Source organism: Mytilus galloprovincialis, chromosome 2 (genome assembly GCF_965363235.1).
Source record: "Mytilus galloprovincialis chromosome 2, xbMytGall1.hap1.1, whole genome shotgun sequence".
In the NCBI taxonomy this organism is placed as follows: Eukaryota; Metazoa; Mollusca; class Bivalvia; order Mytilida; family Mytilidae; genus Mytilus; species Mytilus galloprovincialis.
In genome coordinates, this window is record NC_134839.1 from 80,099,696 (window position 1) to 80,168,464 (window position 68,769).

Consider the following 68,769-nt stretch of genomic DNA (forward strand, 5'->3'; position numbering starts at 1 on the left):
AATATGATAAAATATTAAATAGAAAAACTAAATTTCGATCAAACATTCGTCGTTTTTGACACTTGTAATCTGTTGGTTTTATCCGATTGATTAATAAGCCCGCGTTTTATTCCATTATGTCAAGTCCAACACCTACACAGGACCCTATTGATGTAAGTAAGACGATCGGTGTCACATCCTGAGATTACTACAAATATACCACCGGACAAGTAAATCCTCATGGAGTATGAAGTTGCACTTATAATTCTAAAAAATATGAAAACGACGTAATCATGAATAAGCAGTATTATCGCTATTTTACAAAAGTTACATTGATCTTACTGACTGGTGATTTCCTTTTGCAGCACAGTAGAGTGATATGAAAAATTATCGCTAGAAACTAAGGGCACACGTGGCGTTGTGTATGAAATTAACAATGTCGTCACATGTAAAATGACGACAAACAGATTATGATTATTGGTGATTTAAACTCGATTGATTATCTCACTTTCGTCCTACCGGCTCAAGCGAGAAAATGAATCTCGTTGAGATGACCAACGATAATCTATAAGTATCAGCCTTTGACATTTCTCTTCAACCTGGTCATCAATAACTAAATTTGCAACTATCTGGTCACTACAAAGTTAGACCGACACTAGTATACAAGACTATAAAAATGAGATGTGATATTATTTCCAATGAGACAACAATCATGCACTAAAGTTCAAATGAAGTGGATCTATAAAAACCTAATTTTAAATTTAAAGAAGTAGAAAAAATGTCATGATAAAAACTACTTGTAGACAACTCTCTCACAAGCAAAAAAAACCTCATACTTTCTACTTAGCATTAAGAGTATTATCGTGATTATACATGTTCAACTAATTATGACAGTTTCTGCTCTTACAGCGTGTGCCTTTGCATTATATTTTAAAGATAATAAACGCAAACATGAGAATACATTGCCATTTTAGTGTATATGATGGAACGTTCGACTGTTATATGATGATGATGTTTTACTGGTCAATTTTGCTGTTTACAGTTTTACTATATTTCTTTATAGAAATAAAATGGTAAATCATGAAGTGATGATCGTTTTGTGAGGTTTTGTATCTCCCTATATGTGATAATGTCGAACAATTGATTTGATAATTCAAGGTTATAAAATTTGTAATACAAGAAATAAAAAATTAACATAATGACATTTGAACAAGGCTGTTACATAACGCGTAACATTTAGTAATAAGTAACGGAAATATATTATGTGGTTATCGTTAAATAATTGTCAAATTATGCTTTGATCATCTTGATGAAAGTTCAGTTTTGAAACTGTATTATTATGTTATTTGCTGCAACGATTTGAAATCTAACTAAAGCAGCGGAATGGAAATTGTTATATATTTCAAAGCCCTAAAGTCATATTTGTATTATGCATATATTATACCATAAACGTATCCTACTTATAGATGCAGACATTACGTAATATGTCTTCAAACCAGTTCACTTGGCAGCATCAGCAATAAATAGTTTATAAACACGCAATGTTCTTATTAAGGAAGCCCAAGCTGAATGATTGCAGGATACTGATTTGATTTAAACAGAGCTTTGAAACTTTGCAGAGGTTTCCATGACTATACCGCAATGTAATTCTTTTTTAATTTGCATACCTGTGAAGTGAGATCATTAACTTGCACAGTTACGAGTCATTTCATGATCAATATGGTCAGGTATAAGCCAATCTAAGGGTGCATTGATTTTCGTTATTTATCTGCATGTTGAGGAATTTTACGAATAGCTCAGCAATCTATAGGAATAAAAATTGATCAATACTGTAAGAAAGTATCACATTTTCGAATTCTAAAATTTCTCTACTTAGGAGATGTATTTTTGGTTGTCTAATGAGCCTTTTTTAACATTTATATTCTCTAGTTAGATCTACAAGGGAAAATAGTAATTACAGTACTGTATAAAAACGAATGAATGTCACTGAAATAGTTGTCGTAAAACTTAATTTTGAGACAAGTTGACAAAACGAACACTTCCTTTACTCGTTGTAAGGCCACATTAAATTAATGTGGTGTTTTACAGAACTAAGAGGGAAAGGGAGATATTGGGTACACTTCATTAAAGCTTGAACCCAATAGCAACTAATAAAACCAGAAAATTATACAGATCTGAGGTAAAATTTTTCGCTCCCTTATTGTATGCAATTCAATTACAATTAATGGCCAAAATATAAATAAGAAAGAGTTCACACGATGAGAGGTTTTGCATTCTTAACTAATTATGATTAATCTCCGTTTGTAAAAAGTCTTAAAGATTATCATTATAATGATTCAACAAGTTGCACATAAACTAATACATTATCAATCGACCATAAAAGTGATGTCACGGCCTAATGAAACCAAATGAGTTGCGATGAAAAAATCCAGGCCAAACGAAACCAATAGATTTGCAACTGATTTTTTTTCTTCGTCAGTTTGTTCTTACGCTGTTTTGTTTGAATTTTGGCTGTTCGTATTTTCTTATGAATTTTTCCATATAATTAAGTCGCCTTCACATAACGAAGTCTCCCGTGACTATCAAGCAGTATAGATGTCGACCAGATATAATTATTACTTGTCCAATTGTTTTGAAAAAGTTCATACTTTACAACACATCATTGACAAGCTCCTGAGAAAATACAAATTGAGTATGTCTAGTTGGTCCAGTTTCCACAGAAATAAACTTTGAGTGATGTGAATGTTTGTTGAACGAATGGACGGGAAAGGTGTTTGCAAAATCCACTCGTCCGTTTTCGACTCCTAAAATGGGTATACTATCATATTATAAGCTTTACTGACTCTGCATAACGACCAGGCAACTAAAAGACTGTATATTTAAAGCTTTATTGTCTCTATGCCGACCTTTCATGTTGACTTATAATGACCAAACTAAAAGCTTCAATTTATGCATGCGGACCTACCAATTGAAAAGCATTAGTACACAATTCCCCGTCTACTTGTCGACCCTCGCCGCATTATTGCAATATTACTATGCACTCCAAGTTTGGTCGGAATAATTTGCCCGTTTACTACAGTTGAGCCTTGAAATTTACCCTATCAGAATAAAGGCTTAGCACATGGGATCGTCGTCACAGGAAATGTCACGGATGTGTCTCGCTTCGCAACCGTTAGCATTGACGAGACAAAAATCAATTGGATGCTTAAATTTTTCGTTAGTTCATAAAAATAAACTATTGAAAGTAATAGCATCGGTAGCTTCGCTATATTTTAGATAGAAAATATCTAGACGACAAAATACCTTTGGTGGTCACAATATGAATTTTGATGAGTTTGTACGAATTTGAGTGTGTAAGCTTTAATAAACATCATCCAACCATGAAAAAAAACTTCATGGGAAATGGTTGGCCTCTATCATATGACACAAAACATCAAACGATCGTTTTCTAAACGTTTATTTCTTTATGCGTAAAGATGAATGGTGGTCATATAAATACAAATTTAGTCATTACTTGAAACATCCTATACAAAATGACAGGACAACAAATTAAATTAAACGTCTATTTTTCTATATTAAACACACCCTATAACATGCCATCACTACGGCAGACACAATAAGGCCGTATGTGTCGCAAATTGCCATTTAACGAAATTGTTTGACTAATGTGTACAGATTTTGTCTCCGTTTCTGAATTACCATTGCAATACAATGGGTTTTAAAATCGTGTACAGCAAAGTTTTGTCTTCGTTTCACATTAATTAACATCGCAATACATCGTGTAAAGCAAAGTTATGTCTCCGTTTCAGATTACCATTGCAAAAAATGGATTTCGCAATCGTGTGCAGTAGAGTTTTGTCTCCATTTCAGATAAACATTGCAAAACATGGATTTCGCGATCATGTACAGCAGAGTTTAGTCTCCATTTCAGATTAACATTGCAAAACATGGATTTCGCAATTGTGTACAGCAAAGATTTCCCCGTTTCAGATTACCATTGCAAAACAATTGATTTTGAAATCATGTACAGCAGAGTTTTGACCTGCGTTACCTTTTGCAAATACAATATCGATTGCCGGTAATAGGCATAGACCGTACTCAATAAAAATAAGGAGACATGCTATGATTGCCAATGAGACAACGTTCCAGCATAGTCAAAATGCCGCGAATACTAGTATACCATATTTTTAAGAGTCATAATAATATTTCTAGTTATACTAAATAACTCAAAGGGTAGAAGGCCATCTAGGTTAAATTTAATCTGACTATTATGAAGAAAGATTCACTAAAAAGCTTGACGTTAAAATGAAAGATATCTGCTAACCGACTTCACCACATAACAAATTATTTTTAAACGCAATCTTCAAATACAGACATATTACATTATATTGTATGTCTCCGTATCAAACAATCTTATCAGTTGTTTACTATATTTTATTTCAATTAAATATGAAAGCATTGTGAAACAACAGAAGCTGAATGATAAAGGCAAATTTCTACAAGCATGTCATTCCTGGATTTCTTAAAGCAAATATATGTAATCGTTAAGTTATCATTTAAGTAATCATGTTTTAGGTGATTCAACTTTAATATGTGAATGCCCTTAAGATTTAAATTGTATGATAATCGGTGGTCCTCTACAATTTCACACTCAATCGGACCATAAGACGCATCAAGGCCGAAAATTACTCCATAAAATGTCTACTGATACGACTAGGACTATAAAAACACGTTAAAATGTTTTGCTAGAAGCCAAGCTTTTTGTGTATTATCTCTATTTTTGTTACGCTATCTGCCAATAATCAACATTAACTGAATGGGTTACTTGCCACGATAATTTGTACGATTTTCCCCCGGGCCTGAATAATTATCTTCTCAAATTTGTCTTTAAAATGTTCGTTAGTCAATTATGTCATGGTAAAATTATGATATTAAAATTCTCTGATGGAAATCTTCAAGACATTTATTTTGTACACATAAAAAACGAAAAGCTTTTGACGCCTACAACATATATTTTCATCAATTATGCAGGCCTTTCTGAATATTTGTTTTTATGAAGGAATTTTTTTTGCAACACGTATAATTTATCTTGTCCAGAAAATGAACCCAATATTTTCAAAAACGTTATAACAGAGACATGAACTATACCATTGTGGGTCTGTTTTTAGAACTTATATATATATATAGCCAATGAATTTATAATGATACTTTAATGAAATTTATGATTACGGTCACGTTTTTATAGTATAAACTGACACTTTTAAATTTATTGCTTTTTTTAAAACTAAATTGTAAATGCTGATGCGGAAATTCTATTGTTAAGCCTATTCCATTTATCAGATATGCATTGAGACGGGAAGCCTCAAATAAGGCTATTTCCAAAATAATACGTAAAAAGAAATAAACGAAATTAACATTTTACAAATTCCGTGCGTTCGACGCGCTTTTCTGGATTTACCTTCATCGTGAACACCCGAACTTCAGCATTAGAAAACCATGGGTGTATAAATTCATAGAAACGGTAGGAGTTATGTAACAAATATTGACTTTAAAACAATAGCGTTATTCGTCTATTACGGTCAAATTTTCATGAGGGAGTTCTAATTTTAACGTACGCAACCTGTGGTTAGTAAATCCTATAATCTACACAACTAAAAAGCAAATACACTGGAAATGCACGTACTTTAGATATATTAGATTGAATCGGTGGTCTTGTGGTAAATGCTCGTCTCAAGTGAGATATGACGTGGGTTCGATTCAATGGCCAGAGAACACACCTGTTTTGTAGTGCATTTCTTAAAAAAATTCTTCAGATCAGTCACTTCAAATTAAAAGTACTATCAATCTTCACCACATACAAACTATTAAACTCTTTTACCACCTTTACAAATTGCGAAATGCAAGTTAGGGCACATACAAAAAATGACAAACCACATAGTATAGATAACAATGATGATGTGCCACCTAGAACAGATACCAAACTGGCAATAATGATGCCCCATCATAAAATATAGACACTAATTATCTTGAAAATAGACACAACATAGAACAGATACCAATGATGAATACCACAAATTACCTAGGTCAGAAAATTATCAATAATGATATATCACCTTAGACAGATACCAATGATAAAACCTCAGCCAGGACAGATACCAATTATAATACCTCAGCTAGGACAGATACCAATGATGACACCTCAGCTAGGACAGATGCCAAATGATTATACCTCAGTTAGGACAGATACCAATGATTATATCTCAGCTAGGACAGATGACAATGAATATACCTTAGATAGGACAGATACCAATGATGATACCTCAGTTAGGATTGATACCAATGATTATACCTCAGCTAGGACAGATAATAATGATGATACCTTAGCTAGGTCTAATGACAATGATGATACCTCAGCTAGGACAGACAACAATGATACCTCAGCTAGAACAGACAACAATGATGACACCACAGCCAGGACAGATACCAATGATGATACCTAAGCTAGGACAGATGCCAATGATGATACATCAGCTAGGACAGACACCAATGATGATACCTCAGTACCAATAAAGATACATAAGCTAGGACAGACACCAATTATGATACCTCAGCTAGGGCAGATACCAATGAAGATACATAAGCTAGGGCAGACACCAATGATGATACCTCAGCTAGGACAGATAACAATGATGAAAAAACTTGATCCAAGCCTAATTCTTTAATAAAGGATATTCCATAAACGAAGTAATATTTTAACAAAGCCAACACCGGCTCTGTTTACCTTCCATGATGAATAATAAACAAAATGGCAGATATTATGAATGAGTTATATAACTGTGTAAATAATTACTTATTTATAAACCCAGCGCTCATTTGAATGATTTAAATCATTCAGTTGTTTTCTGCTCTTTGGTCGTCGTTTGGTGTCTCTTCGACACATTCCCCATTTCAATTTCAATTTTATTCAAAACATCAGTGTATTACTAAAACTCAATTTACATAGCAAAAGTTTAAAACTATATTCGGTGCTTTGTAAACAAATTAATTCATGAAGATGCACACCTTTTCCCTATAAAGTATTTAAATTTTCAATTCATTATATACTTGGTCCACATCTTTTTATGATATAAAGAATGGCCCTGATATTCCTTACACTGGTATAGACCACTAGTGGTTATTAGAAGCTGTATAATAGCCTAAAGGATCAAAGCAATGTTCCTCAATAAGTAACTTATGTGATTTGTCTTCCCATTATCACATTTTGTAATACATTATAAGCCTTCTATAAAGTAAATCAGATTAAATATACATCAAATACATTACCTTTAACAATGTTTAATAGATGTTAAACCTATAAGATTTTATCTAGTACCATTTCATTTGACATTACTCCAGCATACATTGTATAATTCATAACCATCATTCTGAGAGATTTATTTATCAGACATTTATAGATCCCTTGAACTGGCTTATATCCTGGTGACATTTACAGAAATACTAACACTATTTAAAAATATATGAGATTAAAGGGAACCGTATTGCTATGCTAATGTCATTGCATAATGAATAAATAATTGATGCAAGCTATACTTTATTGTAGTTTTAACATGGGTAGGAGTTATATTCCTGATTATTTTTGCCGAGCGATAGTGAGGGCTAAAATAACACGAATATAATGCCTACAGAAATTACTGTCACACAGTGTTGTCATTTAAGCGATATTTTTTAACTTTGTCATAAAACAGGAGGTTTGGCTAGCCATTAAACCAGGTTCAGCCTACATTAAAAAAAAAATGTCCTGTACCAAGTCAGGTATATAGCTGTTGTCATGAAATATATATGTTGGCAATTGTTTTTCATGCACTTCAGTATTCCTGTTGTTCCTTTGTTTTCCTCTTATAGTTCATGTGTTTCCCTCATTTTCAGTTTGTAACACAGATTTGTTTTCTCTCAATCAATTTAGGACTTTTGAACATCTGCATTACTACTGTTGCCTTTAATTTATGACATTGTTTGTCCAGCGTTGAAATTAAATCAAAATATAATGTTATTCAATCACCCAATACACTGATAAAACCAAATATCATCATTAAGTTGTCAATAGGCAGATCAAAAGAAACTTTAACATTTATTCTCATTTTCATGACAAGGTTGAAATGAAGTTAAAAGTATGTCAACATCAACAATTTCTGAAAGGATGTATAGTTCAAAACTGTTGAAATCTAACCAACTTTGGAGCATAATAATTGGAACCAATAAACATTCAAAGCATAATCAGAATATAGTTCTCCATTACATCAATATCATTGACCAAGGACGTATACCAAGAATAACATAATTGAAAACCTTTGTAGGCATCTTATTCAACCATACATACGTGACATTAACATACCTTTTAAGTAGTTTTCGTTATTAAAAACATTAAACAGATACAATTGTGGTGTAATAATAGCTTTATTTAATACACATGGTTAAATATTGACCAACAGAGCTTGAATGCTTGCTGTAAACAACAAAAGAAAATCAGGCATTTTATATCAAAGCTGTTATATATGGTCGTGTCATTATCTTATAAAGTAAGTTGATACAAATTTTATCTTACAAGTATTTGAGAAAACTCAAAAGTATATCTGCTGACCTGATAAACGTTTTTTATAAGAAAAAATATTTACCCTGTGTATCTATGTAATAGCCAAGGACAAGAGTACAACACAGTGAAATAAGTCTCCTGCTTTCCCAACTGTTGATTTTATGTTGAAAGTCTTAAACATAAAGGTTTTATGACAAGAATTACATACACTTAATATTTCTAAAGATCCATGACAATGAGGTCAAGATCAGAAAAATCCTCTCAGACAGACATGACATGCATGTTACAATTATTCCATACATCAAATATAATTGACCTATTAATTATGGTTGTTGAAAACCAGACCATTACAAAAAATTAACATTGACCAATGAACTATAAAATTGAGGTCAAGGTCAGATGAAACCTGACACCCTGACATGTACACCTTACAAACATTCCATACACAACATTAAAGGGCCTACTGCTTAAAGTCATGAGTTATGAGACTTATCACATATAACTTTAACCTTGATCACTGATCCCTGAAATGATGTCTAGGGGAGGTGGACCCTGTCTGACTGACATGTAGACATTGATAGGAACCCATATACCAAACGTTGTTATCGGGGAACTTATCCTATTACTCATAAGTGAGAAATTCAAATGACAAAGAAATACCAACATTTTGTTTCAACCAGTCGTTAAACCATGAAAATGAGGTCAAAGACAATGGACATATGACAGACAAAAACTTTGTAACATAAGGTTTCTGCATGCAGGTCATTAACCTTCTGAAATATAATGCTTGATAAATAGTTTACATGGTTGCTGTCACCACTGCAGCAGCTGAATAGTAACACCTTTGTCTCAAATACTGACGAGACAAGCTAGAGGCTCTAAGAGCCTGTGTCTCTCACCTTGGTGTATGTGCATATTCAACAAAGGACACAGATGGATTAATGACAAAATTGTGTTTTGGTGATGATGATGTGTTTGTAGATCTTACTTTACTGAACATTCTTGCTTCTTACAATTATCTTCATCTTTAATGAACTTGGCCCATTAGTTACAGAGGAAAATATTTTGTTAAAAATTTACAAAAATTTACAAAATTTATGAAAATTGTTAAAAATTGACTGTAAAGGGCTGTAACTCCTTAAGGGGTCAAATGACCATTTTTGTCATGTTGATTTATTTGTAGATCTTACTTTGCTGAACATTATTGCTGTTTACAGTTTATCTCTATCTACAATAATATTCAAGATAATAAACAAAAACGGCAAAATTTCCTTAAAAATTACCAATTCAGGGACAGCAACCAACCAACCGATGGTCCGATTCGTCTGCAATTTCATATCAGATAGATCTCAACTTGTTAAACAATTTAACCTCTTGTCAGATTTGCTCTAAATGCTTCGGTTTCAGAGTTATAAGCCAAAATCTACATTTTACCCCCTTTGTTCTAATTTTAGCCATGGCGGCCATCTTGGTTGGTTGGCGGGGTCACGCCACACATTTTTTAAACAAGATACCCCAATGATGATTGTGGCCAAGTATGGTTAAATTTGGCCCAGTAGTTTCAGAGGAGAAGATTTTTGTAAAAGAATACAAAATTTACAAAAAATTGGTAAAAAATGACTATAAAGGGCAATAACTCCTTAAGGGGTCAACTGACCATTTTGGTCTAGTTGACTTATTTGTAGATCTTACTTTGCTGATCATTATTGCTGTTTACAGTTTATCTCTTTCTATAATAATATTCAAGATATTAACCAAAAACTGCAAAATTTCATTAAAATTGCCAATTCAGGGACAGCAACCCACCAACCGATTGTCCAATTTGTCTGAAAATTTCAGGGCAGCTAGATCTTGACTTGATAAACAATTTAACCCCTTGTCAGATTTGCTCTAAATGCTTCGGTTTCAGAGTTATAAGCCAAAATGTACATTTTACCCATATGTTTTATTTTAGCCATGGCGGCCATCTTGGTTGGTTGGCCAGGACGACGACGGACGACAGATGCCAAGTGATGAAAAAAGCTCACTTGGCCTTTTAGGCCAGGTGAGCTAAAAATGGAAAAAGACAAACCTTCTTTTTCAAAAAGCTAAATATCTGTATAGACACATGATCAAACTTATATATCATAACAACCTCTATAAAAAAATTGACAGGTTATAAAATAATTCAGCTATTACTAATTTTGACTAATTGATATCCAGAAAGGCAGAAACATATAGACCATCACAGCACTTCTATAGCACTCACTCATACGAAAGATACCAACTATGATAAGGATGGAACTAGCCAGTCTATTGCACGATTCTGACACATAGAGATGGTTCCAAGTTCTTTATCATTTGCATCCTTTATTTATTCCTTATCTCTGTTATTCTTACAACATCATAAGGCTTGCATTTGAAATATTGTTTTTAATAACAAATATGCAGCTTATTTGACCTCACTTCTTCCTTCATCAGTCTCTTAATACTTGATCAAATGGCAATGTGATTATTTTTTGACTGATCAACTACAACCTCACATCATGATTGATGAACTATAACCAATCAGACAAGATTTGAAGAATGTCAGTCCTTAGGTAATCAGAAGACAGCCTTTATTGGCCATCATACACAGTCTAACATCTCAGTTTCCATGAAACTCATGTCTTCCTCTATCATACTTTCTAAATTCATGTCCTCTCCCAGAATAGAATCTGTATTTATATCAGTGATTTCCTGTTCATCCTCATTTGTCTCCCTTTCATCCTCTTCCTCTGTATCTGGTATTTCATCTTCTTCTTCCTCTTCATCTGTTTCTTCTTCATAAATTTTCTTCTTCTTTATTCTTTTCAATCTCAGATTCCTAGCTGAAATATAAATTTGGCATTGACAGCACATGTGTAAAATTACATTGACACAATTTTGTTTTGAAAGCCCAAATTATAAAACCCTGGAGAGCATAGACATGAGTGCACACCCTGAAATGTCTCGCCTTCTTTAAAAACCATTGATTTTGTTGATAGTCCTAAATTTAAAGCTTTACTACAAGTAACACATAAACTTAACATGATACAAGAAAATGACATCAAGGTCAGATAAGCCAAACTAGAAATATATGTACACCTTACAATCATTTAATAAAACAAACATAGCTGACCTATTGATTAAATTTTCTAATAAACACTTTTAACCAAAAATACTTAACATTGACCAATGAACCATGAAAATGAGGTCATGGTCAGATGAACCATGATAGACAGACATGTACACCTTACAATCTATGCATTAAATATAGTTGACCTATTGCTTATAGTATTGAAGAGACAAATTCATGCTATTGTCTGTTCTATGGTCGGGTTGTTGTCTCTTTGACACATTCCCCATTTCCATTCTAAATTTTAATCTTCATATGAAAACTTAACACTGACTAATTAACCATGAAAATGAAGTTAAGGTCAGATGATACCTACCCTTAAAATCCTTCCATACAAAAAATATAGTTGACCTATTGCTTATAGTCAAAGAAAAACAGACCAAAACACAAAAACCTTAACACTGAGAAATAAACCATGAAAATGCTTCAAAGAAATCCTGTGCAACTGACATGTTCATCATAAAATATTTCTAAACACCAAATATAGTTGACCTATTGCATATAGTATAAAAAAAAAGACCAAAACTCAAAAACTTTACTTTTACCACTGAACCATGAAAATGAGTTCAAGGTCAGATGACACCTACCAGTTGGACATGTACATCTTACAATCATTCCATATTCCGAATATAGTAGACCTACTGCTTATAGTATCAGATATATAGACTTGACCACTAAAACTTAACCTAGTGTTCACTGAACCATGAAATGAGGTCAAGGTCAAATGAAAACTGTCTGACGTGCATAAGGACCTTGCTAGATACGCACATACTAAATATAGTTATCCTATTACTTATAATAAGAAAGAATTTAACATTACAAAAAAAATTTAACTTTTTTTTGAATTAGTCACTGAACCATGAAAATAAGGTCAAGGACAATGGACATATGACAGATGGAAACTTCATAACATAAGGCATCTAAACACAAAGTATGAAGCATCCAGGTCTTCTTGCTTCTCAAATATAAGCCTTTCAGAAGATAGATAACGCCTCTGTAGCCGCTGCTGGATCACTATCCCTATGTGGAGCTTTCTACGACAAAAGTTGCAGGCTGAAAAAACCCAAAAGGATCTAAATAGGAAAATAAAAAATTTCTGAGGAGGTAGTAACCTAAGCTTTACCACAATTACCCAACTTTTATGATCTAGAAATATTTGCAGAAAAATCATTTGAATCAAGTCAACACTGGCTACTTCTGTATTTGGAGAATGGTACAATATTGGGACTGAAAATCGATCAGGGTTAGTGCCTATCATGTATGGGCTATTACCAGAGGAGTTCCTAAGAGTAGAAACTAGACTCTGTTCATGAATAAAGGTACACCAAAAAAAAACCTATCTTATGGAATTAAATACCTAAGACATAAATATGTCAGTGATTATATCTTTAAAAACTTCATTTTTGTGTGACTGTCTAGCGGCTTTGATCTTTATATCATTTTATGATTTAAAGTAAACAAGATCAAGTTTCCTTAGATTATGTGAGGTTAGTTTAAATTTCTACAACATGCAGAAAATCTAATCTGCCTACTGTGTAACCTTACAGATAGTGTCACCTATTTCTGCATGCTTATTAGTAGGAGATCTCCACATAATAAGACAAAAAACCTTAAAAACCTAGTACAGAAATGTCAATGTAAGACTACCAAATATACTGATATCAACTTATCAAGTTATCTAACTTGAAAAAATACTTGTTATCAAGGTCAAGGAACAGAAAATAGGTTATGTCACAGATTAAGTGATTTTGGTATTTTTTTTGCATACAACCTTGGCTAGTTGATCTCTAACTGAAAATCAAAGATAAAAAATTCATAATTTATATCTTTTATTGTCTGAAATATTACTAATTAAATTCTTTCAAAATAGGTGAACATTTGTATAGATAGCATATAAAATCGATGAAAAACCTTCTTGTACTTTTTTAAAATCATGTAATCTATTATTTCTAAAAGGTATGAAAATATTTTGTTACAAAATGGTGTCCCAATAGATATAGGAAGATGTGGTATGAGTGCCAATGAGACAACTCTTCATCCAAATAACAATTTATAAAAGTAAACCATTATAGGTCAAGATACAGCCTTCAACACGGAACCTTGGCTCACACTGAACAACAAGCTAAAAAGGGCCCAGAAATTACTGGTGTAAAACCATTCAAACTAGAAAACCAACGGTCCCAAGTCTGTTTTAGAGCATAGAAAACCAAAGAGATCCAAATAGAAAAGGCCAAACCCTTCTGTTGTAACTATGCCTGAGAGGGTTGTAACCTAAGCCTTACCATAATGATCTAATTTCATGATCTGGAAATTGTTAAGGGGGAAATATTTGAATCATGACAACAATGGTGCCCACAACACAGAAAGAAAACTCATTTAAATTACTTGTACCTCCAAATTTGGTCAAAAAAGTCAACTGGACCAAACTTATACAGAATTATAAATTCCAATTATACAATCCAATAAAACAAACCATAAATCAGTTTAATATTTACAGAGACAATTGTTATTCTTAGGCAGCAACCATTTGATTTTCTGGGGGGGGCTATGGTTTTTTTTGGAAAAAAAAGTTTGTTTCCAGTTTTTGGAGAAAAAAATAATTTGTTTTTGATTCTGAGAAAAAAAAATTGTTTGTTTCACCCCCAGCTGCCACTATATGTAATGCTAAAATTGAAAGAAAAAAATTGTTTTCGACTTGTCGCGAAAAAAAAAGATTGTTTTTCGCCGCAGGCGAAAAAAAAAGTTTGTACAGAAAAAAAAACCATAGCCCCCCCCCCAGAAAATCAAATGGTTGCTGCCTTAAGAAATATTCTAGTCAAAATAACATTATTGGTTGAAACATTGGACATTATGGAACACAGTTCTTAACATATCTTTAACTTTATATTTCTGCTCTTATTATTCAGACAAAAGTCAGCTGATGAGGTCTAAGGAGTATTACAAATCTTACACTGATTTCTAAAACAATGAGAAAAGTGATTGCTAAAACTTTGCTATCCCTTTTCAGTTACCTTTCAGTTCAAGTTATGATAATTTAGCTCATGTTAAAAAAAGCTGCATCAAATCTGCTGATACATATCAAGTTACCTAACAACTATAACAACTAAAATTCAATTCTCTATAATGTATGGGCTATTACAACAATTTCATAGAAAGGGAAACATATTCAATTATAACCTAAAGTAGAAACTAGACTCGGTTCATGAATATAGGTGCAGCAAAAAAAATGTGTGTGTCCATTCAAATTATATAAAGAAAACATAAACATGTCAAGAGATTATATCTTTAAACTTTTTTATATTTTGTGACTGTCTAGCAGCTTTGATCTTTATATTATTTTATGGTTAAAAGTAAACAAGATCAAGTTATCAATGATTCATGGCTTCATTAGATTATGTGAGGTTACTTTAAATTGCTACACCATGCAGAATATCAAATCTTCCTACTGTGTAACCTTATATGGGTAGTGTCAACTAGATTTGCATGCTTTATAATAGTAATGTAGCTCCCACTACCTGTAATAAAACATAAACCATTAGTACCTACAGCGATGTCAATACTAGACATACAAGTATACTGATATCAAATAATTTCGAACCTTGTCATTAAATGTTATATATTGATTTTACACTACAAAAAAAAATAAATGTGAATGGGACACAGATGATGCCCACGCTTGCATATATCATTATAAAGGGACATAACTTAAGAACAGTAATGGTGCACAACCAAAATTCTTACTTGTTCCGAGATTTGTGGCAATAAGCATTATGTATAGTTTCATATCATTTGGTTGAGGCAAATTTAAAGTAGAAAACGGGAACGAAAAAATCAGAAATTATCATTTGTAAAGACGCATAACTCTAGAACAGTAAAAGTGACACAACCAAAATTAAGATTAATACTTGATCTGTATTTTGTGATAATAAGCATTTAGTATAAGGTTTATAACATTTGGTTAAGGCAAACTCAAGTTAGAGAATAGAAACATAAAAATTCATTAATTTTTTTTATTTGTTAATAGGTATTACTCTAGATAGGTAAAGTGACGCCACCCAAATTCAAATTTGATCTGTTTTAAGTGGTAACGAGCTTTGTGCATAAGTTTCCTAATATTTGATTGGAGTAAACTAAAGTTAGAGAACAGAAACCAATTTTGGGACATATGAATAAACGTACACATGGACGAAGGAGAAACTTATTCTTGCATACAATTACACTTGTGTCATAACTTAGCTCCAAAGATATCTAGATGTATTCTAAATTTCTGTGTTATTAGGTTGTCCTCTCACTGCCATTTAAACTCCACATATTCATTTATTCTTTTGCATGTAATAACAGTTACTAATACTTTTATATGGTACAAATTAATTTAGTTTATAATTTACTGTCATTGCTACTTTCTTCAGTAAACATTGGGTCAGACATATCATGTATTCATTCTTTCCCATTAAACTCTTCAGTTTAAAACAAAAGTGCACACACTGCAAGTTCTTGCCTGCTTTACTTATCGAGATTGAAATTTATGTTGAAAGTTTTTAAGATAAAAGTATTACTACAGGTATCACAAAAACTTCACATTATCAATAATTCATGAACCTTGGGGTCAAAGTCAGATGAATCATGCCTGATAGACCAAACATACATATACACCTTACAGTCATTATATATACCTAATATTAGTTAATCTATAGCATCTGTGAAATGAACATAAACATAAAAACTATTCTTGACCAATGAAACATGGAAATGGTCGAAATCAGATAGAGTCTGCAAGACAGAAATGTCTACAGTAGACCTTATAATAATTTTCTTCAGCTCAAAATAGAAGGGCGCCACATCCTTGGTGCCCTCAGCCGTGCTTTGGATGCCCTAATCCACTCCCTTCTGCCTTATTTTCCCAAAAAATCCTCAAGTGATATTGGTTGACATATTTAATGCTTGTACCTGTAGCATCTGAGATAAAACAAAAAATAAAAAAAAACATGTCCTACAAATAGTTCAATTATTGACCCTTTATTAGATATAAGAAGATGTGGTGTGAGTGCCAATGAGACAACTCTCCATCCAAGACACAATTTGTAAAACTCAAGTAAACCATTATAGGTCCAAGTAAGGCCTTCAACATGGAGCCTTGGATCACACCTTAAATCTTGTTATTCTGGGCCTTCTTTAGCTTACTGTTTTGCTCCTGGTTATAAGGACAACATTAAAGACCTGCAGTGTTCTCCCCAGGACCTTTTAGCATCATGGTAATGTGATTGTATATATTTCTTGAATGTGATGCTATCTAAATCAATTTTGTATAGGTTGTGTTATGGATGTGATGCTATAATTTTTAGAAACAAGATGGTATTTCAAATTTCCCTGTTTACCAAGATGCTATATGAAATATCTGGGGAGAACACTGACCTATAGATGTTTATATTCTTGTAATTGGCATTTAATTCCCGACCGTATATCTTTATTTGATATCAAATCAAACTGGGGTCAGCTTATCTGACAACCTTATTCTATAAATTACATCATGATATTTTTTTTCAAGTATTTTAAAAAGTTATTTCCTGCTTATATTTAAAACTTAAATTCAATTCAGTCAATGATTTGATTCAAAAAATGAATGAACAATTTGAACTTAATCATAATCTACCTTTCCATGATTTAGCAATTGACACATCACCCCCATACACTTATATTAAAATAAATCCTAGGATTTATGAAAGGGTGGATAAATATGACCCTGTAACTTTTACTATTGATCCTGCCAACAATTTATTTAATCCTTAATCTGCAGATAATAAAATTTTTATTGCACCTAGGACCACGTCCAGGTCATATAAATATAAAAACACCTACACACTGTAGTCTACTTCACCCGCCTGTCAATTCTAAATCAAAAACATATTTTAATATAAATACCAAACTATTATTTATCTAAGGTGTGGACCAGGGTAGCTAGTTAAACTTATGATACGTGGGCTCCTAAATTCTTCTACCTCAAGATGATCAACATGTTTAGAACACATATATTTAAGTGCAGTCATGCAGGTTAAGACTTGGTTAAGATTTGTCAGGTTTTTTTAACAAAATGTGCATGTAAATGTTACGGTGTATTCATTCATCATATTTAGGTATCAATCTACTTAGCCAATCCTGTATAACACATGCAATAAAAATAAAAAATCAGGTAAACATTCTCAACATATTACCTAAAGAATATCTGTCAATGTTTAAAAGGATAGTTCAGAGTGACGGTAGAGATATAAATGGTCACCATGAAACACAAGGTAGATTTACCACAAGTTAAGATGACAATACCACCAAACTCCCACAGAGGTAGTAAACAACCTTAATGTATAAAAGAAACATGTGTTTGAAATGTTAATGAAGTTCCCGTATTTAATGTTTATAAGGTAAAACAGGTTTGTTATGTAATCCAAACAACATCAAGGTCAACAGTAAACATGATAGGTTTGATGTATAATGTATCGCAGGTATAAAATCCACAAAAAACTTGGTATCATTGACAAAACATTTATAGTAAGTGTATGGGTATAAATATAGCTTATAAATATTTTGCCACAAAAAAAATGATTTTTTGTATGTGAGACAGTGAATAAGCACTGCATCACTGCACCCTTATTTATGTGGTAGCCAGTATTACTAGACCAGTTGCTATGCATAGTGTTTACTCTGTGGCAGAGTCAATATGTACTTTCTACCTGTAAAGTGTCAACTTGCACAAAGATAAACATAGAACCTATATTTCAACCTTCTTTTTTTATGAAAAAAACAAGACTTTGTAATTTATTCAGAAAAAAAGAAATATTTTTGTTTTTATAGTATATTCAATACTAAAAGAAGGATAGATGCTAATCTTTATGTACAAAGTAACCAGTTTACCTTCACTTTGAAGAAATCACCTTTAGAAAGAATGAATCCTCTGATGCTTTCTTAAAATGAGTTTAGAAACATATATCTCACAATGACTACAAATTGTTTCACATTCTAATTATCATTCAATGTTTTGGTGAAATTGAGCAGCTTTAGCAATCATGAGTGTAAGATGGTTCAGAAGTAAATTTGAAAATGAGCTCTGCTGTAATGTTTTCATGGAAAAAGACAAGTGTTTCAGACATCATCATCATGAGATGAAATCAGATTCATTCAGATTTTGTCTCTGAACATACAGTGGTAAATAAAAATTCATATCATCTCAAACTCCAGGGTTTAGTTATAATATATATATAGTACTCAAAATACTGGTTACTGTGAGGTATCTAAATGTTTTCCTTATTATCAGGCCTATTTACTAGTCATTGATCAGGGCATTTTATAGTAAAAGCTGATTTGCATAATGATGACAAAAATAACAAGACAGATGTTGCACTGCACATTATGCAAACCATGATGTTATACTAAAAATACACTAATCTCTTCATTGATGAAGCATTGAATGCTCAGTTAATATGACAAAAATTCAAAGTATAGTCAAACAGGAAGTGACTGTCTGGCAGATTTCAAAAACTACCACACTACATTTAAAACACTTTATAACAGTATTTGTTATATTTTTTTCCCCGATATAATTTATGATATTTAGTATTTACTCATATCTGTATTCTTCAATGCAGATTTGTTGTATGATCAACAATTAGCAAAGACTTTTGCTCAAATTATGCTTAGAGGGTGTGACTGTCGTAAATACGCAGTAAGGGGTAAACATTTCTTCTTGTTAAACTGAATGCTTTGACTTTTAAGATGAAAAACAGCATTAAATTTCTTGCAATAATTTTACTATGAAGCACAGCAATTACACTCTCGTCATAACTGTAAAAATGGAAACACCACTAAAAGTATTCTTCATTTGCTTTTGGTTAAGTAGAGTAGTGACGATGATGGATGTTTTTACTAAGTCCTTGCACGGTTGGAATGTGTGTGTAGACTTTTTTTGTCCTACATTTTGATGCATTCTTTTCCATTTTATCATAAAGATAATGCAAAATATCAAAACATTCCTTAATACAAATTAAGTAACAGACAGACAAACAGATAAAGAGACAAGGTGATTGAAGTAAACCACCCACTCTACAAGTGGGGGTCTAATAATATAAATCTTTAGTATACTTGTAGGTGTTGTAAATTTACTATCAATCATACAGGTATAAAATAGACTAATAATTACATGTATCATGGATAACTAATTTTATCAGGATTCATTTTTTTTTTCACATCAAAGATTTTGATTGATCACGGCGAATACAAATTAAGAATGAAAGGTTTATTTTTTAAAAAAGTTTTACACTTATACATTTTAAATGACAGCCTTGAGTATCTGTATAAGGATGTTAACACTGTGCACTTTAGAATATGCTGATGCAATACAAATATCTCCACATGTTGTAATAAGTTTATATATAGTAAGCAGCTGTGGATTTATTGATACATTAAAGTTGTTCTGAATAATTCTTTCAATTCTGACTATTTTCTTAAAAATGAATCGTGTCACACTGAACTGTGAGAGTTAGTCAAGGAAATAAAAAATGGATGTTTTTGACCGTCTCCACTTAAATAAAATAAAAACAAGAATGTGTCCATAGTACATGGATGCCCCACTCACACTATCATTTTCCTGTTCAGTGGACCATTAAGATTGGGTTAAAACCTAAATTTGGTATTCAAAATAAGAAAGATCATATCATAGGGAACATGTTTACTAAGTTTCAAGTTATAATTGGACTTCAGCTTCATCAAAAACTACCTTGACCAAAAACTTTAACTTGAAGCGGGACAGACGGACATATGATTGAAAGAACAGACGGACGAACGAACAAACGGACGCACAGACCAGAAAACATAATGCCCCTCTACTATCTTGGGTGGGGCATAAAAAATCATTTTTTAATTTTTCTGAACTATTTGTTTTATCCAACAGCATAAAAAATTCAATCATCTGTATGTGGTTAAGATCACCTAACAAAAACTCTTTGTACATCAACCAGAGGAACTACACTTATCTTTTGTCCTTTTCCTCAAATTAATTTTTTTTCATTTTGTGCTATAAAAGGTACAGTAATGAATGACATGATCAAACTCTAAAATATGGAAAATTAATTAGCATGAACAAAGGTCTCTCTGATTTTTGCTAATGCAATGATCATCAATATCTTTATTAAAACCTGCTATCTGTCAAGGAAAATTAAAACTTTTATCAATAAGTTAATACTATAAATTCAATTTATAGTGTGCATCTATTATTACTAATTGTATAAAATTGACACAAATGTGAGATTAATTATTGCAATTTGGGAAAAATCTCCAACAGATATATGTATCGCATATCAGAATGCAAGTTTTCATTATTGCAATAATCACCCAGTTACATTATTAATGGTATTTATAAAAACGTCACAATAATTTCTGAATTTACAGTAATTATCTTAATATTGTCATATAAACAAAGAATAGATGACTAGGAAGTTGTTATCCATTATTTCCCCCAAAAAGTCATAAACTTGGTTTCAAAAAGAATCACATGTTGAAGTTCTGAGAGTTCAATGGTGGTCCATTTTCATATAAACTATTAAAAGTAGAAACAAATGAGCCAGGGGAGGTAAATCTTAATTGGTTTGAAATCTTTTAATGTTATCCATGGGATCAATCAAATGAGATGTGAGCTATTAATTCAGGAAACACTACAGTTGCATTGTTTCATTTATAATTATACATATATAATATATCAAGTCATTAAATAACCACTTTCCATCTAAAATTACTACAAGTAAGGCTAATAACTTACTCTCATAAAACAATTACTTGTGGTATTAAAATATCAGACAAAATCAAAACCATTCATTAATTCGTGTCTGGAAGATCACGATTTATTTTTATGTTGTAATTAGCTTTGAACAAGCTTTCAGTAACTGTTGTACTCTAATACCACTTGTGTCAATTGTTTTTTATGTTAGATGTGTTTTGTGCCTCATACCGATCTTTTGAGTTAAGACAATTGCACTCAAGTTTTAGTTTGTTGTGCTGTTACACTTACATTACCTGGGAGGGTTGAGCACTTACAATTTTATATGACTGTCTCAAGTCACAAGACTTTAGTTAAGTTGTTGTCATTGGTTCATGTCTTTTATACTTCTTTTTTTTGTAAACAAAATTGTTATAAATTAGGTCATTAGTTTTCACATTCAATAGTCTATCACATTTTCTCAGTCAAGGCGTTTTAAAGCTGACTATACAGTTTAGGTTCATCTGATTGTTGAAGGCCATCAAAGAAATAATTATACTGATCTATCAAGAGATTTATGTGTTTATTTGGTTTTCACCTGAGGACTGGAATTTAAAACAAGAGGCTCTCAAGAGCCTGAATCGCTCACCTTAATTCTTTTGGTTAAATCTCTCATCAATGATTATTTTGGCTTTTCAATTTATTTAAATGTTTTTTGGATCGTCCTATTTTCTTTAAAAGCCAAAAAAAATAATCATTTTCTCCTATGTTCTATTTTAGCCATAGGAGCTATGTTTCTTGACATACAAGGAAATAAAATATAAAATTTATACCAGATACTCTGAAACTCATTTAGCCTAAGTTTGGCTGAAATTGATAGAGCAGTTTCAAAGAAGAAGATTTTTTAAAGTAAGTCAACATGATGAACAAATTGTGAAAAAAGTCTTTAAAGGGCAATAACTCCTTAAGGGGTCAATTGACAATTTTGGTCAAATTGACTTAATTGAAGATCTTACTTTGCTGAACATTATTGCTGTTTACAGTTTATTTCTATCTATAATTATATTCAAGATAATAAACAAAAACAGCAAAATTTCCTTAAAATTATCAATTCAGGGGCAGCAACCCAACAACAGGTTGTCTGATTCATCTGAAAATTTCAGGGCAGATAGAAATTGACCTGATAAACAATATTACCCAAGGTCAGATTTGCTCTAAATGCTTTGGTTTTTGAGTTATAAGCCAAAAACTGCATTTGACCCCTATGTTCTATTTTTAGCAATGACGACCATGTTTGTTGATAGATCATAACTTCAGATACAATTTACAAACTAGATACCCTAAGGAACATTCAATTAAAGTTTGGAAGTATTTGGCCCAGTAGTTTCAGAGGAGAAGATTTTTGTAAAAGATTACTAAGATTTACGAAAAATTGTTAAAAATTGACTATAAAGGGCAATAACTCCTAAAGGGGTCAACTGACCATTTCCGTCATGTTGACTTATTTGTAAATCTTACTTTGCTGAACATTATTCCTGATTACAGTTTATCTCTATCTATAATAATATTCAAGATAATAACCAAAAACAGCAAAATTTCCTTAAAATTACCAATTCAGGGGCAGCAACCCAACAACGGGTTGTCTGATTCATCTGAAAATTTCAGGGTAGATAGATCTTGACCTGATAAACAATATTACCCAGGTCAGATTTGCTCTAAATGCTTTGGTTTTTGAGTTATAAGCCAAAAACTGCATTTGACCCCTATGTTCTATTTTTAGCAATGGCGACCATGTTTGTTGATAGATCAAAACTTCAGATACAATTTATAAATTAGATACCCTAAGGAACATTCAGTTAAAGTTTGAAAGTATTTGGCCCAATAGTTTCAGAGGAGAAGATTCTTGAAATAGTTTACGACGACAGACGACGACAGACGAAAGACGACGAACGACAGACGACGGACGCCAAGTGATGGCATAAGCTCACTTGTCCCTTCGGGACAGGTGAGCTAAAAAGTTGTGAAATTGTATAAGAAAGATGTTCAACTCAAGTACAAAAAAAAATATTATTAAATAGACTCTTATTGACATCGTATGTCCCTTTAAATACCCTGATATTTATCAATTACATAATCTTATTTCGGTTTCTAATTTTGACTAATTATAAAAAAGAAGATGTGGTATGATTGCCAATGAGACAACTTTCCACAAGAGACCAAAATGACACAGACATTAACAACTATAGGTCATTGACTAAGACTAGAATGGTAACCAACATTAGATAATAGTAAGGTGTCCTACATTAGATAAAAGAATGATGTCCTACATGAGATAATTGAATGTTGTCCTACATGAGATATTTAAATGGTGTCCTAAATGAGATAATTGAAAGGTGTCCTGCATGAGATATTTGAATGGTGTCCTACATGAAATAATTGAATGATGTCCTAAATGAGATAATTGAATGGTGTCCTACGTGAGATAATTGAACATTAACCTACATGAGATAATTGAATGTTAACCTACATGAGATAATTAAATGATGTCCTACATGAGATAATTGAATGATGTCCTTCATGAGATAACTGAATGCTAACCTACATGAGATGATTGATGTACCTACCATATTCTCCAGGTTCTAATGATGATCCAGATTGATGTATTAGTTTCTCTGTGTGCTCTGTCATCAAGTCTCGACATTTCTCTATTGTACCTCTAGGACACCATCCATCTTTCTCATCACAATTTTTTGTCTACAAAGTTAAATAACTAAGTTAAAAATATTCAATAAGACTTCACCTTTTCAATTTAAGTTGAGGGCAAGGCTTCCAAAATGTCTTGACGACAGCCGGACATTTTACAAAGAAATATTTTTAACGGTCAATTATCAGCTGAATACTTAAATGTAACTGAGATGATGCATAAGATATATGTGTCTAAGTAATAAGAAGTGCTATATATGCAATTGAAGGGATAAATTTGAGAATGCAATTATTTTACCCCATATTCACATTTTATTGGGTTCATTTATCAACTTATAATTCTTTAATGATTGGCACATCTAATAGAAATTGAATTTAATTGGTTTGTTCTAGATATTGTCTATAGCCTAGTTTTAACCAGTAATTTATTTAGGAAAGTTCTAGTAATTGTATATAGCTTGGTTTAGACCGACAGTTTTGTTGAAACAGTGTTTGTTATTGTATACAGCCAGGTTTAGACCCACAGTTTTGTGGGATTGTCTATTGCCAGGTTTTGATAGACAGTTATGCAGTAACAACTCTAGTAATAGTCTATAATAGCCTGTGTTTTTTACCCACAGTTTAGAAGGGACACTTTTATTCTTTAGTTTAGCCAGAGTTTGACTGTTCTGGTTAATGTCTAAAGCCTGCGGTCGGTTCATGTTACTGGTTATTGTCTTAAGCCTGGTTTTGACATACCGTGTAAGGTTTCCAGCTAAACAGTACACAAGAGTGCACATGCTGAAATGTCTCGCCTTCTATACTAATCATTGATATTATGTTGATAGTCCTAAGTATAAAGCTTTATTACAACTGTCACATAAACTTAACATTAACCACAAGATAACTAAACAAAGACCAATGAACCTTGAAAATGAGGTTCATGTCAGATGAACCATGCCAGGCAGACATGTACAGCTAACAATGCTTCTATACAACATATATAGTTGACCTATTACTTAAAGTTTAAGAAAATAGACCAAAACACAAAAACTTAACACTGTGCAATGAACCGTGAAAATGAGGTCATGGTCAAATAAAACCTGCACGACTGACATAAAGATCATAAAATATTTCCATACACCAAATATAGTTGACCTATGGCATATAGTATTAGATAAAAAGACCAAATCTCAAAAACTTAACTTTGACCACTGAACCATGAAAATGAGGTCAAGGTCACATGACATCTGCCCGCTAGACATGTACACCTTACAATACAATTCTCCGGAATAAAAAATGCACCCCTAAATAAGCCGCATGGCCGTTTTTTAGGGGGAAGAATGCTTTTTTCCTTACATAAAACGCACCTGCATATAAAGCGCACCTTGAAGAAAACGTACATTCTGCTGACCTTACAGTAGTGTTATGAATGATTCCCAAACAGGATTTAATGGAAGCCTATATGCCACCATAACTGCAAGATCAGCAAAAAATACAGGATCTTTGTAGATCTCTCCAAATCACCAGTCATATGAAATTTTAAAATGAACTGTTGTTGTAGCGGGGGGAAAAATCTGAAAAACTCATATATTAGAATGAAGAATTGCATCTGGTAACAATCTTTTTCAGATAATCCAAAAGAAAAGGCGACTTATCCTAACACACTTTTCATTCATTGTCCCTGCAAAAACTGTTTAAGAACAGATTTTTTTTATTTATTTGAATTGAAAGAAGATGGATATATGGGGAATGTGTCCATGCGACATAGATGATGCCCCCACTTGCATATACCTCAAGAACAGTAAAAGTAACACTACCTCAATTTGAACTTGTACTTGTTCTGATTTTTGTGGTAATAAGCATTGCACATCAGTTTCATAACATTTATTTGAGGAAAACTAAAGTTAGATAATGGAAACAAAAAATTCAGCAATTTTTCCATTTGGTAAAAACAATAACTCTAGAATGGTAAAAGTGATGCTACCAAAACTTAAACTTGATCAGTGTTTTGTTTTTTGTGGTTATAAGCATTGTGTATAAGTTTCATATCATTTGTTGTAAGCAAACTAAAGTTAGGGAACAGAAACCAATCTTGGGACATAAAGACAGACAAACGGACATGTACAGAGGTACAAGGGAAAACTGAATGCTCCTTTTGCTACAGCAGGGGCATTTAAAAGGAAATAAGTTCATGTAGGATCTATGCACAAGGTTAAAGTAAATAGTATATGGTACTAAATGATTAAATAACATGGAATAAGCAGATAAGGTTAGATTGCCAATGAGACTACTATTCAATAGAGCCATAAATAATGTGGATTTTAGCATTTATAGGTCACTTTACAGCCTTCAACTTTGTCTAGGCCAGACAATGATTGTTTTCCAACTAATTCTTTTTATAGTAACAGTTTCATACTAACCGACAAATAGGGTCAAAAGATAACATCTATGAATAATCCTCATGAAAGGTTTTTTAAAAGTAAACAAATACAAAGTTAAATGTTTGGGCCAACTGAGTCAAAAATGAAAACATTGTTTAACTGGGTAATTTTTGTCTAACATTATATAACTTTATACCATCAGATCTCTAATTAAAGGTGACTCTTAACTTTATTATTGATCAATTTGGTCAAACTGAGAAATCTTCTGCTTAAAATTACACCTGATTACTCATATTTCTGTTATAAAGCCGAAGTCAATAATAGATTTCTATTGAGTTTATCAGTATGCTATGAAATTAAGTCATTGAACCATACACTACAACATCAATGTAACATAGAGGATAGTATTGATTTGTTATATCAATCAGCTGTTTGACATTACCATATTTGTAGTCTCTCTGATGATTCCAACATGGTTTAATTTTGCAAATTACACCACAGAAATTGACATCCCTAACTCCAACAGGAAATCTAATTTGAAATTAATGAACTGCTTATTCAAACTATCAATTGTTTCCCCTTGGTGATCACAATGTTTTTTAATACAGCTTTGAAAACCGTAATGTAGAAAATATATTTCAATACACAAGTGACTAAGCAACATTTGATGTAATAGATCTATAGAACAAAACAAACCAAGCAAAGTTTTATAGCTTTCAGACATCAAATTATTGTTGATTCAGCATTGGTTTAAAACAGTTACATTATTTTTCATCTTATTTAAAAAAAGTATTTATGAGAGTATTAATGATGTTATTGTGAATTTCTGCTATCTGGTGCCCAATAACTCTTTCGCAGATAGAATTATGTAACAGGTATCCAGCAGAAACAGATATAAGAAGATGTGGTATGAGTGCAAATGAGACAACTCTCTATCCCAATCACAATTTGTAAAAATAAACCATCATAAGTCATGTACATGTACAGTTAACTACATTCCTAAAAAAAATTATTTTACTGTAGACTTAACTTAATTCAGAGCTTCTTTAGAGTGTTATTCAGTGTACTCGGAGACACAGTATATCTCTATATCAACATCTCTTTAAATAATATATATATTCTAAAAACTAAAGGCTCCAAAGAGCCTGTGTTGCTTACCTGCTTTGTCAACAATGGGCACTTTTTAATAAAAAATTATCATGAAAGGTCAATAACTCAATAAAGAATTAACTGACAATTTAAGTCGTGTTTAAGTATTTGTAGATCTTGTCCTGCTGATAAAATTTAGTTTTTTTAATATTCTATGTATATTTGTATTTACTATATACTTTAAAAATGAAAAGAAGATTTATATGGTCTTTTTCATTGCATAAAGACTATTTGCAGACAAAAGTTGTGAACTTATATGAGGTATATTATCGTTCTTTTCCTTTTATCTAAAATGATCAGTTATCTTCATTGGCAATGAATCCAAACCTCAGTATTTGTATTCCACCTAAGGCGACCTATTCAACACTTTAATTAAATCTTTGAATATTGAGTTATTGGTATAAATATTGATTTTGTTATTGGTAAATGAAAACCATACTTAATGTTACACATATGTACTTCCATTCTCAATTTTGTTCACAGTACTACCTGTCAATACCTATAGTTTGGCATTGCACAAGGTCATGTTTTTCTCTTGACTGTTAATGAGGTATTTATACTAAACCCATTGGAAGTTGGATATATTTTGTTTGATATTTTTAAGTCATAGATACATGATACTTTTTATTAATTGTTATAAATATTGAACTAGCTGTCAGTAACAGTGAGTTCTATCAGATATGTAGTTATTGTCCTTTTTGTTTTGGGTTATACAAGTAAAAGTCCAACTCTGTGTTTTTGATACTTGTTTTTTTTTTATTTGTACTTTGATAAGTTAAGCCTTTTTCCACTGATACCACTGATTGTTATAGTTTTATCTTATTTCCTACTCTTACACCTCTGTCCCAGGTTAGGTGAGCGCTCACAACCATGTTAAACTCATTATTTATGTGCCTGTCCACAGTCAGGAGCCTGTAGATCAAGGGTTGTCTTTGGTTCATGTCTGTCATATTTGTTTTTCATAAATTGATTTGTTATAAATTAGGCCTTTATCTTTCCAATTAAATTGTTTTGCTATTTTTTAAATCAGGGCCTTTTAAAACCAACCATACATAGTGGGTTTTTCTCACTTGAAGGCTGTAAGGTTGCCTATAATTGCTTACATCTGCATCATTTGAGCTTTGGTGGATAGTTGTCTCATTGGAAATCATACCACATATCCTTATTTTATAGAGGCTATTCAAAATTTCAATAAAATTTCCACTCTGCAAAAACATAGATCACACCCACACATAGTTGAGATTTAGATTTTATTTGATTTTTGGTGGTTAAATGCCACTTAAAAGTACCACTTTAATGCTATTTCGTGGCAGCATATTTTTATTGGTGGAGGAAGCCAGAGTGCCTGGAAAATACCACCTACCTTCAATAGGAAAACTGACAAACCTAGTAAATTAAAATTAGAGTCTGGTGCACCTGCATGAGAGGGGTTTGAACTCACAACCTCAGTGTTGACTGTCTAATGATTACAGTAGTAACTACTTACACCACTCAGCCATCAAGATTTGGAAGTGCCATCCATGGCTACCATGTAAGTTTTTATGGAACAGCCTTAAGTAATGTTTTAGAAATGCACAATAGAAAATTCTTACGAAAAATGGACTCATTTTAGCAAATGATGAATAAAATCTTCCATAATCAACCATAGGAATTTGAATTATATTGACAGTTCTATCCAGAAGACATGAAAGTGTGATTACAGACTGATTGATAAACAGATTGTGTAACTCATAAAAGCATCTCAGTACATTTATTTTGCTAATATACATTGTTATATATAATTATTTGCTGTCTCATTGACGTTTACCCAATATATTCTTTTAATGTTATGTATAAGACCAGAAAGGAATTTCCAAGTCAAATATTCAAGTATCTTAAATCAATAAAGAAAACACAAGAGAACAGATCATCTATGAAATCTTCTTAAGATACTGTAATTTTCTACAGTCACAATAATGTCCAATATTGGAAGAAACATTCTGGCATATTATGTAACATCTGACTTCATAAAGCATAATCAAATGTTCAATATCAATTGGTCTGACACATTTGGTACATGTTTGATGTAAGCTGATAATGCTTCCTAGTTGTGGTCAGAATGAGAGAATTATATGTTCTTCAAATCTTAGCAATAAAATACAATTGCATCATTCATTACTCAGAATTGAGCTGTGGGTGTTAAGTTACTCAATATAAATCTTTCTAGGAATTTTATATTGTCACTTCATCCAGTAGTCTATTAATAATGCATTTGTTCATTCCCTGTAGTGATCAGATTAGGTCAAAGATATGCCAGAAATAGTGTTTTCAATGCTTTTAATAAATTATGTTTACCACTAATCCTAAAATATATGAGCTTTTATGAGAAATTTCTTTTTTGATTGATAGCAGGGATGCATTCTTATGTATATCTATTCAGTCTAAAACCATGTTAACAAGTATAAATCATTTTGCTCATAAATCAGGCCATTTGTTTTCTCGTTTGATTTGTTTAACATTTGTCATTACAGGGCCTTTTATAGTTAACTATGAGGTGTCATTGTTGAAGGCCTACAGTGATCTATAGGTTTTTTTCAAATATACAGGTCATTTGGTCTCTTGCTTGAATTGTCTCATTGTCAATCATACCATAACTCTTTTTTTTTTTAAATAAAAGATATGCTCAGGCTCAAATTTATACACATGTAATGAAATACCATAAATGACATGCACGATGTTTAGGGAACATCCAGAAATAAGTTACAAAACATAATTCTTGAATAAATTGTGAATTCACTACTGAGATAAAACATTGAATTCATCCAAATACTTCCATTATGTTACTTCAGGGGAAAATACTGGAGAATACTAGAGAAATAACTTAAATCTTATCAAAATCAGTGTAGCATAAAATGCACATCAGATGGCCTACATTAAATGGTAGACAATTATGTTCCTTATAGTTCCTTATAGGATCTACACTATTTCAATGTATTTTTATGATTGAAATTCTCTATATTAATAAACTGTTAAATGTAAGGCAAAGTATAACATTGTTCTGGTACAGATCATGAAACTCAGAACTTTAGTCTCTGAACTACGAAATAAAGGGCATCATGACATATTATTATTGGCTATGGGATGTTGGTATAATCCTAATGATGCATACTTGCATAATTGTATATGACTGTAGGTTTCTAAGTATCTGTGAAATAAACTAGGATGAAAAAGTTACAATCTGACTATAAAAGTCACTAAAGCATGAAATATAGGTCACATTAACTTTATCTAGTTTGGCATCTCAAAGATTCAAGTTAAGAAGTTCATGTCATGAGTAATTCATTAGTCATCAACAGGAGCTACATCCAAGAAACAAACTATTTATCATGACACTTACTTGAAAAAAGAAAATAAATAACAAGAGGCAGTAAAATGACAGCAAACTAGGTTTCTATTACATTTATACTGGAATTTTAAAGCAACAAAGGGTCATAAGTCCTGAAAGACAAAGGTGAAAGAAATCAAGAACCCTGAACAGCTGGGGAAAGTACAAACACAACAGTCAAGCTTGAAACAGCTCTGAATTTGGATTGTAATTGATTCTAATATAATGTCCTCATCACGCTTCCTAAATATACAATGTTCTTATTAGCGACACGTGTGCACAAATTTAATGTTTAAGCGTTGACTGTGTGCACATTTTTAAAATGAAGTGCTTCCCGCTTCATACAAAATGTACTTTGGTCAACGCTTTTACACCCCAATGAAGTTACAAAAATAAGCATTAAATTCTTAAATAAAATATATACATATTAGCAACTTACATACTTACTTTTATTTTATATTGTTTATAAAAAACATATATCATGTATATTTACCCTGCAATTAGTTTGTAAACTTATTAAATATGAAAATGTAATGTACAGCTCCAAGGGGTGGAAATAGGATTAGCCAAACATTTTAAGGTATTTTCATATGCTTTGATCTATTAAAATAATGTATTTGTCTCATAAGAATCGAAATAATTCCTTCATGTCCTGCTCTATGCTCATTTTATCATGGGTAAGCATTATATATTTGACCAAATTTACAATGAGAGTATGCTAAGGCTGAAATATCGACAAAAATAATACCTACCCATGTTAAATGAGCCTAGGTTTCTTACAGAATGAATGCAGTCTAAGAACTCCAAATTTTGAAATTGGACATTTACCTATTATGGTACCATACTATTAGTTCATAGTGTGCAATTGTCCTTATACGAGAATTTATTAGGTCAATAAAATCCGTATTAGGACAATTGAACACTGTGTAACAAATTTATCCTGATTTTGTTATTTTACATATTATTATATTTGAATTCAATATAAGGACAATATCAACCAAATATATTTTAGATATCTAATCTAAAACTGTGAAAAATTAAAAATATAAGGACTATAAAGCAACTCATTTAAAAAAAATCATTAGGTCAATGGTATAAGGGAGATAATCCCAATTGATGTAATAAATAAGGGAGATAATTCTTATTGACGTAATAAAATTTTTTATTGTGTAGCAATATAATATTTCCCACAGAAAGTAACCAAAAGTTAGCGTGCAATAAATTCTAATATTGCACTAGTGCAATAAATCATCAAAATTCATGACCTCATCAACAACAAAATCTTAGTTTAAACCAATTTTTAAAATATAACTTTCAAATATAATAGGCCACACCAATTTAATTCCTTGTTCGACGGACCCGCCCGCACCTATTTTTTTCAAAACAGATTTTTTTAATTTTTATTATATTCCTGCTTCCCGCATCCGGAAATATAATCATGTCCATTTCCCGCACGGTTTTTTTGTAAATATTATAAAAAGATCTCAACATTTGTTTTTAAAATCACAGTATAACCTTTATATAACGATTTTAAACCTATAAGCACCCCACCTCACTGTAAATATCTGTGAGAATATTTGTTTCAGCATGAAACCAATTTATTCCAAGTGGGAGTGCTCCGAAATAAATATATAACAGCGGAAATACCTGTACAGAACAAAACATTGGTTTCTTTCCCCCTGACTTATATTCCCTATTAAAAAATGTTCGTAGTTAAAATAAAGTTCAAAGAAATTCTGAAGGATTTGCCTTCCACTGCAATTATAATGTATGCTGACGGTCATACCCGCTGCAGGTTTGTGCACCTGTCCTGATGATTCAGGGACCTGTCATTCAGCAGTTATCGTTTGTTGATGTGGTTCATTGGTATTTTCCCGTTTGGAAATATAAATTAGATTGTTGGTTTTCCTGTTCGAATTGTGTATAATACTAAGTTGTGGTCCCTTATAGCTTGCTGTTTGGTCTGGATCAAAGCTCTGTGTAAAAGGCCGTACTTTGACCTATATTTGTTATTATCAGGTTATCCCTCAGACAAGGGCCTTGAAGGGGTCATTTTACCATGTTTACTGTTGTAGAAAAGAAAATAGAAATACTAAGGATTTGTATAGTGCTACTATACAAAACCTTTGAAAACTTAAAATTTTTTACTCAAAAACAGGAGAAATACATTATACATTTATTTCCCGTGTCTGAGGGAGATATGAAGATTTGTTCACCCAAGAATAATCATATTTCACGAGGGCTCTGCCTGAGGGAAATATGATTTTTCGAGGGTGAACAAATCTTCATATCTCCAGAGGCCAAGGGAAATGAATGTTTTATTCCACTGCCTAAGCTTTGTATACTATCTGAACTTCAAATATTAGTTTGCATACCGGAATTATTACTAAACACAACATACATATTGATAAACAGTACGGATAAACATTAATTGTTTAATTAGTCTTTTTGTTTTAATGTCTGAAATACGGTAATAATATTTGCTAAAAGTATTTAGAAAATAAGAAGTTCAAGACGTTATGAACATAAACCGCGCTTAACGTCGCACGATTTAGTCCCGACATTTCAGAGGGGAATATGATACTCAGAGGTGAATATGAAGTTTTGTTCGTCGTCACGTGTGAAAGTTTCCACCAATCAAATTTTGATTTCGCTGTCAAAATCAACATGCAGTGGAATAATATATTTTAAACAACTTTTCTAAAAGAGGGGTCCACTTATTTTGAATAATATTAAAATGTTAAGGTAAATGTGTTAACATGGTTAAAGTCCAGGAATATTACAAAATTCTTGGACATGTTTTGACCATTTAATACCATTTTGATATTATAGTTCTTTGGGAAAATATTAGCCCTTTTGTACTAAAAGTGTTTTAACAAAAAAAATATATTATAACTTATATTGACCCCTCATAAAAGGGATATTCATAACATTAAGGGCTTGTTCTGAACCTGATTTTGACTTGGATGGAGAATTATTGTCTAATTGTCAGTCACACATACATAGACCAGATTTAATTATTTAATTATTTCTTGTTGAACAGGGAAAAAATACTTCATAAATTAAAGAAATGTCAAGGTACAAGTGATAAATCAAGTTTTAATATAGTCAAAACCTACAAAACCTAGTATTTTATGTTTACAAATAAAAATTATAATCGCTCGCCTTTACTTTTTAAGCTTCGTCTCAAAAATTTGCAAATTAAATATTTTTTTATTTGAATTTTCAAATCCTTCGCTCGCCCCAATTTTTGGAGTCCAAAAATCTGTAAAACAAGAAATTAAATTGGTGTGGCCATATTGCTTTACAATAAAAGGGTTATTGCATGAATATTGGGGAATATTGTCCCTCGTAGAACATATATAGCACTCGCAAGCTCGTGCAATATAAATTTCTACTCGGGACAATATTCCCCAATATTCATGCAATAACCCTATAGTACTGAAATTTATTAGGACAATATCACTCAGCCAATCAAATTGCGAGAAATTACTCTAAATCAGGATAATAAATTAATATCCATAGAATTTTATAATAATTTGTCAAAATGTTGTTCATATCATGCTTTTTTCAAAAACATAATTAATTTTATGGATCACTGGATTTTTTTTCAGGCTACAGGTTGCGCAAAATTGTAAGAGTTTGTATATCTTATGCAAGGATAACCCACTTCTGTTTGATAAAAAAAAAAAAAAAACTACTCATTGAATTCTCAGATAAAATATTATATTAGAAGATAGCTCAATTAATATGCTTTCAGATAAGAAAAGAAAAAAAAAATGGGTCACCAGACTCGATTTTTTACATAATAAAATAGGTAAATTCACAACACATTCTTCACATAAAAGTATCTGTATCTGAGTTATCTCCCCCTGTGATGCAAAGTTGAATAAAATGAATGAAACAAAAATATTGTTTTTAGTAAAATACAGCTGTAAATATCAATAAGACACATAATTTTCTGTATTAACATGATGATGAATAGTCTTACTCATGAATTCCATACTACTCTAAAATTTGCACATTTCAGTAAAGATCTTGACCAATTATTATCAGCTATTTCAAAATTTGTGATTCAGGTAGCCACCCCAGCTTCCTTAAATAGCAATCTATAGACCCATACTTAAAGTCATTCAAGACTTTGCAGATATAAACCTATAACATGAATTTTATAACAATCCAACAAGAAAAGTAGATGAGAGAGTGTACACTGCAATGTTCAATGTGATAAATATTTCCAAGCTTAACTACTGTGTTAACAAAATTTATTCACACTAATTTTCAAACTCAACTAAGACATTGCTGATATCAATCTTAAATGTAAATTTCATAACTATTTGGCACAACTTGTATATTTGAGAGTGTTTTAAACTGCAGTTTTCTATACAATTTACATGTCTAAGGACATAACTCCTGTAAAAATAATTGATCAGCGCTGATTCTGGAGTTCATCTAAGACACTGCTGATATACACCCTTGATTTCATAAATACATTTGTATTTAAAATGAATTATTTACTTCAGAGCGATTACAATGCAATTTTCTATAGAACTTACATTAATAAACTCATTGTTATACAGTTTGCAAAGCAGTATGATATTTCATATTGCATACAGGTCACAAATCTATTTATAGATTAGTAATAACTGGTTCTGTTTTTATGTTTTTTAAAAGTAAGGTAGTGTTGGTACACAACAGACATATCAAATTTGTTCAGAATCTTTATTGCAAGAATTAAAACACAGTATTATGAAAAACACTTAAATTTTAATAGAATTCCAAACTGTACACACGGATCACAGCTTTTTATCATTCTATCAGAACTTCCTTTTTAAATATGACCACCAAAAACAAATCTGTCAAGATAGATCTGCTTGGGACAACTGTCTAAAAGAAATTATCAGGATGCAATGGCTTAAATAATTCCCCTACTTGGAAAGTGATTACATATGGACACTCTGTCATAAATTCTTATAAATGTAATACTAACTTTTCCTTTTTTAACTAAATCTTGAACTTCATCAACTTGTATATCACAAATCTGGTAAAACATTTGCCTACATGGAGGTAACCTATCTGGTCTGTATATATGTACTGGTTCCTGAAAGATACAATGGTGTAATAAGTACATATCATAGATTTTTAATATATATTAATTAAGTAAATGAAGCTGTAGAAAAGTAGATATTTCAAATATTACTTATCTGTATAAATAAGATAATGTAGTATGAGTGCCAATGAGACAACTGTCCATCCAAGTCACCGTAGTATGAGTGCCAATGAGATAACTGTCCATCCAAGTCACCGTAGTATGAGTGCCAATGAGACAACTGTCCATCCAAGTCACCATAGTATGAGTGCCAATGAGACAACTGTCCATCCAAGTCACCATAGTATGAGTGCCAATGAGACAACTGTCCATCCAAGTCACCGTAGTATGAGTGCCAATGAGATAACTGTCCATCCAAGTCACCGTAGTATGAGTACCAATAAGATAACTTTCCATCCAAGTCACCATAGTATGAGTGCCAATGAGACAACTGTCCATCCAAGTCACCATAGTATGAGTGCCAATGAGACAACTGTCCATCCAAGTCACCGTAGTATGAGTGCCAATGAGATAACTGTCCATCCAAGTCACCATAGTATGAGTGCCAATGAGACAACTGTCCATCCAAGTCACCATAGTATGAGTGCTAATGAGACAACTGTCCATCCAAGTCACCGTAGTATGAGTGCCAATGAGACAACTGTCCATCCAAGTCACCGTAGTAGGAGTGCCAATGAGACAACTGTCCATCCAAGTCACTGGTCTGGTACACATGTCTGCTTGCTTATCATTGTTCTTTTAAAAGTCTCACTGAGGCAAACAAATCTCTTTGTATCATTGTTAATTGGGATTCCTAATCTACCCAGTTTCCTAATATTCATAGCTGCTCACTTCTAAATGACTAATATTATTGCATTTATAAGACTAGAAGCTAGCAGGAAAAGGCTAATATCATATTTCATTGTATTTAGACAATTGAGCATCTAAACATGTGTAAATGGTGTCTACTATCTCATTCAATTTGACTTAATTGCATCAATATTTGAAGTTTAGTCAAATTGTTAATAGAAAAAACATACTGCCTTTAATAGTCAGCACAATATGGTTAATTTTTTGTTGTCACTGATTGTCAATGTTCAAAGACAAAAAGCAACTTCTCAGCATTAATTCCCTATTTTAACTCTCATTAACAAATTATGCTCATTGAACTTTCTTTGAATTGACAGGGATACAGTTTGTCCTACCTACATGTGATTTCCCATTGCTAAAAAATAGTAAAATTAAAACATAGTTGATAATTGGAAAATATTCTATTCTGCATATTCTGTATCTGCCTGTCCCTAGCCAGGAGCCTGTAATTCAGTTGTTGTTTGTTTCTGTGTATCATATTTGATTTGCATTCATTATTTTGTACATAAATTAGGCGGTTAATTTTCTCTTTGGAATTGTTTTACATTTGTCATTTCAGGGTCTTTTATAGCTTACTATGTGTAATGGGTTTTGCTCATTGTTGAAGGCTATACAGTGACCTATAGTTGTTTTTAAAAAAAATGTTATTTATTTTTCTGTTAGTTAGAAAACTAATATTTACTGATTCTGTTGTTGCTCCTGGTTTTTGTTTACTACCACTTGGTTTGTTTATATCAAGACTCTCCAAATCTATTTTAGGAACATTCGGTGCGTTACGTTTCAGAGCTGGGAATGCCAAGGTATTTTCTGATCTCTTACATTTTATTGCCACCATATCTCCACAGGAAGCTACAATGGAAAATCAAAGGTTCTTATATACAAAGTCTATTTTGTTATTCCATTGATTAAATCTAAAATTCCTAGTTATATAATTGTATTTCAAGCTATAAAACTGACCAGTGCAGGAAAACTTCACTCAAATATTAAGCATTATATATAATAAAGTGAATGAAGAGTGGTCACCTTAAGGAAGTGAACTTTAACTTGAAACAGTAACATAAAAGCATGAAATTTAAAGTTACTTGAATGGGGACCAACTCATTAAAGTACACATGAAAATTTAAATGAATCTAAATGATCCTAACTGATGAAAATTTAATCTTAACTTAAATCAAATTCAGTAAAGAATTAGGTTTTGCATGGATACTGCTATTATCACAAAGAGGCATCTGTATTTAGAGGTATCTTATCCTACAACTTGTATTATCTTAGTATGACATGACTTCCAAACAATAACTCTATCAGTCAAAATATATTTATTTTCCACTGACCATTTGGGAGTCAAACTTTCTATTTTCTGTAACAATAACTGGCATCAAACATGCCTGTTAGGACTATCAATCAAATTTCTTTACTGAAACATGACAGTATCTTTATAGGTAAATGACTTTCTTTTAAAGGGTTATAAATGTACCATTAACATAAAGTTTGGTGGTATCTGGTTCTTTACATTATTGATCTAAAACAACAGAATTTTTAAAGAAAATAAGTCAGTTTTAAAATTCTTTATAGTTTGTTCTATATTTCAGCTTTTATCATTTTGCTGATTTCTTTCATTTCAAATTTTCTTCATTGCATTATTTTGAGAATAACAATAAAGCAACACACTGATTTTGACAATAAGCCTTAATTTCAGAATGACAAACATTGTAATTATGACGAGATATAAGATAAACATATCTATTAACTTATTTTGCAGCCATGTTCGGTCAGAATGGGGACGTTAAATCTGATGCCTCGTGTAAAGAGAGTGCCACACTCTGTGCACGTTAAGAACCCTTGCAACAACTCCTTGAGGGGTCCATAGGTGATCTGTTGCAAGTCAAAATTTCTGTCCCTATCCAATATACCCTCATTTTCCAGTGGCATTCCAAATCTACCCGACCAACATCCCAGATGGCCTCTATTACAAGACCAACCTATTGTATTTATTGGTAACTTGTTCTCTTCCTGAACATGAATGAAATATTTGCCACTGGACTTTAAGCAACCAACAATCAATCAATCTATTAACTATTGTTATTTACCTTGTCTTTTTCTATAGTCTATCGTTTGATACATCTTAGCCTCTGGATGTTTTTTGGGATCATATCCATATTTGGTCCACAAACACCTCCAGGGACCATTTGTGTAATAAAAAGCCACCAATGGTAACAAATACTTCAGTTTGTCCTTAAATCCTGTGAAATGGTGATTCAATGCAGCTCTTGACCAAATAGGACGTGTTTCAAAAAGCTGTAATAAAACAAATAGTGTTTTATATTTTATTTTAGTTTCAAATATATGTTTATCATTCAACAGTTTTTAAGAAAATAAGAACTTACATGTCTAGTTCCATCAAGTTTGTTTGAAACTGGTCCAGTTTAGACATGATTTATAAGAAAATGTGAAGTTAAAGTTCAATTTGTTAAATGTGTATCCCTTGTGACATTATTAAATAAAGTACAAAATATATAACATTAATAAAACATAAATGGAAAATCTATGAGACACTGGTGTCAAATTTCTATAATATTTAAAAAGTTTACTGAAGGAAAATTTTATCAATTAGAATTAAGAATTATAATTTTCATTTCTTTGAAATAATATGTGGAATTTCACAGTGCTTTCTGTTAATTTTTTATTGAAAATTTGACTAAGGTTGGTCCACAGAATAAAACAGTAAAAGCTTGACCAGAAACATGTGTGATCCTATTTCCATTCTTTATAAAATAGACAGGTGAGGGGAGATAACTCAATATTTTCTTTTTTCTTTTTTACTTTTCACAATTCTGTGGATTCTTTGAAATTCAATGATAAAACTAAAACAGCATATTCATCAAAGAGACTTTTCATTCTAAAATTAATCATTCAATTTATATATAAAAAAAAAAAAAACTTCTGCAAATTTTCTACCAACTATTTCTCAAAATTTCATTTTATTCAAATGTCTTTACAGTATACTGTCTTTCAGTATATCATTAAAAAGTGTGGCCATTTTACAAACAGAAGCTGTTTATTATTGGTCTTCCTGTGTTAGTATCACCCTGCTGCTTAGATGTGTGTAAAATACCCATATTTTGGATTGTTATTTTTCAAATATACAAAGCATAGGACTTTCAGATAAAAGCTTTAAAAGCTATCCCTACTTGCAAAATCAAATGTCAGTCAAAATTTATACACTTTACATCGTGTCATCAAGGCATGGCTAGTATTTAGTTTCTGAAAGCATGTATTCTAAATTTAAAAATAAATTGGGAATGTGTGGACACAGATGATGTCCCTGCTTGCATGTGACATAAAAAAGGAACATAACTCAAGAACATTAAAGTAATGTTCTGAAATAAGGACTTGAGTTTTGAGGTAATAAGAATTGTGTACAAGTTCCATAAGGTTCTGTTGAAATAAACTTCAGTTAGAGAATAGAAACAAAAAATTTACATCTTTTCCATTTACAAAGATAAATAATTATAGAACAGTAAAAGTGACACCAACTATACTCAAATTTGATCTCTGCCTTACGGTAATTAGCATCGTGAATAAAATTTATAACATTTGGTTGAGACAAACTTAATTCAGCAATTTTAACATTTGTCAAGGGACAAAACTCTGGAAAGGTAATAACTATGCCACCCAAATTCAAACTTGATCTGAGTCTTAGAAGCATTGTGCACAATGGTACAGGGGTAAAACTTAATGCCCCTTCCATTAAAGCAAGAGGGCATAACAAATGTGGTTAGTTATGGTATCAAGCAATTTTAATTTTTTTTTGCTGATTGACAGTGAGCACTTATATGTCCTTAAATGTACCTTCTCTTTTTTTCACTGGACTAATAAAAGTAGTTCAAGAAGATCTTAAAGCAATTATAAAATAATCCGAAATAAGAAATGAAGACAAAAATTAACCTTCTTCAATTCCTCTTCCTGTTTTGGTTTGAAGAATTTTTTATGTAACTCTCTGTCTGCCTCATCTGATGGACTTGATGGTACATCATCAACATAGCTCACAAATCTTGTATATACTGTTCTTTTCTGACGAACTAAAAACAAAGATATAATTTCTGAGATACATGTAGCCTACTAGTCTGAGCAAATTTCTCAAGATTGCAGTATTATACATGAGACTAAGCTTGAAGTTTTGAATTGCAAGAGCTGTTTGAATGTTTTGATTGGTTTTTATTGTGTAGGTAATAAAAGATATCATTAATTCTAATTCAACATACAATATAATAATATAATAATAATAAAGGAATTTCTCGATCATTTCTTGTAATCTTGTAATGTCAAAATATGATATAATATATATATATATAAAACAGAAGTGATGGCCTTATAAGTTATAAGACTCAAAATCATTTTATAAAATAAGAAATACTATTCAAATAGCTACTTGTAATGACTTCATCCTCTTTCAAAGGTAACACCTGCCTCTGGCTTATATTTATTCTGCTGTATAGATCATAATTGTTAATTGGTAAATTATAATAAAATGTGGTTGTATTAAATCACATCACCGAATTAGACTATTTTTCCCCTATTTGTGACATTTTTACCTATTGTTTTTGTTGTTTTGTTCACACATCGTTGTCAATATAATGGAATTTGATGCGACTGTCATAGAAGTGAGAGGTTTAGCTAGCTTTAAAACCAGGTTCAACCCACCATTTTCTACATAAGAAAATGCCTGTACCAAGTCAGGAATATGACCGATGTTATCCATTCGTTTGATGTGTTTGAACTTTTGATTTTGCCATTTGATTGGGAACTTTCTTTTTTGAATTTTCCTTGGAGTTCAGTATTTTTGTGATTTTACTTTTTATGTAAACTGTTGATGTGTTACAATGTAGATTTGTACATTTTTTTCTTGAACAATGATGTAAAATCATATAATCAGCAATAATGAGAAAATAACCCTTTATATACTATAAATAAAAGGAGAAGTGGCATATAAGTCTATGAGATAGGAAAGCAATAACACAATTAAATTGGATTTCAGTTATCTCAAAATCATAAGGAATAAGGCAACAGAAAATATTTGCCTAACATGCCTGGGGTGTATAACATTTTAATGAATTGTTATTTAACTCAGTATGATCAGTGTAAAAACTAGACGTATCTCCAAAACTCACTGGTTCCAATGAGATGTGTTGGTCTGCTATGGTCTGGATTAACATAGCCAGGTTTGTGAGATATTTCTCCTCTATACAGGTAATCCTTGTCAGGAAGATCAAATCGTGAAAATATCACTGGTGGCAAGAATAAAGCTGCATCTCGATTGAAGAACTCATTTCTATCTACATTTTCTTTGAGGTGTAACTGGTGAGATATATTCTCATATCCTGACTCTGCTCTATTGAAAGGAAGATACTGGAAATCTGCCATGGCTGCAAATATAAATTTACAAGTTACTGGAAATCTGCCATGGCTGCAAATATAAATTTACAAGTTACTTCATTTACAAATATTGGGCAGGGTATTTTACTAATTTTTTCAATGAAAGTGGACATATATTTGTTTTATTGACTACATGATATGCTCTTGAAGGTAGTCTATTTACTATTGTCCCAAAAAACCTTCAACAACATGGAGAGAAGAATTAACCTAGGCTTGAGAAAAATGTTTTATACAGCACTCGTTCTATTTGAGAAGTCAAAATGTGTTGACCATATATTTCTATGTCATATACAGTCACTGACCTGTTATCATTTTTCTTCATGAATATTTAAATAGAAATTGCCGAAAATTATAATTAATTATTCATACGACCTATTCAACCTGTTCTTGTTTCCAATGTATACAACAACTCAAACTTATTTCTTTTTTCAATTTTTAGAGAAAAAAAAAACATATTTCACTTGTTAATATTTTTAGTTTGCAAACTATAAATCATTATGTTTTATGCTTATTGTTGATATTTTAGTTCATTCTCAAACAAATTTGTTCACCATCGATTGCGGGTTTCAACAGGTAATGTACATTTCATTGTGTTGTATATTTCTCTGCCTGCATGATATGAGGCCTTTTTATAAAAGGGGGAAGTTATCCAATATCTAAATGAAATAATAACACTCACACATTATACAACAATTGAAATTTTTTTTATAGATTGCAGTATAAAGACAATAATAGTGCATTGACTTGACATATCAACGATATAAGGATTCAGCCAGAAACGGGGAAACAGCTCTGCAGAGCCTCGCATTTCCCTGTTTCTAAGCATCATCCTTATCTCGTTGATATGTCAAGTCAATGCACTATTATTGTCTATATATATCACAACAATAAATACAAATAGAAGGAGATGTTGTATGATTTCCAACAAGAATATTATATATCTATAAAGACCAAAAGACAAACATTTGACCAATTCAAGTTTATTGAACTGACTGATACACACTATCATTAATTAGCAAAACTCATACAGTAAACATGTATTTATATAATTAGCTATTAACTAGAACACAGTAAGATACATATTATTTACCATTAAATTTGTATGTTGTATCAATAATCCCAAGTACTTCAACTTGATATTCATATTTGGATTTATCTCCCTTTTTTGGTCTTCTTTGGACCTTCATCAATAAATTTGTTGTAGAACATCTTTCACCAAAAGCTGGTTTACAGAAAGGATCAGCAGGCCTCCAGTTTACAGATAATCTTTTGTTTGCTTCTGAATATACCTGAGTTTATAAAGTAATAATTACATTACATGTATCTTTTATTATAATACGTTAGAATGATTGGCATACACAAATCCTGTGAATAGTGTCATTCTGAAATCAACCTTCATTTTAAAATGAAATGTAATATTTATGAAGACAAGAGCTTTCAAAATAAGAAATGATAAGGTGCACAGGTAAATAAATGAAGAAAAAAATATAGAAATCCGGTTTTCATCATGTTCATAATCCTTGCACAAAAAATGTAATTATAAGTATTGAATGCTTCTTTTAGTAATTTTATAGGGTTGTAAAAGAGTTGACCATGGGTGCATTTTTAGAATGAAGCGCTTCCTTGCTCCATACACAATGTAACTTATTTCTGTCATCGCTTATTTTACATCCTAATCAGCTAAAAAATTTACAAGAAGAAGCGTTCAATTCTTAAACATGTTAAATATATAAATAAGTTACAAATACTACTACAAGGCTGTACATTTGTCTGATGGTGTTATATAAATAAGTTACAAATAATACTACAAGGCTGTACATTTGTCTGATGGTGTTATATAAATAAGTAATAATAATACTACAAGGCTGTACATTTGTCTGATGGTGTTATATAAATAAGTTACAATAATACTACAAGGCTGTACATTTGTCTGATGGTGTTATATAAATAAGTTACAATAATACTACAAGGCTGTACATTTGTCTGATGGTGTTTTGAGTTATTTCAATGTTGATATGTTGTTGTACAAATGTATAAAGTTTTACTGGTTAGATGATATCAAATGGCAAAATATGTTTGAATTGTCTGCAAATTCTACTAGAGGTCATCCTTGGAAATTAAATAAAAAAAAGAGGTGTAATTCAACTCAACGTCTTCGTATTTTTTCACAAAGGCTCATTGATCAATGGAATAGTCTGTCAACAGAAACAGTTAGTGCAAAATCTGTCAAAATTTTAAAGAGGAACACTGGAATGGATAGAAATGGTTATTTAAACTTTTGATGTGAAACAGTAATTGCAACAATTTGAATATCATCATTTACCAGAATGGGAAAATAAGTTATCCTTTGGGTCTCACTAATTAGCGACAAGAAGCGTCAAGAAGCGCCAAGAAGCGACAAGAAGAGTAATTTTAGTGACCAGAAGACTTTTACCTGACAAGAAAACATCTTTTCTTTTTAATTAAGATTACTCATTCCAAAGAAATATTAAACAAGATTGCACACGCTGAAATGTCTCACCTTCGTTACTAATCATTGATATCAATATGTTGATAGTCATAAATATAAATCTTTATTACAACTGTCACATAAACTTAACATTAACCAAGAAAACTGAACATTGACCAATGAACCATGAAAATGAGGTCAAGGTCAGATGAACCATGCCAGGCAGGCATGTACAGCTAACAATTCTTCCATACAACAAATATAGTTGACCTATTGCTTATAGTTTAAGAAAAACAGACCAAAACATAAAAACTTAACACTGAGCAATGAACCGTGAAAATAAAGTCAAGGTCAAATTAAACCTGCACAACTTACATATAGATCATAAAATATTTCGATACACCAAATATAGTTGACCTATTGCACATAGTATTAGAAAAAATGACCAAAACTCAAAAACTTAACTTTCACCACTGAACCATGAAAATGAGGTCAAGGTCAGATGACACATGCCAGCTAGACATGTACACCTTACAATCATTCCATACACCAAATATAGTAGACCTTTTGCATACAGTATAAGAAAAACAGACCAAAACACAAAAACTTAACTATAACCACTGAACCATGAAAATGAGGTCAAGGTCAGATGACACCTGCCAGTTGGACATGTACACCTTACAGACCTTCCATACACCAAATATACTAGACCTATTGCTTATAGTATCTGAGATATGGACTTTACCACCAAAACTTAACCTTGTTCACTGAACAATGAAATGAGGTTGAGGTCAAGTGAAAACTGTTCGACGGACATGAGGACCTTGCAAGGTACAATTATACCAAATATAGTTATTACTTATAATAAGAGAGAATTTAATATTACAAAAAAATCTTAACTTTTTTTTCAAGTAGTCACTGAACCATGAAAATGAGGTCAAGGACATTGGACATGTGACTGACAGAAACTTCGTAACATGAGGCATCCATATACAAAGTATGAAGTATCCAGGTCTTCAACCTTGTAAAATATAAAGCTTTAAAGAAGTTAGCCACCGCCGTAACAGCCGCTGCTGGATCACTATAATTTTTTTAAATATATGGGCAGAAATGAATTGATAGAATAAAACTTAAGACATAAACATGATAAATATCGTTAAAAGAGGCAGTACACAAAATAAAATTATGAAAAATATTCACATTTTAATTGTTTTCCTCTTGTTTGATTTCAGTTCTTTTAATTTCACAATGTGTGTCTGTATTTTCTGGACAATGATCCACAAATAATGCATTTAGCAAGATTATTATATTTTGTACAACATCTACAAATAGTTTTAAAAACAAATTATAAGATATATATATATATATATATATATATATATATTTTCTAAAACACAAGTAAAATTAATATCATAATATGAAAGGGTAAACGTAATACTTGCTGTAATACATAATGAATATAAAATATCACAAATAAATGTAACAATTAGATTTATGTTTCAAAAATATTTTCTACAACAATGTATTGATTTATCGATAGAATATTAATTTTCTTGTCGTTAAAATTGTTTTTCCTTGCATATTCTTTAAATATTTATTGGAATAAGTAATTTTAATAAAAAAAAAAAAAATTCTCATTGCTTCTTGTCACTAATTTGTGAGACCGATCTTTTCTGACATCCTCTAAAGCCACAGTTCATAGATCATGTAGATTATTACAACAAATTCATGACCAAATTTCAAAGAACAGAATTCATATATTACAGAATCATCAAAACTATCATTTTTTCAACATTTTTGTTTTTCAAATATACATGTATCAAAATTGTCCTATTTTAAAAATTATGACAAACAATCTAAAACTGAGGATGAATATATCAAACTACTACTTAATAACAAGTGTAGAAAAACACTTAGATTAATATCATCTTTCATTAATGATAATCAATCATTTGAATTAAGGAAAAATGTCCTTATAAATGAGTAATATGAACAATTTGAAGCTATAACATACAATATACTTATGTCAGTAGTCTATTCTTACAAATTAACCTATATATATTGATATTTATAACTGCACATTTCATTGTTCGAAATGTGCCCAATGATATGCTATGTAGTATTGTTTAATTGCTGCATCATTACTATTTGTATACTAGTTGTATGGGCCGTTGCCAATTATTGTAATTGAGTTTGTGCCAATAAAATATTTGTATTATTAGTATAAGTTATTTATAAAGTTTTATAACAAAGGTGGTTGTAGTTTTTTAACACTTACAAAAATGTAGAGGCATGTAGATCTATAATATTTATAAATGTGTTTTCACCTTTGAAACATTTTCAGTTCCACCTATAGACTTCAACGCATTATCTACATTTTTTACAACACCTGGATAATCTACACAAACAAATCGTTTGTGATTAAAGGGGACTTTGGTTAATTTATCTCCACTAGACCACATGTTCATGTTTTTGTTTTTATTTTCAACTGGTGCTTTAATCTCTAATTATATTTTTTCCAGGAAAACTGTTAAGTTCTCGTTATTCATAAAATAGCTTATATAATGCCAAATAATAATGATATTTCTGTAGATTTTATGGTCTATATTTATGAATCGAAAAGAAAATAAAAGTTGAGATTTGTTAATTTAGAGATTATTTTCAAGATGTCTGCGCCCATGATAAATTTCGTAATCCTTGAACATAACTAACACACCATATATATAGCGACCTGTACTGCAGATATTTGCTCTCAAAATGAAGAAGAACTCAAATGAAAAGTAACCAATTATTTATTGCAGTCAGTGGTACATGTCATATCGCCGTATCGGCACATATTTACGGACATTTTGCCATTAAGTGGTCAAATTCGTCTCGAACAGGTCAGGAATAACCACCAATTGGTGGATTATACCTCAATTGACGTATAATCCACCAATTGAGTTATATTGGTATAGACCAATTGATGTATAATACAATTTTTTTGTAATTTAAATGCTAGTGTGAGATAGGAGCATAATTTTGCAACCTGCAACCTATTTCATGTATTTCATGACCCTTATTGAGTCCTCCGAAAGTTTCAGTTTTGTCTAAGCCTGCTGCATCTCTTGAGAATGCATGTGACTTCAAATATAATTATTGATTAAATGCAATATGTTATGTTACAATACTAAACTAGGAATGTTTGACAAGTTTTCATACCATAATATGGTTTTAAGAAAACTGCTCCGTTTTGGTGGAATAATTTGTTTTGAAAAACAAAATTATACACCAATTGATCTATACCATTATATGTCAATTGGTGGATTATACGTTAATTGAGGTATAATCCACCAATTGGTGGTTATTTCTGACCTGTCGAAATGATATATTTTTCACCTTTTTGCATTTTATATTGTTCTGTAAATCGTTAAAAACTAATATTGTTCTGTAAATTGTTAAAAACTATCACATGTTATTGAACTGTGAACTTAAAATATTTAAGATAACAACATGAACAATCTGACCAAGGATTTGTATAGTAAATACAAATCCTTGGCTTGATCTGACATACAAAAATTGTCGCATCATACATGACATATTTTTTTATAACATCCATATTTCAAAGGTTTGGATTGCACTCACGTACATTTTTATATGTTTTCCGGTTACTTTATTTGGAACAACAAAAACACTAGAACATGAAAAATGTCAAACATATTCAAAGTCGCTTTTAAAGACATATGAACAAACTTAATCAAAGTTCAACATTCTTATTTAATGTTAAAAAATATGCATTGTTAGAAATGGTGCACCGTTAGAAATGTTGTCTGAAGGGTGACATTAAGTACAGCTATGTCATCTGCCTGTCAGATACTGGTTCTTCAAGTCACATGACTGTCTTGTGATTTTTGGTCATACTTATTACATGTATTACAAACCAGCAAAACTATTTATTCAATATTGATTGTACATGTACTATTGACAATTCTTTTTAGACAACTGTAAGCTTAAGACATAAAGGGGAAAACAGTCTCAACTCTTTTTTTATTTAATCCCAAATGTTTGAAAACTGCATTTTAAATTAGAAAAAAAAATGTCTTTTGTAGAAACGAATCCCAATGTTACAGTTTGAAATTAAAGTATTAATATTTTTTTGTTTATGATTCAAGCGGTCACCAAAACATGAATAAAACCCATCAGTGAAAATTGTTATTAATATCAAAATATATCACATGAGGATATAATCAATATTGAATTGCTATTACACTTATAACTAATTTTTTACCTCCAGGCTCTAGCGAGGCATATAATTTAGTAAAATTATAGTTCTCAGATTAATTACTTTGTATTTCCCCTTTTCCTTGTTATTTCAATTTTTTTATAAGATTTAATCATTCTTTTGAAGTTTATACTAATGTATTTCCTTGTCAAATTCTGAAAACTGGAAAATTTATCACAAATATTGATATCACTGTTTTCACCCATGATATCAAAATGGAAAATCAATGATCAGATTATGCAAGATATCACCTGTTGAAAATAGTATTACACACACTTCTGTAGGCACATAAAATTACATGGGCAAAGCAATGGCCCGACAAATAGCCCTAGCACTATTCTTCTGGAAAGATAGCCACCCCAATATTTTTAAGAAAATGTGGTATGATTGGCAATGAGACAATTCTCCACAAGAGACCAAATGACACAGATATTAACAACTATAGGTCACCGTACAGCCTTTAACATTGAAGAAAACCCATGCCATATGTCATAAAATTAAAACACAATTAGATATTTTAACTGATTTTAACTGAGTTCTGTTATTCATATAGTACAAAACATACAACTATTTGATGTTTTTAAGTGTATACGTACATTTTAATTTAACTGCCATCTAATTGACATACATTCTACAATCTACCATTACAATCTACCACCCCTTTTATTCCTAAGTGCAAAATTATTTATCATATTTATACTGTAAATACCTAAATTATTTTATTACATCTCAAAACTTTGTTTGGGTTTTCCTATGACTTCATCAATGGATCAAAGGAAATACAATGTCCATTATTATTTTTTTTATGCTCAACATAATGTTATGATTGATATGTTATGTCAGATGTGGTCAAACATACAAATGTATAATATCTGGATATTTGCTTTTCCATATATATGCATGATATATTTTCTAGGAAACAGCCTGGTCAATAAACTGCCATATTTTCATTAATGTAATTATCTGTTAAATGTTTATAATGATGTAATAATTTTTACTTCTCTTTAAAGATATCACAAAGGAAGAGAGAAGAAGACAGGAAAGGAGGAAGAAAATAAACAATTGGAAAAGAAAAAGTTATTAGAAGCTAAGATCAGAAAACAAGTTGCATCTGAAGAAAAAGCCTTTCGTATTGTTGAAAGACTGATAGAAAACCCAATAACAGAAGAATTTCTTAAAGATTCAGTAGGTTTTGATAATTGAATTTTTGAAATCATTTTTTTTTCTTCGATTGTGTAGATGTGAAAAGCACAAGTGTCCCACACTATTTGACATAATGATTTGAAGCATAAGGAAAAAGAACTTTGATTAGAATTGCTTTTTATGCCCCATTTATTATGCCCCATTTATGGGCATTATGTTTTTTTGGTCTGTGCATCCCTTTGTTTGTCGTACTGTCTGTTCGTCCGTCCCGCTTCAGGTTAAAGTTTTTGGTCACAGTAGTTTTTGATGAAGTTGAAGTCCAATCAACTTGAAACTTTGTACACATGTTCCCTGTGATATGATCATTCTAACTTTAATGCCAAATTAGAGAGTTTCCCTCATTTTCACAGTCCACTGAACATAGAAAATGATAATGCAGATGGGGCATCCATGTACTGGGGACACATTTTTGTTTCACATGTTTTATGTCTCTGTTTGCTGAGCTCTATAAATTTAACTATTTTATTTGTATGCACCTTCAGATTGTTGTGGTTTGTGACTCTGTACACACATTAAAAGAAGAAGGTAGTGGGTTCATGGAAATTATTTTTTGTTCCTTCATAACTTTACCTTCTACTGTCTCCATCTTAATATTCGAAAAAAAACGGAGGATACCAAGGGGACATTAAGTGGAAGAAAAACTGACAATGCCATAGCATGAAACACACACACAAAAAACTCCATAAAAAACATAATAAGCTAAGGATTGAGAATGGAGAGTGCTCATTTTTTTCAATTCAATAAACCTTAGAAGTTTGGCCTTCATTTCACATATTAATATAAAAATTAATATAAATCTCCTACTGTAGATTCATTATTACTGGTTGCATACTAATTATTATGGGTGTCGTGGGTAAAGGTGAACCAGGAATTTAAATGTTCAACAAATAACATATTTCAATAGACTTTGTATACAGAGATTGGCAAAACCACGAAGTCAAATATCCACGAATATGCAAGTTGTCAACAATCCACGAAAATTGAAACCCACGAAAATAAACAAATCTACAGTAAACAGAAACCACATTTGTTATTTCAGTGCCAGTTTATTGCACCTCACCATTATGAAGATATTGTTGAAGAAAGGTCCATAACAAAGACATGTGGCTATCCTGTATGTAGTAAACCACTTAATGCTGTAAGTTCTTTTCAGTAACTTATATACTGTATACTGTAAAGACAGAATCATTTGTGAGGAGTTTGATTTTGCTTATTTATCAATTGTTATAAGTTAATCATGGAAATATTCCCTAGCACCAGAAGTTAAAAAAAATGATAAAATTCAGCGAAAATAAACCATTTTTCAGATTTTGGTCAGTGTAAAAATTGACTTGGTCATCGATCAGATATAACTGTTTTCTTCATAGAACCTTTATTGTTAGAATCAAGAGTGTGTTTATTCTTATCAGGTCAACATACATATGCAACTTCTTGTTTTAAATTGTGTTTTAGCTTTAACTCCTTTTAATTTTATTGATCTAGATGCTCATCAAATAATGCATGTTGAATCTTCCATTCGTATGATTGATAGCAATGGCTGCTATATCTTTATCTTTTCATGTGCTTTTGTTCGATTTAAAATTGCTTTAATTTTGTACAAACTACAAAAATTAATACTTTTGACAATATTATTTTTTTTCACACTGTATACTATTGTTTAATGTTGAATTTGATGCATGTACATTTAGCATGTTTTTTTACCTTATTACTAAAGTGTGATTTACATATTTTATATGAACAGATATCCAAGCAGAAATACCACATCTCCACAAAAGATAACAAAGTTTATGATATAACTGAGAGGAAGGTATGACATAGCTTTTATTAGTGAAACTTTGATCTTAAGAAAAAAGCAATGAAAAATAATCGAACAAGCCATACACATTTATTTTAAATTGAATTTATGATATTAAGCAATGAACAAAAACTTTTGTCTATATGTGGCTTCCCTTAAGTCTCAAGGTGGCATTTACAAATGCATCAGGTCATTATGTAACTTTTAAGCACATTTCAGTGTAGTTTGAAAGTTTTTTACGGTTACAAGTTACTAATTGTTTTAGATTAGAACTCTGATTTCAAGGTTGGATTTGACCATAATGGGGCCACCTACATGCTTTAACAGCAAAGTTTAATGAAAACATAAGAAAATGTATTAGATGATTGTGCAAAAAATTCTGTCAAACGGCATCTTCAAAAAGTTGTGTTGTAATTTGATAACCACCATTTGTTTTGTGATCAAGAGCTATTTGCCTCTTAAAATTTGTGTGTCATCTCTTTTTATCTTACAACCTGTCTAAGGTTGCTGTTCAGATTTTATGACGAAAACATTCTTAAGTTATTTTAACTTCATACATGTAATAATGTTTGTTTTATTTGAACAGAGTTATTTTGACTTCATACATGTAATAATGTTTGTTTTATTTGAACAGAGTTATTTTGACTTCATACATGTAATAATGTTTGTTTTATTTGAACAGAGTTTCTGTAGTAACCATTGTTACAAAGCATCTAGATACCTACAGACTCAGTTATCTACAACTCCATTATGGTCAAGAGAAGAGGAGAGAGTTTGTGTTAGTCTGCTTACTACAAACAGGTATCAGGTTTACTTTAAAATCTTCACTAATTTTATGTCTGACATTTTACTATTTCAAAAATATATTTACAACAACTATCCACCAAATATATCATTCTAAAAACAATATTTGTTGCAGAAAATAATATTCTGATAAACATAAAAAGCCATGATCATGTATTAGATCTTTAAAGTAATGAAAGAATTTCACTGATTCCAGTGATGAACAAACAGGCATTTTAGAAATTTGAATAGATTTGAGAAATTTGGCATTGCCTGAGATTCAATGAGAAAATATGTTTAAGTAATGTCATACAATTTCTGACATGTATGAGGTTATCACCAATGTACAACTATTGCGCAATAATACTTTTTTTACAGATAAAAATTATTGTTAAGCTTACATTAAATGGTTGGAACATTGCACTAACACAATAATAGCTCACCTGAATCAATGATATTAACATTTGAATATTTGATTTGTTTCAGTGGATTACCAGGTGTAGAAGTCGTTGGACCAATAGAAACTGTATGGAAAGAAGTTCATCAGTTAAATAAACTTGACCAATCAGAATCAAAGGTCAAAAATTCAGATGACAACAACAAAGAAATTAATGATATAACCAGAAAAACAGCTGACATTAAACTTAAGGATGAAACTTTGTTGGAACAAGGTTGTGTAGAAGATTCAGATGATGAAAAAGATGAACATGTTTGTACAGATATAGATCAGACTAAAACAAATAATCTGTTTGAGGGGACATTTACAGAAAATAATGCAAGTGATTGTAAAACTTCAGTCGCCCAGGCAGATAATGCAGGTTGTCCTCCTGTAGAGTCAATACCCGAGACAAAGAGTACAAAGGGAGATAATCCCTCACAAACTGAAGATAAAATGCAACAGTTGATGAAATTATTAGACAGAAGAAAACAGTTGCTTGGTCAGTTGGCTGAAATAGAAACTGTTTCTGAACCTTCAATGGTACAAAATACAAAACCAAAAACACAAGAAAATTTAGAGACCAAAAGTTCTAATCAGCAACAAATGCCCATTGATAAAGATGTTTCAAAAGTTCATAGAATAGATATCAATTTTCCCAAAATTGTCCATGTAGAACATGAACAGAAAAATGCTGGTATATCAGAGAGAGACATAAGTGATGGATCATCAGTTTTCAAAAATATTGTTGAAAGTGAATGTAGTAAAACCTTTGATGTTAGCAAAGAAAAAGACACTAAGCCAAAACCAGAAAATACCAAAATGTCTAGTCATTCTGTTATTCAGTTGATATGTCAGTCTGTTAAAACATGGATTACAACTGAAACCTTAGAATGTTTACAAAAACCAGCAGAACAGGATCAGACTAGTAAGACCTGGTCAAGAACACATTTTGATGCATTATATCAAGCTTTATGTAAAAGAGTAGATGCGGGAGAATTTGAAATAGAAGATATTGGTACTGAATCCAATATGGATGATGATAAAGATCAAAGACTACCAATACCTGAATTTGAAAAATTGAGAGTAGAAACAAAAGATTATGCAAATAAAGTGCAGCGATACTTTGCTGGTGAATTGTTTACTGAACCTACAGAAAAGGTACTATCAGTTAATTCATACTTCAGTTTGTTAAGATAAGATAAGATATTTTATTGGTTTAAAATAAAAAATTACAGGATTGATACCAAGATAATGGTTAATGAAACGTACAACAGCAATAAAAATTTGTACAGTCATTCATTTATTTATTTTGACCACTCATAGTTATTTAAAATAAAATGTTAACTTTCATTTTTTAAACCTCCAGTAACTTCTCCAAGAAAAAAGACCATAATGTTTATTTTGTTTCCTTAATTCTATGCATATTTCAACAGAATACACTAGTATGCAGAAGCCTGATGAAAACTATAGTTAAGCTTTTAGATTTGATTTCTACCAAACACTTTGATAAGTTTTCAAGTAGAAAGACATATAACAAAAACATAGACTGGACATGGCAGGGTAGTTATACATCCACACAACAAAAAAAGAACACTATCTTCTTCGTTTAATGTTTATTCACATTATAGGATTACCAAGAAAATACACCTGTATACCTGCCTACAGTGGACACTTATGATCAGATGCAAATAAGAAGAAAAATAGTAATGGAGAGATTACAAAACGTGTAAGTTTTAAATTATCTGTTATTTTTTTTGTCAGATTTGGCACTGAGTAAAATTTGTTTCCTTTGCCACATTAGTTGCTTTTCTTAAATTCACTATATGGTATTATTTGTTACAATCTGATGGTTTGTGTCAATGTGCGTTGAACAAAAAAATGACTTCCATTTTCTTTATTGCTTTCCATAATTGTAAAACTGGAGACAATCCAAATTTGTTATACAAATATTTCCACACTTGACATGAGACTGGTTAACACTCAAAGTAATTTCAGTTTATTAACTTGAAACAAAAAATTTCAATGAAAAAGTATGAATGCTGTTTCTCATTATATCTAAGTAATCATAATTATATTGCCTCTTCCTGAGTATGATTTTAAACATATACAACGTATGTCAATTAGATATATATATAGCAACACATCATTAAGACACGTAATTCATATAATACATAAAATGTTAAAAAAAAAAAACACATAAAACTTGCTGTAAACCAAAACAAAATATATGAAATGAACATATGTTTTTTTTTCCCTTAGGATACAAGATGTGTTATCTCCCTTGAAGCTCACACTACAAGACGTTTATACTGAATACAAAGACATGATTGGCACATTCAGGTTAGTAGCTGCATTTTTATTGACATTTTTATCTTACCCTCCACTGTAAAGGACATATTTGTCTGTCTGTGTTTCCATATTCATCTGACTGTAAGTATATCTGTTATTCCTTCATCCCATGACAAGTTAGTTTTTGATTTAGGGTAACAGGTACGTAAATGGCAGATCTCACTGAGTTTCAAAATTTACCAAGTTAATTTTTATACTTTCTGAAAGCAATTTGAATATTCTTTAGATAGAAGAATCAATGAATAAGATGCATGCAAACATCGTAAAAAATATTTGATTTTTTTTACTTCTAATATCGTTTTCTGGTGATGATATAAAATCTATAGGGAATCTATAAATTTATTTTGCTGTGTAATTTATTCAGTTGTATTCTGTAATATCTCTTAAAAACATTGAAAAATAATAATTTGATGCCCAATTTAGGCAGGTTGTCATGTCTCATCCCTATTTGGGGACATTTTGTCATCATGTGCATAGAGTCAACTGTAATATACTCAAGTAATGAATTTGGTGATTCTTTTTCAAAAAGAGTCAAAAGATACTAAATGGATATTCTTATTCACAAGTTGAAAACAAACTGACAACACCATGGCCAAAAAAAGAAAAATACCAAAAAACAAAAAACAAAAAACAAACAACAGTACATAGAAAACTAAACAAATGTGGAACACGAACAACACCTTAAACCAGTATTTCATCATATTTAAAGGAAAAGGAGTAGTGTAAGGGCACTTCGAGCACAATTGTTCATGATAATGTGAACTTTTTCTGTCCCATTTTATAAGGGCTATTCCAGAAAAAAATGTAGGGGGGTTGGGGGGGTTGGGAGGCAGTTTTTGTCAGCACCCACCACCCAGACAATTGTAATTGAGAATTATAGTGCATTATAGTGTGAAAAGTTGCTCTGATACCCATCACCCATGTATTATTAATATAATGTGCCTTCCAACCCCCAACCCCCCATACATTTTTTTCTGGAATAGCCCTAACTTTATTTCACCTGATGACATATAAAGAATAAAATTATCTTTATCTGTTCTTATTAGGTAAACATTTGTCATACTTGAATCAAGTACACTTATCGATCAAATCCTGTCTGACAGGATATAAAAAAAATAATAAATTCTTCCAAATAATTTTAAATATCAAATCCCCATTTGTTTGAGGTTTAAAATAACCCCACTTCGCATAAATATGAACTCTAATTTGCATGCCATGACTGGCTGACAAAGTTTATCCTCTTAGAAAAGAAATGGTTGTGTGTTTTGAACTTCTGATGCTACTTTTGTTAGACTATACTAGAACATTTACACATTAATAACTTTATAAATATGATACATGTATAGAAAATAAATCTAATAATTCCAAACAAAGATTAATATTTTAATTATTATTTTGCATTAAATTGGTATATAAATCTGTAGAGACAGTTGTCATCTGTTTATATTTCAGTCTTGACAGCAAAAATATCCTTCACAAGCCAGCAGAATGGACAATTATCAATCTTATTTTACTGAGATTGTAAGTACTGCTTAAGACACTACTTGCATTGTAATGTTACCTTATTGTTTAATTTAGAGTTATCTAATGAAAGTTCTGGAAATTTTCATCCTATTAAAGCATTTAAGTTTATTTTCATTGAGTGAATGAATAGCTAGGTTAAATGCACAAAATATAGGTCAGTGTCAAATTGTTACCAAGGTATATAGAATAACCATTTTTGTCTGTACACATGTGCTTAAATTAAAAATGACAAAAAGACAAGCAACAGTCTACAAAACATAACAGAGAAAACTAAAAAATGAGTAACATAACCCAACCAAAAACTAAAGACAGAGCAACATAACCCAACCAAAAACTAAAGACAGAGCAACATAACCCAACCAAAAACTAAAGACAGAGCAACATAACCCAACCAAAAACTAAAGACAGAAACTATAGACGGAGCAACATAACCCAACCAAAAACTATAGACGGAGCAACATAACCCAACCAAAAACTAAAGACAGAGCAACATAACCCAACCAAAAACTATAGACTGAGCAACATAACCCAACCAAAAACTATAGACTGAGCAACATAACCCAACCAAAAACTATAGACAGAGCAACATAACCCAACCAAAAACTAAAGACAGAGCAACATAACCCAACCAAAAACTAAAGACAGAGCAACATAACCCAACCAAAAACTATAGACTGAGCAACATAATCCAACCAAAAACTAAAGACAGAGCAACATAACCCAACCAAAAACTAAAGACAGAGCAACATAATCCAACCAAAAACTAGACTGAGCAACATAACCCAACCAAAAACTAAAGACTTGAGCAACATAACCCAACCTAATTCATAAAGAATCTATTTACAAAAAATAAAAAAGATGACAGACATGAAGTGATGGTAACCGCTGTCCTACAGGCTTTTGGCCAGGTGCAGGCACTGTCTTTGTATTTTAGTTAACAAGAGTGACATTGTTGTGTCCATTGGTAAATATTGTCAGTAGAATTGTTAAATTCTTTTAAGTTGTATGACTACTGTTAACAACTGATTACATTATCTTTTCATACCAGGATCTGATTTGATAGGATATTATAAACTAATACATTGGGAATTTCTTTGATTAAACACAAAGGTCGACATGAGACTGCTGTTGATGTTTCAACAAATTATTTAGTATATATGTTCCAGCACAATATATATATATATAACTATATAATTTTTTTGTAGGCTGTCTAGGAAGAATATTAAGATAAAGAAAGCATTCCTTCAGCCATCATCTGTGACATACTTTAAGATTTTACTTGGCAGACTAGGAACTAACTTACAGCAGATTGATATGTACATTGATGACTTATTATCTATCACTAATTAAAATATGAGACAATATACTGGAGTATTCTATCACTAATTAAAATATGGGACCATATAGTACAATTCCTGGCAAGGTCAAACCAAAGATTTTAAAATTTGCTGACTATCCAATATTCTAGCAACATTTATGAGTAAGAGAAAAGACTGGTATGCCTGAAATTAGAATAATGTGTCTAGAAAGGATGACCTATATTCTTGTTTGCTTTCTCATACAAATCTGGCTCAGTGTGTTTTCAGCTCGTACAAACCTGAATATACGTTTAATTTTCCACTGGACATTAATCATTCCTCTATCAACACTATGGTTTATGTGCTTTTTACAGTTTTAGAAGAATTGTCTATGTCTCAAGAGTTAATTAGGTTTCAGTCTTGCAAGTGAATGAATCTTTTACTGATAAATTGAGCTCTTTTGTTTCTTAAGCAACACATTCATTGTAGATGTAGAAAAACAGACTTAAGGCTAAAGGAAACCTGCATTTTAATTTCTGAAGAGAACAAAATAAAAAATGACCTATCACAATCAAAAGAGTGCACATACTGAAATGTCTTGTCTGCTTGGAAAATTGATTTCATGTTGAAAGTCTAAAATAGAAAGGGCCTATTATAAGTATCACAAAAACTTCACATGTTTAAAGATCCATGACACTGGGGTCAAGCAAGCAAGGTCAGATAAATCCTGTCAGAGAGATATGTACACCTCACAAGATTCAATACACCAAATCTAGCTGACCTATTGCTTTACAGACCAAAACACAAGACTTAACATTGACCAATTAAGCATGAAAATTAGGTCATGGTCGGATGTAACCAGCAAGACTGATAAAAAATTGAGAATGGAAATAGGGAATGTGTCAAAGAGACAACAACAAGACCAATGACCAAAAACTATCTGGAGGCCACAAGGGGTCTTTGACACAAAAAAGGAAATCCCACAACCTGAAGGTGTGCTTCAGCTGGTACCTAAATAGTATGTGATCTAGTTCAGTGATAGCTGGTACCTAAATAGTATGTGATCTAGTTCAGTGATAGCTGGTACCTAAATAGTATGTGATCTAGTTCAGTGATAGCTGGTACCTAAATAGTATGTGATCTAGTTAGCTCACCTGGCCCAAAGGGCCAAGTGAGCTTTTCCCATCACTTGGCGTCCGTCGTCCGTCGTCGTTAACTTTTACAAAAATCTTCTCCTCTGAAACTACTGGGCCAAATTAAACCAAACTTGGCCACAATCATCATTGGGGTATCTAGTTTAAAAAATGTGTGGTGTGACCCGGCCAACCAACTAAGACGGCCACCATGGCTAAAAATAGAACATAGGGGTAAAATGCAGTTTTTGGCTTATAACTCAAAAACCAAAGCATTTAGAGCAAATCTGACATGGGGTAAAATTGTTTATCAGGTCAAGATCTATCTGCCCTCAAATTTTTAGACGAATCCGACAACCTGTTGTTGGGTTGCTGCCCCTGAATTGGTAATTTTAGGGAATTTTTGCTGTTATTGTTTATTATCTTGAATATTATTATAGATAGAGATAAACTGTAAACAGCAATAATGTTCAGCAAAGTAAGATTTACAAATAAGTCAACATGACCAAAATGGTCAGTTGACCCCTTTAGGAGTTATTGCCCTTTATAGTCAATTTTTAACCATTTTTCATAAAGATTAGTAATCTTTAACAAAAATCTTTTCCTCTGAAACTACTGGGCCAAATTAATCCAAACTTAGCCACAATCATCTTTGGGGTATCTAGTTTAAAAAATGTGTGGCGTGACCCGGCCAACCAACCAAGATGGCCGCCATGGCTAAAAATAGAACATAGGGGTAAAATGCAGTTTTTGGCTTATAACTCTGAAACCAAAGCATTTAGAGCAAATCTGACATGGGGGTAAAATTGTTTATCAGGTCAAGATCTATCTGCCCTCAAATTTTCAGATGAATCCGACAACCCGTTGTTGGCTTGCTGCCCCTGAATTGGCAATTTTAAGGAAATTATACTGTTTTTGGGCTATTATCTTGAATATTATTATAGATAGAGATAAACTGTAAACAGCAATAATGTTCAGCAAAGTAAGATTTACAAATAAGTCGACATGACTGAAATGGTCAGTTGACCCCTTTAGGAGTTATTGCCCTTTATAGTCAATTTTTAACCATTTTTCGTAAATCTTAGTAATCTATTACAAAAATCTTCTCCTCTGAAACTACTGGGCCAAATGAATCCAAACTTGGCCACAATCATCATTGGGGTATCTAGTTTAAAAAATGTGTGGTGTGACCCGGCCAACCAACCAAGATGGCTGCCATGGCTAAAAATAGAACATAATGGGTGAAATGTAGATTTTGGCTTATATTTCTGAAACCAAAGCATTTAGAGCAAATCTGACATGGGGGTAAAATTGTTCATCAAGTGACAATCTATATGCCCTGAAACTTTCAAATGAATCGGACAACCGGTTGTTGGGTTGCTACCCCGAAATAAGTCATTTAAAGGAAATTTTGCAGATTTTGGTTATTATCTTGAATATTATTATAGAAAGAGATAAACTTTAAACAGCAATAATGTTCAGCAAAGTAAGATCTACAAATAAGTCAACATGACCAAAATTATCAGTTGACCCCTTAAGGAGTTATTGCCCTTTATAGTCAATTTTGACCAATTTTTCGTAAATTTTTGTAATCTTTTACAAAAATCTTCTCCTCTGAAACTACTGGGCCAAATTAAACCAAACTTGGCCACAATCATCATTGGGGTATATTGTTAAAAAAATGTGTGGCGTGACCCCGCCAACCAACCAAGATGGGTGCCATGGCTAAAAATAGAACATAGGGGTAAAATGCAGTTTTTGGCTTATAACTCAAAAACCAAAGCATTTAGAGCAAATCTGACATAGGGGTAAAATTGTTTATCAGGTCAAGATCTCTCTGCCCTGAAATTTTCAGATGAATCGGACAACCAGTTGTTGGGTTGCTGCCCCTGAATCGGTAATTTTAAGGAAATTTTGCTGTTTTTGGTTATTATCTTGAATATTATTATAGATAGAGATAAACTGTAAACAGCAATAATGTTCAGCAAAATAAGATCTACAAATAAGTCAACACGACCAAAATTGTCAATTGACCCCTTAAGGAGTTATTGCTCTTTATGGTCAATTGTTAACAATTTTCATAAATTTTTGTTAATTTTTGTAAATTTTTAGGAAATATTTTCCACTGTAATTACTGGGCCAAGTTCATTACAGATAGAGATAATTGTAGCAACAAGAATATTCAGTAAAGAAAGATCTACAAACACATCACCATCACCAAAACTCAATTTTGTCATGAATTTATCTGTGTTTATTGTTAATATGCACATAGACCAAGGTGAGCGACACAGGCTCTTGAGAGCCTCTAGTTCAGTGATAGCTGGTACCTAAATAGTATGTGATCTAGTTCAGTGATAGCTGGTACCTAAATAGTATGTGATCTAGTTCAGTGATAGCTGGTACCTAAATAGTATGTGATCTAGTTCAGTGATAGCTGGTACCTAAATAGTATGTTATCTAGTTCAGTGATAGCTGGTACCTAAATAGTATGTGATCTAGTTCAGTGATAGCTGGCACCTAAATAGTATGTGATTTAGTTCAGTGATAGCTGGCACCTAAATAGTATGTGATCTAGTTCAGTGATAGCTGGTACCTAAATAGTATGTGATCTAGTTCAGTGATAATGGACCTCACACTAAACTCCAAAGAATATAAATGAACTAAAATTAACAATCAAGACTTACAAAGTTCAGAGGCTCCTGACCTGGAACAGGCTCAAAAATGTGGCAGGGTTAAACATGTTTTGTGAAATCTCAACCCTCCCCTATACCTCTAACCAATATAGAAAAACAAACACTGCAATTCGCACAGTAAAATTCAGTTTAAATGAAGTCATGACTGTCAGAATAAGTAACAAAAGAAACTAAGCAAAATGACAATATTACATGAATTAACAAAGGACTACTAGCAGTTAATGACATGCTAGCTCCAAACCTCAATATAACTGATTGAAAGATTATGTCTTCATCATATATGAAAACCAAGCACAATCCCTCCCATTAAGGGTTTAGTATCATACCATCATAAAATATATGAGAGGAAAATAACCAGTATCATTATAACAACTGGATTTAGAAGAAATTTGTTAATTTTTGTGGCAAAAACCCTATGAGTGAATCAATATTGATGCCAAAATATACCATCTTTAATGACCTGTCAACAGTATCGTAACTATATCCCTTCTTAATAAGTCTGTTTAAGGGCATACAATACAGTTTTGATCCCATATTGAGATTATGCTGACAATTTGCATATAAAGGCTATTTTTTGACTGATTAAATCAAATATGTAATAAAAAAGATACCTTCATGTGCTACTTTTTGAGTAAAATGAGGTCCAAATTTTATATAGTTGCTCAAAATTTGAATTTGTGGACATATTTTACTTTTCGACAGAAATACATAACTTTTTTGTTTTAAAAGATAAACACAAGCTGTTTTTTGTTAAATTAATTGTGAATTCTGTGTTCTATAAATGTCCTTTAAATTTGTGCAATTCGTTTTTCAAATAACTCATATTTATCAAATGTACACGGATGTAGTAAAAACACGTCATTTTTTGCTGCATATTTATCAAATTTTTAAAAATTGCACTATCTACATTTTCATGAAAATTGACACACATTATCTTCTTACGTAATCAAACCAAATGGCATTTTAAAACAGAGGGGTCCATGAACTTGTTTTCAAGTTAGATAAGTTTGAATGATAAAAATCAGTCGAAAACTGAATATTTTCACGATAAGTCATAGTTTGATGTCGCGAAAAAAACAATTAACGTTAGCATCGTCATTACCTCCTCTTTAACAGTATCGTATGCCCTTAAAAGATTGGTTAGCTTTCGAGGTGAATGCCGAAATTTGTGTGCTTTGTAAAAGAATATTAGTATGTTCACATTACAATCATTTCATACATCTAATATAGTTACCCCATTGCTTATAATATTTGAAAAACAGTCCAAAACACAAAAACTAACAATGAACCATGTAAATGAGTTTAAGGTACTGGTAAGATGAAAACTGCCAGACTGACATGTACCTCTTTTAAACACTCAATACACAAAATAGAGTAGATTTCCTGCTTGTATTATCTGAGAAACAGACCTAATCTTGTAAACTATATTCCGTACTACTCTGAAAGGAGGGTAGTATACCTAACCTAATAATGACTTCACAGTTCAGCTAACAAGCGAGCTAACCGAAGATTATACCTTAACCTACACACTAAATACATTCTGCTGTAATTAAAATCAACCAAAATACTTCTCAAACTCATCATTCAATCACCATGAAGAACTGTATTAGGTGACTGACTTTTGTCCTATCAACAACAGAAAAAAGAACCTACAGTTATCAAGCTCAAGTACCCCTCACCCCCATAGTATTTTGAGATCTTTTTTGAGATTTGAGATCATAATTATTGCATACAAATCTTTTTGGCTTGACCTTTAATTTAGCATCTGGAAACAACTGTTGTGCACAAATTTTAGTCTTTTTTGTTACTTTGACCTTGATCATTGAGGTATTGACCTCAAAATCAATAGAGATCTTAGTCTCATTTAACTGACCATATATTTAAGTAAAGTTGCAATCTAATATAAAGTACCGGCATTAGAGTTTTCTTCTGGAAACCAACATGACTGACTTAAGTACAGGTCAAAACCAATATACCCAATAAGCTACATTGTAGCAGGGGTAATAATAAGATATATTTAATTAAGGCCTCCAATTTTTATACGGCCGCAAAAATTGAAAATTTTGTGGTTGTATATAGGTATCATGTTGGCGTCGTCGTCATCGTCGTCCGAATACTTTTGGTTTTCGCACTATAACTTTAGTTTAAGTTAATAGAAATGTATGAAATTTAAACACAAGGTTTATGACCATAAAAGGAAGGTTGGGATTGATTTTGGAAGTTTTGGTCCCAACAGTTTAGGAATTAGGGGCCAAAAAGGGCCCAAATAAGCATTTTCTAGGTTTTCGCACTATAACTTTAGTTTAAGTAAATAGAAATCAATGATATTTTGACACAAGTTTTATGACCACAAAAGGAAGGTTGGGATTGATTTTGGGTGTTTCGGGTCAAACAGTTTAGGAATTGGGGGCCAAAAAAGGGCCCAAATAAGCATTATTCTTGGTTTTTGCATAATAACTTTAGTATAAGTAAATAGAAATCATTGAAATTTGAACACAAGGTTTATGACCACAAAAGGAAGGTTGGGATTGATTTTGGGAGTTGAGATTCCTACAGTTTAGGAATTAGGGGCAGAAAAGGGGCCCAAATAAGCATTTTTCTTGGTTTTCGCACCATAACTTAACATAAGTAAATAGAAATCTATGAAATTTAAACACAAGGTTTATGACCATAAAAGGAAGTCATTCAGTATTCAGCAATAGCAAGAAATCTTCAATTGCACAGTATTGTGCAATAGCAAGAAATTTTCAATTGCACAGTATTGCGCAATAGCAAGAAATCTTCAATTGCACAGTATTGTGCAATAGCAAATATTTTCAATTGCACAGTATTGCGCAATAGCAAGAAATATCTAATTGCACAATATTGTGCAATAGCAAGAAATTTTCAATTGGAGTTACCTTTTTTGATCAGAATAGTAGTTGAATCAACTTAAATCATTGTTTTATACAATATACAATGTATATTCACTTTTACTACCAACTGATAAATTAAAACAATCTTTACCATTCAGTGATAACAAGCACTTTATTTTACATTTTAATATTTTATGATGTATCTAAATGAGTAGTTATTGTTGCAAACTCCATTAGAAATTTGAATTGAGATCAGTTTTGGAAAAAGGGAAAGGGGGATGTGAAAAAAAATGGGGGTGGGGGGTTAAATTTTTCTCATTTCAAATTTCATAGATAGAAAGAAAATTTCTTCAAACATTTTTTTGAGAGGATTAATATTCAACCGCATAGTGAATTGATCAAAGGCAAAAAAAATATTTTAAGTTCATTAGACCACATTCATTCTGTGTCAGAAACCTATGCTGTGTCAACTATTTAATCACAATCCAAATTTAGAGCAGAATCCAGCTTGAATGTTGTGTCCATACTTGCCCCAACCGTTCAGGGTTCAACCTCTGCAATCGTATAAAGCTGCGCCCTGCGGAGCATCTGGTTGATTATGGGGCCCAGTTTTCAAGTTTTCAGATTTCATAAATAAAAAGTAAATTTCTTCAAACATTTTTTTGAGAGGATTAATATTCAACAGCATAGTGAATTCCTCAAAGGCAAAAAAAACTTTTAAGTTCATTTGACCACATTCATTCTGTGTCAGAAACCTATGCTGTGTCAACTATTTAATCACAATCCAAATTTAGAGCTGAATCCAGCTTGAATGTTGTGTCCATACTTGCCCCAACCGTTCAGGGTTCAACCTCTGTGGTCGTATAAAGCTGCGCTCTGCGGAGCATCTGGTTTATCTCATGTTTCCAAACTTGCCAAGTTCTTGAAGAGAACATGCAGAAATGTTAGTTCCCAACTGGTTCAAAAGTAACAAATATGGAATCAATGTCACCCAATCCACACTGAATATATGAAATATGAAAATGACAGGCCATAGCTTCACAGATGAAAATATGGAAAAAAATGACCAATTGAACTTGAGAATTTCCTTGGACAGCCATGCTTTGTCTATTATCTATAATAGACCTTTCATACCATGTTTGGCTAACATTTTCTAAGAAGTATCAGTGGAGTAAAAGAAATTAGAGAAGTTAACAACTATGGATTCAAACGATAGCTGTAGTCTTGTCTTTAGGGCAAAGTAATCTATAAATACTAAACAATTCATAGATTTTTGTTTTATTTTTTTTTCTATAACATTTTCTTTTTTATGAATTATTTTGCATGTTTTCTGCATAAGAAACATGTATACACATGTAATTGAAAGACAGAACAATTTCATTTATATTACATTCATTAAACTTCTGTCAACAGAACAACACCACTATATAATAAATAGTTAAAAACAAAGTAACAATCATTATACATAAACAAAAAATATGCAAATATATAAACTTTTTTTTCTATTTTGAAAAGTTTATAAACTTGCTGTATATTCAATAAAATACAAATTTAATTTTACATAAAATAGTTTTCAATGGTTATTTTTTATATGTGGTGTATGCTTTTTATCCAACAATATTACTGAGAAACAAAAATGTAACAAATCTTATTGCAACATCTTAAGCCTTTAAGAAAACTATTCAGGGCCTGACAGCAGTATTTACAAACTGAATGAAAAGTAATTTTTATAACAAGAAGTGTAATGTAAAGCACTTTTTAAAAGCTTATGAGAAACTTACTTAAATCATTTACATGGGGAAAAATGCTGTAACTGTGTTATTAATACAATAAAGTGAATCTAAACAATTATTAGGTCAAAAGCAGACCAAACTACTTCTCATTTCATTCAATACCAACATAAATATTACCCCAAAATATTTTTTTCCCTTAAAACAAAGAGCACTTCAGAAAACATTTTTACACCAGAAAGCCTTTATGACATCCCATTCTACAGCCAATCATGCACACACACACAATTTAAATGATGATTTTTTTTTTGCATATAGTTGAAACAGACAAAATTTATGTACAAAAAGGCAGTGTTATAAAATAGAAATATTGTCAACAAATTAAAAGCAGTTGAACTCATCATGCTTATATTATACCAGACTATGAAAAAAGTTAATTTTTATTGTAGAGCAATAAAATATTTATATGTAACAAACCAAAAACCAATTATATATTCATGTTTTGAAAACAGGATGATTTCACTCAGTTGTCAAACAAATGATTCAAAGAATATTATCTCCAGTCCTTGGATCATTAGTTTTCTTTGCTACACACTTAAGGCCAATTAAAATTAATTGATAGATTTTCATCCCCGCCCGCCCCTCTGATATCTTCCCGCCCCGATTTTTTTTATTTTTGAAAACAATTACGATTTCCGGATTTTGTTCATTTCCGTTACCGGTAACCGTCGATATTTCGTTTCGTGTAAAACTTCCTGTTTCAAATTTCGGTTTTCGTATTTCTAAGTTAGAGTATTCTAACTGAATGATTAAGTCGATATATTCTGCTGATCTATGATGACAACATCATTTACCGAAATTAAAGATTGATTACGAGAAGGGTGTGAAATATTCGAATAACGAGTAATACGCTGTGTCCAAGAACGCAAATCGCCGTACACTGTGTCACAAATGACACAAATGTTTGTGAGTAAAACACCTTGGATTTATTTTATTTATACAATGACTGTGTCAAGAAATTTGGACTGTGAAGGAAACCCAAAAGCGTCAGAATCGTGGAACACATTTGACTGGAATTAAGAAATTGACACAAGCATGAACTTTTTAGATTAATGACCGTATATTGAGTTCAGAATCGACATACGCATTTTTAATTTATTAATTTACAGCAAGCTCTTAGAAATAAATTGAGCCATGCCTTTCGTTTTTTGTATAAAAAAAAACAGAAAACATCCTCTGTCCAATACCCTAGATAGAGTCATTAAACGACTTTATGTTCTACATTGTAATTATATTTGCATCTTGCATATTAAGGACCAACCCTATTATTTCAACACTGTTTGAGTTTTCATTTTATTCTGTACTTATTGTACTCGTGTTGCATACCAATGTATTTGCTTCATTTTATTAGGACAACAAAACATAGCTTAGAAAGCAAAATACATTTGATGTAGGTAGTCCAACTGAAGAGAGCATTTCTTCACATTTCTGCTGTTTACTATAAAATAGGTTTCTAAAGCGGCAATTACATGTAGAACAGTGGTTGCCAATCAGAGATATATTTTTACAAATCAGTGGCGGATCCAGAACTTTTCCTAAGGGGGGCCCGCTGACTGCCCCCCCCCCCCCCCCCCCCCCCTGGATCCGCCTATGCGAATTTGAAAAAGCGGCACCAGCATATGGAGTAAATGTGTTTCCATATTGATACGTTACTCTAGAGCTAGCTCAAAGTTTGTTCAACGAGAAATACTGCTTTCTCAAAAGTTGCTAAGACAGGGCTATGAATCATCAAATTAAGGTCATCACTCAATTTTATGGTTGCCATCATGAGCTGATTGGCCATTA

The 68,769-nt window shown here is 31.6% G+C and overlaps 2 protein-coding genes across 3 annotated transcripts; one reads left to right on the forward strand and one right to left on the reverse strand.

The window, feature by feature from the left end:
* Positions 1 to 8,414: 8,414 nt before the first annotated feature.
* LOC143064520 (general transcription factor 3C polypeptide 5-like) lies at positions 8,415 to 47,349 on the reverse strand. 2 transcript variants are annotated; one of them, XM_076237393.1, is made up of 9 exons: positions 47,189 to 47,349; positions 43,503 to 43,701; positions 42,148 to 42,402; positions 40,925 to 41,058; positions 39,067 to 39,274; positions 37,662 to 37,828; positions 36,011 to 36,121; positions 24,066 to 24,195; positions 8,415 to 11,418 (listed from the first exon to the last, which is right to left on the reverse strand). In XM_076237393.1, the coding sequence occupies exons 1-9, from the start codon at positions 47,327 to 47,329 to the stop codon at positions 11,177 to 11,179; spliced, it is 1,587 nt and encodes a 528-aa protein (XP_076093508.1). In that variant the 5' UTR covers positions 47,330 to 47,349; the 3' UTR covers positions 8,415 to 11,176. The 2 variants fall into 2 exon arrangements, with proteins under 2 accessions (XP_076093508.1, XP_076093509.1); XM_076237394.1 differs by lacking the exon at positions 47,189 to 47,349 and adding an exon at positions 46,062 to 46,174.
* Positions 47,350 to 47,514: 165 nt separating this feature from the next.
* Positions 47,515 to 58,619, forward strand: LOC143064521 (putative RNA polymerase II subunit B1 CTD phosphatase RPAP2). Its single transcript, XM_076237395.1, has 10 exons — positions 47,515 to 47,641; positions 50,133 to 50,307; positions 51,365 to 51,463; positions 52,067 to 52,132; positions 52,803 to 52,921; positions 53,390 to 54,500; positions 54,971 to 55,068; positions 55,602 to 55,682; positions 57,144 to 57,212; positions 58,421 to 58,619. Exons 1-10 carry the CDS (start codon positions 47,619 to 47,621, stop codon positions 58,563 to 58,565), a joined length of 1,986 nt encoding a protein of 661 aa, XP_076093510.1. The 5' UTR covers positions 47,515 to 47,618; the 3' UTR covers positions 58,566 to 58,619.
* Positions 58,620 to 68,769: the final 10,150 nt, after the last annotated feature.

Bases quoted from the DNA above. Each gene is read 5' to 3' on its own strand.
- LOC143064521 (XM_076237395.1), top strand. From the start codon at position 47,619: ATGAAGAAGAACTCAAATGAAAA. The intron at 47,642-50,132 runs GTAACCAATTAT...TTCTCTTTAAAG, and splicing joins AAGAAGAACTCAAATGAAAA to ATATCACAAAGGAAGAGAGA. The intron at 55,683-57,143 runs GTTAGTAGCTGC...TTTATATTTCAG, and splicing joins GACATGATTGGCACATTCAG to TCTTGACAGCAAAAATATCC.
- LOC143064520 (XM_076237393.1), bottom strand. From the start codon at position 47,329: ATGAACATGTGGTCTAGTGGAGATAAATTAACCAAAGTCCCCTTTAAT. The intron at 41,059-42,147 runs GTGAGTTTTGGA...CTTTGTTTTTAG, and splicing joins AACACATCTCATTGGAACCA to TTCGTCAGAAAAGAACAGTA. The intron at 37,829-39,066 runs GTAAATAACAAT...TTTCCATTGTAG, and splicing joins AGACTATAGAAAAAGACAAG to CTTCCTGTGGAGATATGGTG.